This window comes from Zingiber officinale, chromosome 2B (genome assembly GCF_018446385.1).
Source record: "Zingiber officinale cultivar Zhangliang chromosome 2B, Zo_v1.1, whole genome shotgun sequence".
Taxonomy (NCBI): Eukaryota; Viridiplantae; Streptophyta; class Magnoliopsida; order Zingiberales; family Zingiberaceae; genus Zingiber; species Zingiber officinale.
In genome coordinates, this window is record NC_055989.1 from 128,970,612 (window position 1) to 129,042,700 (window position 72,089).

Sequence of the window (72,089 nt, forward strand, 5' to 3'; positions counted from 1 at the left end):
GTCACGAGCGCTATTCACCCCCCCCTAGCACTTCTCGATCCAACACTATGGATATTCGATCGTTACAAACCAACGACTTAATACCAGTCGACTGGTGAAAGTACCAGTCGACTGATCCACACTGACCGAGCAAACAGAAACATTCTGTTTGCTCCCATTTGATTGCCCAATCGACTGAACCAGTCGACTGATGAAATCACCAGTCGAGTGGTACCCGAATACAATATCTCAGTGCTCGGACCCTCACCCTTACGACTCACTTGACTGTTCGTAGCAGTCTTGACCTCTTGCCTTCAAACCTACTTCCTTTGGCTCTCGTCCTTGGGATGCATTCAAGCCCGCGGCTTGTCCCCAATGCCATCATTCGCGTATGCCTCGAAGTCGCTTCCCTCGGCCCTTGTCCTTGTTGCCTTGTCCATAGTCCCTCGGATGCTCCATCCTTCACCGGACCCGAAGCCATCAAGCTGAGTCATATGTGTATCCTGTAAACCTGCACACTCATATATACATATCAAATACAAGGGTGAACTTAACTTAAACCCTTTGTCCAAACACCAAAACACATGGTCGCACGGATCATTAGGATTGCTCCATCAATCTCCCCATTTTTTATATTTGACAATACATTTAAGTTAGGAAAAATATAATAGCAATAAACATGCTAAAAATAATGGACTTACGTTGTCAAGTATACACACTTGGACTTACATTACCAAATGAATTTACGTTGCCAAGGATACACACTTGGACTTACACCACCGAATGGACTTACATTGCTAAGGATACACACTTAGACTTACACCGCCAAATGGACTTACGTTTCCAAGGATATACATTTGGACTTACACAGCCGAAACAAAAATGCAAAAATACATTGGAACCTATCCCAAGGCTCCCCCTACACCTATGCTCCCCATTAAACTAGGAATTTTACCACAGAGCTATTTAAGAACCTATCACAAGGCTCCCCCTACTCCTATGCTCCCCATTGAGTTAGGAACTTCTTACAAAGGCATTTAAGGTTTTCCCAACTAAACCTTACTTCTCTCCTTTACCTAATATCAAAAAACTTCTAAAAATATCCCAATTGTCAAAAATTTGATCATCAAACTGACCCTAAACTCATGTATTTATCCCCCCATGGATCTCATACATCTATATGAGTTGACCTGATCAAAACCACTACTGAAAAATAGTTTCAGGCTGGTATCAGTCGACTTACACAAACATCAGTAGACTGCTCCTATCGAATTCAACACATAGAACCATTATGTGTTTGAAATACACTGTTACTAGTCGACTGGTAACTGTATCAGTCGACTGACACACTGTTTTCAGCCCAATTCAATATTTCTGACCCAATTTCAGAAATACACCAGAAATTCTACAGATATAAAAAAAATCTCAAATTTTATGGAGAGGTATGTTTTACCTGTGTCTACTTGAAAAAAATATATTCAAAAATATATCTATCACAAATCCCAAGATTGATACAAAGCCCAAAACTAGCTAAATGGTTTAATTGATCATTGACCTAAAGTCCTAGTTTTGACTTCCTCTTGATGTATTTGCTCATACTAAATCATAATATAACCCTAGCATTAGTTTATATGACATATATACATTCAAAACTAATTATTATAAAATATGACCCCCAATGTCATATTTCTTGCATGAAACACATCGCATGTGTGTTAATTCCCTAGGTTTGAGACTCAAGTCCGTCTCCAAACCATTTGGCACACTTCATGGCTCCTCTAGACTCCCAAGTAAAATCCACTTGAGATCCATTTATCATGAGCCCCAAATTGACTTTTTGAGCCCCCTAGAGCTCTTAGCCTTAGCCACCTCCCTAGGTGACTCATCCATAATTGCTAGGCCAAATCAGTGCACCTCCGGTGACACTTGGCCTACAAATCTAACTTTCTTAACCTTGGACACCTTGTCCTTAGTTAATTTCTCCTTACCTTTAAATGTCTTTCCCTTGCCATTTATTGACTTCTCCTTGCTATAGTCATATGCAACCCTAGCATAAGACTTTTCTTTAGCCTTGGAGACACTAGATCGGTTGGGTCTTTGGCTACCCAACACCATACTTAACCCTCTAGATCCAACTATGAATCTAGCTAGGGTTTTCTCCAAACTATCAAGTTTTGCCTTCAAAGCTTGATTTTCCCTTTCTAGGTTCATAAACTTAGAGTCAGCATGTCCACCATGGACATTTTTAGACTTACCCTTCCTAGGCATGTGTCTCCCCTTCTTGAGATTTTTATCTAAATTCTCCTTAGGTCTACCATTTCTAGAGTTATCATGAACGGGTCTCCTAGGGTTATGATCTACATTGACCCTATTTCTATCATGATATCTAAAGCCAAAATTTTTTATTGCTACATAATGATTATCATTATTTATCCTAGCATGCATGAGAACATAAGAATTAGAATTATGCTTCAAATTAGAGTATACCTCCCTTACCCTTGAAGCTCCCCCTTGACTCGAGCTCCTCTTCTTCTTCTCCCACTTCTTTAGATGCGCTAGCTTCTTAATCTCCCTCTTCTTAGGGCATTTGGTGTGGTAGTAACCCTTCTCCCCACACGTGAAGCATACTATGTGCCATTTCTTCTTCTTCTTCTTCTTAGCACCATAATTCCTACAACCCATATTAGTATCTAAAATAATTTGTGTGGGTTTAGGTTTTATATTCTTAAGCAAAGGACATTTACTCTTGTAAAGTCTCTTTTCATTGCACCCGAAGCAAATGACGTGGTCCTTTGACTTCACTTCGGTGGAGGTGCTTACTTGGTTGACTTCTAAGACTTCTTCTTCACTCGTCTTGGATTTTTCTTCAACCCTTGAGGATGTTTCCTCATCCACACTTGTGGATGATATTTCTTCATCCTTCTCCTTTTCGGATGTTGAGCATGACTCAACTTCCATTTGCTCCTCCTTAACTTGAGCAATTAAACCCATCTCCTTGGGGTTTTCTTCTTCTTGTGTAGGTTTAGGTTCTTCTCGTAGAACCATCTTCACCTTGCTCTACAACTCATGGGCGTTCTCATATTCACCTACACCACTTATCACATTAGGAGATAAATATCAATTAAAATTGATATTACCTTTGAGTTTACCTCCGATCATGAGGTTTGCTCTTCTGTCCAATGTCGTTGTCGGAGTTTCTTCCCTTTCTTGTCTTTTAGGACTTCGAATGACTCCTTGATCGCCATCATGGTGTCCTAATCCGTGTCAAAGAAGACCTCCATCTTCATCATCTAAAATGTGATATCCCCTAGGCTTCCTCCTTGGAACTTCAGAGGTGCTATCAAGTCAGCCGTCTCTTACTTCTTTGGCGATTAGTCTAATGGAGAGCGTCCTCGTTCTGATACAACTTGTTGGGGATCTTGTGTGTGGCCGGCTAGAAGGGGGTCGGGGTTGAATAGATGACGCCCCCAATGATTTGCTTCCTACGTATTCGTTAGTGTGCAAGCGGAATAATACAAAAACAAATACGAATACAAAAGCTAAAGACAATAAGGAAAGAATACGTAAATCAATACACATCGATGTAATGTGGTTCATAGATAACTTGTTTCTATTGGTGCGGTTAGCACTAACGGTCTAACTCAGATTTTGATGAATGACAAAGTAGGTTAAGTTAGTTTTATTGTGATCTAACACTTTAACTAAGTGTGCAGGAGAAGCCTAGACTAGTTGACGGGCTGACCGGATGTCTGGCACGAAGTCTAGCTAGTCAATGAGTTGACCTGATAGCTAGCACGAAGCCCAGACTGGTCGACGGGCTGACCGGATGTCTGGCACGAAGCCCAGACTAGTCGACGGGCTAACTGGATGTCTGGCACAAAGTCCAGCTAGGTCGACGGGCTGACCTGATAGCTGGCACGAAGTCGAGACGAGTCGACGGGCTGACCGGACGTCTGGCAGGTAAGTTAAGGTAAGTCACTGGAGGAGAGTGACTTGGTGAGGGCGCATTCCCGGTTAGGGAGCTTAGGCGCCAATCCAACTTAGAACCATTTTGGAACTCTAAGTTAAGATCTTGACTAGATTCCGGTCTTGGTGAGATAGAATCTAATTACTACTCTTCTTCTATTGTGCTAACTTATATTTTATAGGGTAGTTTAAACTATTATTTTTGCCTCGGACTAACTCTTTCTTGCAGGAGAAGGACACTTTGGAGAAAGGTGGTCTGGGTGCGCGAAAGGCAAATTTCATCCTGACATAGTCGTCGCATGTGAAGCTCACTGGTTGGCTGGGATACGTCACGGTCCAGGTGCCCGGAAGGGATCCGGGCGCCCGGAGCCTCCTATATAAGGAGGGTGAGTCCTGAAGCAAAGAACAACAATGACATCTGCTCTACTGCACTGTGCTCCTGCGACGCTGCCTCTCTGACAACCTGCGGCTCAAGTTCTATTTATTGTTGTCGGTATTGTTCATTTTTTTTGTAGTTCTTGTACTCAAAATTTTAAACCTTTTTATAAACTATTAGTAATTGTCCAACGAAAGCACTCGACGAGTGCGGGCCTTGGAGTAGGAGTCGACCAAGACTCCGAACCAAGTAAATTGGTTTGTGTTAGCATTATTTTATTTTCATTTTTCTGCTGCGTACTCGTTTAAAATTTCTCTACTTTCACCCCCCCCCCCTCTATTGACTTTCACGATCCAGCAAGTGGTATCAGAGCCAAGTTTTGCTCTGATTTGGTGCAACCACCAATTAAACAAAAGGAGTGAATTTTTTTTTCTTTTTCTTTTCGGCTTTAAGTTTTTCGGAACAATCCAAACTGGTATTGTTGCCTTTTTTGTTTTTTTTCGTAGCAAGTTCAAATTTCTTTTTTTCTCCCACATTGCTAATCCAAGACCAAGTCTTGGGATTTCTTTTGTTATTTTTTTTGTGTGCAAGAAAAAAATGTCTCAAATCGAAGGTTTTAGCATAGTCCGCCCCCCTCAATTCAACGGTGACGATTTCCCTTACTGGAAGAAACGAATGGAGGTCTATCTAAAGACCGATTTTGACTAGTGGTTCAGTGTCACCAAAGGATACAAGGCGCTAGTTGAAAACTCCGAAAATCCACTGGATCCGGAACAGTGGACTCCGAACATGAAAAAGAAAGCATGAATGAACTTCAAAGCCCTTAACACGCTGCAATGCGGACTGACGAGGGAAGAGCTGAACCGAGTGGGGCCACACCAAAATGCGAAGGAATTATGGGACAAGCTGGTCGAACTACACGAAGGAACAAGCGACGCTTGTAGGTGTAGCGGAGGTCGACAAGAGGGGGGTGAATTGCTTCTAAAAAAATAAAACTATACCCTCCTTGGATTTCAACTCAAGTAGTGCAATAGCAATAATGAAAATAAAACAGAAACGAAATAGGAAGATAGGAATTTAACCTGGTTACAACCAAGAGGGTTGTTAATCCAGGGCAATGAAGAGCGTACTAGAAAAAGTCTCCTTTACTGAAAGGCGGAGAAGACTTTTACACTCTAACAGCTCAGAACTATTGTTAGGAATTGATTACAGAGTTGATTGAATGATCGTTGTTGGATTCCTAGCTCCAGGGGCCTTTAAATAGCCTCTGGAAATATGATCTCGAGGGTCCAAGGCACCTCCAAGGGGTGAGTGGATAAAACTTTATCCGTAGCTTGAAACGGTCATTTTGACCAGTTGGAGGCACCTCCAACAAGACTGGAGGCGCCTTCAAGCTGGAGGCACCTCCAACAAGATTGGAGGCGCCTTCAAGCTGGAGGCGCCTCCAAGCCTGATGGAGGCGCCTCCAAGCTGGCTGGCTGCTTTTCCAGCTTACTTGTTTCAGCTTCCGACGCTCCATTCTTTTGGGTGATTTCGGCCAACCGAAATAGGGCTCACCCGAACCCAATTTCCGGCCTTCTCCTCGAGCAGTCTTCCTCCCCGACTTAACGTCCCTCGAACGTCGCGCACGTTCTTCTTGCTCACCGGTGTACTCTTCCGTAGCTCTCTCATCCTTCGGACGCACCGAGCCCGTCGGCTCCCTTCCCGTGCCGTCCTTCTCACTAGCTGCGTCTTCCGCTTGACTTTCTGCGCTCCTAAGTTCTTGCACACTTAGACACAGGGATCAAACACAAGCAGGACCAAACCAACTTGGTTGATCACATCAAAACACCCACGGGGACCAACAACGCCAAGGTAACTAAACATAAGCTTCTTTTAAATAAACTCTTTAATATTAAAATGCAGGAAAAAGAAACGACAAGTCAGCTCCATGCGAGGATCAAAGACATCCTCAACGGACTTCACGCGATCGGCTGCCAAATGGAGAATCGCGACTTAATCATGTATGCTCTAAACACGTTTCCTCGAAATGAATTGTGAGCATCCATCGTGGATGCCTACAACATTTCGAAGAATCTCTCTAAATTAAAATTAGACGAGTTATTTTGCGAACTTGAGTTACACGAGCAGACTAATGCCAGAACCGAGAAAGGTATCACTTTGTTTGCAGGTTCCTCCAAAGAAAAAATAAAGACCAAGCCTAAACCTGAAGATGAGTTCGACCAAGATTCAGAAGACGAAGAGTACCTAGTGAACTTGGTAAGGAAGATGTTCGCCAGGAGGAAGAAGAACTTCAGCAGAAAAGACCTGCAGAAGATCAACTCCCCAATTGAACCAAGGAACATGACTTGCTTTGGGTGATACAAGAAAGACCACTACAAGAACGAGTGCCCGAAGTTGAAGAGTGACAAGTCGAAGACAACCAAGAAGAAGGCTCTCAAAGCAACATGGGACGACTCATCTTCAAAAGAGTCAAAAGGCGAGGAGCAGAAGCACCAAAACCACCTCGCGTTGATGGCCCGCAAGTCAGATTAGGAGGACGAATTAGAAGACGGGTCTGAACCCGAATCGAGCCACGAGTCCATACTCGTTTCCAAAGGCCCCGAAGAGGTATATCTTAGTCTAAATAAGAAATTTTTCAAAGTCATTACTTGTTTAGATAAAAAATTAGCTGTAATTGAAAAATAAAATAAATTGCTCCTTGAGGAAAACCAAAACCTCAAGGAACAAATTACAAATTTTAATCCAACTCAAGATTTAACACTTGAGGAGGAAAATTCAACACTAAAAATAGAAATTAATAAATTAAAAGGGCTTTTAGAAAAATTTACAACAAGATCAAAAAATTTAGATCTTATTTTAAATAGTCAAAAAGTTATTTACAACAAAACTGGACTTGATTACAAGTCAAGTTCGAATAAAACGTTTACATCACTAATAACTCAACATAAACAACAAACTAAAGCTTGGGTTCGAAAAGTGTGCTTAACAACGCAAGTAAGAATTAACCAATATTATATATCCAAAGATAAAATATATTATATAAAATCAAATAAACCAAATCAAAAGCCAAAATATAAACCTAGACCAACCAAACCAAAAATAAACTTTAGAACATACCAAAAATCAGACTATTATTAAGTTAAATATAATTATAAAAGTAATTGACATAAACCCAAAACTAAAACCTAAATCTGATCAATAATTCAGGGGGAGACTCCAGAATAGCTGGCACCTCCAAAACTAATCTACTCGATAGGGTAACTAAAAATTAACCTACCCGGTAGTGTAATTAGGACTAGTTTAAAAAGGGATAACAGTTTAACTTGACCAACGGTACTAATAAAGTTTTGGATGATAGTACGTTAGGGAAACTTTATCTATGCATGTCTAGGAAGATATAACTTTGACCTGGTGCATTTGGCTTAGTGGAATTAACCGAAGCTATATTTTACGGATCTTAACCAGTTAGACCAAGGTTTTGTATTAAGTTCAGTGGATAGGACTATTTGGAAAATCTCGAAGACATGTGGTTACTCTAATGATGTCCAAAGAATGCATGTTTGTTGAGCCCAAAGCTAAACCTGAATATAACACAAAGTTAAACCAAACGCTAAAAATCGAATTTAACTCATTTCATAAAATTATAGGATTCCTTCATTGAAAATTTAAATCCGGTGAGAGGACCAAGGATCTAAAATTAAATAATATTAAATTAACTTAACTTAAATTAACATAAAATAAAATAATATTAAATTAACTTAAATTAATATTAAATTAAAATAAATTAAATTAAATCAAATCAAATCAAATCAAATCAAATTAAATAATATTAAATTAAATTAACTTAAACTAATATCAAATTAAATTAAATTAAATTGAAAATTTGATTTCAAAATTATTTTAAAATAAAAAATTTAAAAATTATTTTAAATCTTTTTAACTTAAAAATTATTTTAAACTTAAAAAAAATATTTTAAATATTTTTAACTTAAAAATTATTTTAAAAGTTAAAAAATTATTTTAAATCTTTTTAACTTAAAAATCTTAAAAAATCATTTTAAATTTAAAATTATTTTTAAACTTAAAAAAAAAATTAACTTAAAAATTATTTTTAAACTTAAAAAATTATTTTAAATCTTTTAACTTAAAATTTTTTTTACTTAAAAAATTATTTTAAATCTTTTTAACTTAAAAATTATTTTAACTTAAAAAATTAGTTTAAATCTTTTTAACTTAAAAATTACTTTTAAACTTAAAAAATTATTTTAAATCTTTTTAATTTAAAAATTATTTTAACTTAAAAAATTATTTTTTAACTTAAAAATTATTTTTAAACTTAAAAAATTATTTTAGATCTTTTAATTTTTAATCTTAAAAAAATTATTTTAAATCTTTTTAACTTAAAAATTATTTTTAAACTTAAAAAAATATTTTAAATCTTTTTAACTTAAAAATTATTTTAAACTTAAAAATTATTTTAAATCTTTTTAACTTAAAAATTATTCTTAACCAAACAATTAAACTTAAGAATCATTTCATGTAAAATTAAACTTAGACTAACCCTAACTCCTACCAATTGTAGGAAACTAAGTGGATCTTGGACAGTGGTTGCTCCAAACATATGACTGGAGATCACACCAAATTCACTCAACTTACCTACAAAAGCTTAGGAACAGTTGCCGTTGGGAACAACGACAAATTCAAGGTAATCAACATAGGTAATATTGAACTTAAAACTAACTTTATTATTACAAATGTGTTACTTGTTGAAAATTTTAAGTATAACCTTCTTAGTATTAGTCAATTATGTGACACTGGATATATGGTTAGGTTCTTATATTTGGAATGCTTAATCAAGCACTTAGATAACCCTACAATAAGTCTAAAAGGGTTTAGAAGAGACAACATCTATGCAATTAACCTAACCACTTCTTCACTTAAGTGTTACTTAACACAAAAAGAAAAAACTTGGTCATGGTATAGAAGATTGTCACACACAAACTTCAGGAATATAAGCAAATTAAATGGATTAGTTAGAGGATTATCAAAATTACCTAACTTAGACTCAACAATCTGTAATGCTTATCAATAAGGAAAGCAAACAAAATCCACTCAAACTAACTAATCAACTTCAAACAAAGTCTATACTAGAACTTTTACACTTGTAATGCTTGTCAATAAGGAAAGCAAACAAAATCCACTCACAAATTAACTAATCAACTTCAAACAAAGTCTATACTAGAACTTTTACACTTAGACTTATTTGACTCCCATGGGATCAAATCCATAAATGGAAGTTTATATTGTCTAGTAATAATAGATGACTATTCTAGGTTCTCATGGGTAAAATTTTTAAAAAATAAGGATGAAACTTTTGAAACCTTTACAAATTTTTGCAAACAAGTTGAAAATGAAAAAGACCTTAAAATTAAAAGAATTAGAAGTGACAATGGGGGTGAATTTAAAATCATAATTTTAACAAATTTTGTCTTGAAAATAGATATCATCATGAATTTTCATGTCCGAAAACACCTCAACAAAATGGAATTGTAGAGAGAAAAAATAGAACTCTACTTGAAGCCTCTAGGACAATGCTAAATGAATATAATTTACCTAGCTACTTTTGAGCAGAAGCTATTAGTACAACCTGTTATGTGCAAAATAGAACCACAATAAATAAAATACACAACAAAGCCCGCTTTGAAATATATTATAATAAACAACCCAATATAAAATACTTTAAAGTATTTGGATGCCTAGTCTTTATACCAAACACAAGAAAAACTTAGGAAAATTTACTTCTAAAATAGAAAATGGAATTTTTATAGGATACTCACTAAATAGTAGAGGTTATATAATATATAATAAAGTTACTAAGAATTGAAGAAGCCATAAATGTAAAATTCAAGGAATTCAACCAAAACCTAGAACAAAACCAAATTCAGCCAATTTATTTTAGTCAAGGCAACAATAATCACAAGGGAACCAGTGAAGATTTAAATCACGAAGAGGAAGATCAACCTCAAGTGAATCAACCTCCTAGAACCATAAGAGTCAACCCAAATCATTCAATTGACCAAATAATTAGTGATCCAGACCTAAGGGTTCAGACTAGGTCATCCTTTGGTAACCTAAGTCAAATCTCTCTGATTCCAAAAATTGAACCCAAAATCATAAATGAATCTTTACTTGACCCAGACTGGATCATAGCTATGCAAGAGAAACTAGCTCAATTTGAGAGAAATGAGGTTTGAGACTTAGTACCACCACCCAAAAATAAAAAGATAATAGAAACAAAATGAGTGTTTAGAAATAAATTAATCAAAACTGGGGAAATTACTAGAAACAAAGCTAGGCTAGTTACTAAAGGGTTTAGTCAAGTAGAGATACTTGACTATGATGAAACTTATGCTCTAGTAGCTAGACTAGAGTCCATTATAATGTTACTCAGTTATGCAGCCCATAAAAGGTTCAAACTATATCAAATGGATGTCAAATCCGTCTTTTTAAATGGAATAATAAAAGAAGTATATGTACGACAACTACCTAGGTTTGAAAATTTAGATCACCCTGACTATGTCTTTAAGTTAAAGAAAGCCTTATACGGACTTAAGCAAACACCTAGGGCATGGTATGAAAGGTTGACCTCCTACCCAATATCCAAAGGGTTCAACCAAGGTCAGATTGACCCAACCCTTTTTGTCAAATCAATAAAGGAGGATATCTTTATATCCCAAATCTATGTAGATGACATAATATTTGGATCAACCAACTCAGAATTTTTACAAGAATTTACAACTATAATGGAATAAGAATTTGAAATGAGTTTAGTAGGTAAATTAACTTACTTTTTAGATTACAAATCAAACAAACAAATGAAGGTAATTATATTTATCAATAAAAATATACTAAAGAATTACTTAAAAAATTTGGGATGGAAAATACTAAAGAAATAAAGACACCTATGACAGTTAACACAATCCTAGATGACGACCCTAAAGGTAAACCAATTGATTTAAAATATTATAGGAGTGTCATAGGAAGCCTACTATACTTAACTACAAGTCGATCTGATATTTTATTTGCAGTTAGTATGTGTGCTAGATACCAAACCTATGCTAAAGAATCTCATTTGACTCAAGTCAAACGAATCTTTAGATATCTTAAAGGAACGTCAAATGTAGGAATTTGGAACCCTAGAACTAACACTTTTGAACTGATAGGCTATTCTGATTCAGATTATGCTGGTGTTGGCGCAGTGGGGCCAATAAGAGGGGGGTGAATTGCCTGAAAATAAAAGTATACTCTCCTTTAGACTTTCAACTTAAAATAATAGCAACTATAAAAATAATGAAATAACAGAAAAGAAAAGGGAGACCAGAAATTGACTTGGTTACAACCAAGACGGTTGTTAATCCAAGGCGGTTGAACAACTCCACTAGCAGAGTCTCCTTCACTGTAGGCGGAGAAGCCATTTTACACTTAGAGCGCTCACTAGTTGCTAGGAATTGATTACAAAGTTGATTGCTTGAATGAATATTTCTTAGCTCCAGGGGCCTTTATATAGCTCGTGGAAAGTCTATCCCGAGCGTCCAAGGTGCCTCCAACAAGATCCAAGGCGCCTCTAACCAAGTCAGCAGATAAAACTTTATCCGCGCTCAAACGGTCACTTTTGACCAGATGAAGGCGCCTTCATCAAGTCTTGAAGGCGCCTTCAAGCTATGATGAAGGCGTCTTGAGCAGTGTTTCTAGCACACTTGCTTCTTTGCTTCAACTTCTGAAGTTCCGTTCTTTTGGGTGATTATGGTCAATCGAAATAGGGCTCACCTGAACCCAATTTCTGGCCTTCTCCTCGAGCAGGCTTCCGTCCTGACTTTACGTCCCTCAAACGTCGCACACGTTCTTCTCACCCACCGGTGTACTCTTCCGCAGCTCTCTCGTCCTTTGGACGCACCGAGCCCATCGGCTCCCTTCCCGTGCCGTCCTTCTCGCTAGCTGCGTCTTCTGTTCGACTTCTTGCGCTCCTAAGTTCCTGCACACTTAGACACAGAGATTAAATACAAATAGGACCTAACTAACTTGGTTGATCACATCAAAACAACCATGGGGTCCAACAATCTCCCCCTTTTTGATGTGCATCAACCCAATTCAAGTTAGGGTAAAAAAAACAAATAGTAATTTTAAGAAAATTACTAAACTAACATTTTAAGCACATAAGTTGCAATAATAGAATTTGCATAAGTTAAAAAAAAATTTAATTTTCCTAACTCTCCCTAAACTAACTCCCCCTAAACTTGTTTACCTAAACTCTCCCCCTTTGATCACAGCAAAAACGGGGGAAAAAAATTCCCCCTTTGCATAAGTTTTCCTAAAAAAATTTATGCAAGAAATATTTTTATTTGAATTAAAAAGATGTTAAAAAAACTTTCTAAAACATTATTTAATTTCAATTTTAATGCTTTATCAGAAAGTTAATTAAACATTTTATTTCAATATTTTGGTTTCCAGGTCGTGGCGAGGCACTAGACCTTCTTGGTTATTGGAGCAACAACCACTTCCTTAGACAGAACCTCATAAAGAAATTGTAATGTTTAATTTTCTCGCTGTAAGCCCAAACTTGAGAAAAATTTAGTCTAGAAGTGATTTTGGAACCCAGTAAAGGTTCCTTCCTACAGGGTTATTTAAAAACTTAGGGGGTACATAGTTTCTAGGAACTTTCCTAAGTTGTCCTTGATGTTTTCTAATGTACCAATTTAATTTTCCATAAATCCTTAGTTTTGATTTTGGAAAGTTGTTTAAGCATGCATGATTTTTCAATTTTTCAATTTCAGTTTTTAGTTTTTCATTTTCTAAATTTAAATTATCATACATTTCTAGTGGGCATGCTTTTGCTAAGTTTAATTTCAATTCAGCATTTTCTTTCTCTAATTTTTCTAGATCTTTCATAAGTAATTTGATAAATTGAAAGGACTTATTAGGAGTGAGATCACGTACCTTACTTGATGATGCTCCCCCTTCGTCACAGCTTTCTCCTCCATCTGAGGTTCCTCCCCCTTCATCTATGCTCATCTCTGAGCTTGAGTCATCTTCGAAGAGATGGTTGGCCATCAGTGCTAATCCTGTGAAGGCTTCGACTTCTGATTCGGAGGACGTCGAATTGTCCCAAGTGGCCTTCAGGATTTTGTGCTTGGAGGAATTTGACTTGTACTTTACTTTCTCTTTGTCTTTTGTCTTTGGCTTTATCTTTGGGCAGTCATCCTTGATGTACCATTCTTCATTGCAATTGTAGCACCTGACTGTCCTTCTATTGCGTTGATGCTTTTTCGACTGTGATTTAAATTTATTAGTTTTAAGAAATTTATTGAAACGTCTTACCAGTAGTGCTACTTTGGTTTCGTTGATCGACACTTCGAAGTCGGGATCGTCATTTTCGGCTTGTAAGGCAATGTTGAGGTTCGACTTCTCTACTTGTTTAGGCTCTGCAAGTCTAGACTCGTGAAGTTCGAAGGTAGAAAATAAATTTTCTAAACTACTTACCTTAAAGTTCTTAGAGATGTAGTAAGCATCTACTAAGGACGCCCACTCTGGAGTCCTTGGGAAGGCGTTTAGTGCATACTAGATGGAATCTCGGTTTGTTACCGTTTCACCGAGATTTGTCAATTGCATTATCAGCTCCTTGATCCTCACTTGGAGTTGTGCAACCTTCTCGCCGTTGTTTATCTGGAGATTTGTTAGTTGTGTCCGGAGGACGTTGTGCCTTACTAGCTTCGCTTCTGAGGTGCCCTCGTGGAGCTCCAAGAATTTATCCTAGAGGTCTTTGGCGGAGTCATAGCTTCCGATCTGACTTACCTCCTGGGGCGGCAGAACACTGAGCAAGTGAAATTATGCCTTTCCGTTGGCCACACAATCAGCCTGCTCCTTCTTCGTCCAGTTGCATTCTTCTTTGTCTTTTGGCGCTTCATATCCATACTTCATTATTAAAAGTATATCAAATTCAGTTTTAAAAAATACCTCCATTTTTCGCTTCCACGTAGCGAAGTCTCCGTTGAACTTCGAGGGATGAATGTTAGCTCCGGCCATCGTCTTGATCTTTGTGCTTCAGTTGTCGGTTAGTCCTTCTGATGCGGTTAGGCTCTGATACCACTTATTGGAGCAGTGGGGCCGGTAAGAGGGGGGGGGGTGAATTGCCTGAAAATAAAAGTATACCCTCCTCTAGACTTTCAACTTAAAATAATAGCAACTATAAAAATAATGAAATAATAGAAAAGAAAAGGGAGACCAGAAATTGACTTGGTTACAACCAAGATGGTTGTTAATCCAAGGCGGTTGAACAACTCCACTAGCATAGTCTCCTTCACTGTAGGCGGAGAAGCCTTTTTACACTTAGAGCGCTCACTAGTTGCTAGGAATTGATTACAAAGTTGATTGCTTGAATGAATATTTCCTAGCTCTAAGGGCCTTTATATAGCTTGTGGAAAGTCTATCCCGAGGGTCCAAGACGCCTCTAACCAAGTCAGCAGATAAAACTTTATCCGCGCTCAAATGGTCACTTTTGACCAGATGAAGGTGCCTTCATCATAGCTTGAAGGCGCCTTCAAGCTATGATGAAGGCGCCTTGAGCAGTGTTTCCAACACACTTGCTTCTTTGCTTCAACTTCCGAAGTTTCGTTCTTTTGGGTGATTCCGGCCAACCGAAATAGGGCTCACCCGAACCCAATTTCCGGCCTTCTCCTCGAGCAAGCTTCTGTCCCGGCTTTACGTCCCTCGAACATCGCGCACATTCTTCTCGCCCACCGGTGTACTCTTCCGCAGCTCTCTCGTCCTTCAAACGCATCGAACCCGTCGGCTCCCTTCCCGTGCCGTCCTTCTCGCTAGCTGCGTCTTCCGCTCGACTTCCTGCGCTCCTAAGTTCCTGCACACTTAGCCACAGGGATTAAATACAAATAGGACCTAACTAACTTGGTTGATCACATCAAAACAACCACGGGGTCCAACAACTGGTTGTAAATTAGACCGAAAAAGTACAAGTGGTGGATGCCAACTACTGGGCTCATCACTTATCAGTTGGTTCAGTAGAAAGCAACACTGTGTTGTACTATCTACTACTGAGTCAGAATAAATAGCTATAAGTGAATGTGTCGCATAATTATTATGGATGATACACACTCTAAAAGATTTTAATTTAAATCTTACAAATGTAAAAGTATTAATCGATAATATTAGCTCAATTAACTTAACAAAAAATCCTGTGCATCATTCAAGAACCAAACACATTGAAATTAGACACCACTTTATCAGGGATCATGTCACTAAAGGAGATATTGAACTCAAATACATTGAGTACAAGTATAATTTAACTGATATATTCACTAAACCCCTCCCTGAAAGTGAGTTTAGTAATCTACGTCTAAAATTAGAAATGTGTTTAATAGACTAGGATTCTTAAATTGCAGAAAGTGTTTTCAAAAATGTTTTTCTTAAATTCTAGAATAAAACTTTTATGTTTTCAAAATTTCTCATGTTTAGAATTTTTGAAAACTAGCTTTAGCCTTAGAATAGATCAATCCCTTAGAAAGCATGCTCCTATAAATCTAAGGTTTGAGCATCTTGCCAACACACTAGAGCTAACTTGTTTGTGTATTTCTGAACTTAGAAAGGGGTGAGATGTATAAGCAAATTGCCTAGACTTAAGATGCTTATTTCAGTGCATCGACATAAGTCTGAGCGTTAAATACAAACCACACATCAATCAGGTTAAATTATTCAACTTAGTCAAATACTAACTTATTACAATTAACTTAATCTGACTAACCAAGTGAAAGTTGCTATCCTCTGATAGTTAGCAAGTAACTAATCAGTTAGACAGTTGTTTTTGATGTTAGGTTCAGGGGAGAATTAATACATAGTACCAAAATTATTTTCTCCACTTTGAAAATATTTTTGAAAAATATTTCCTTTTTTTTTTAAATCTAACCTTATAAACTATTTTTTTGCAAATCTAATTTAATAAATCTATTTTTGAAAACTAGTTTTTATAAAACTAAGTATTTGAAAATTGGATTTTATAATCTTATGTTTCTTAAAAAGTTGACTTGTATATAAAACTTATATACAAACCTAGTTTTGAAAATTCGATTTTACAAACTTAGTTTTAAAAATTCGATTTTACAAACTTAGTTTTGAAAATTAGATTTAAAACTTGGATGTTATAAACTTGGCTTTTGTTAATCTTACTTTTGTAAAATAGGTATATTTGAAAATTAACCTTAATAAAAAATTTATGTCTGTAAATTGTTTTTAAATTCTTTTTCAAAAAGCTAGTAGATAAAAGTTTAAATTTTGCAAAGTTGGTTTTCTAAGTTAGCTATTTTTGAAAAGTTAAAAGATAAAGTTTCAAGCAAATTTTTTATATTTTCTACTTTAAACTCCCCCAAGTCAATCTGACTTTAGTTCGGATTCGCAATTTCATTTTTTTTCTCTCTTTGACTTAACCATTTATCTATTCTATATTCTTTTTTGATGAATGTCAAAGGGGGAGAGTTAGGTGAGTTTAAGTTAGTTAACAAACAAAATAAAAAATATCAAACCCTAAACCCTAACCTAAAAACCATCTTAATTGATTGCTTACTTTTTGTATATTTTTGTCACTAACTTAACCCAGGTTGTCATTGCATCAAAAAGGGGGAGATTATTGGTGCGGTTAGTACTAACAGTTTAACTCAGATTTTGATGAATGACAAAGTAGGTTAAGTTAGTTTCATTGTGATCTAACACTTTAACTAAGTGTGCAGGAGAAGCCCAGACTGGTCGACGGGCTGACCGGATATCTGTCACGAAGTCCAGCTAGGTCAACGGGTCGACCTGATAACTGGTACGAAGCCCAGACTGGTCGACGGGCTAACCGGATATCTGGGATGAAGCCTAGACTGGTCGACAGGCTGACCGGATGTTTGGCACAAAGCCTAGACTGGTCGACGGGCTGACCGGATGTCTGGCACGAAGTCCAGAATGGTTGACGGGCTGACCTGATAGCTGACACGAAGTCCAGACGGGTCAACGGGCTGAGTGGACATTTGACAGGTAAGTTAAAGTAAGTCACTGGAGGACAGTGACTTTGTGAGGACGCATTTCCGATTAGGGAACTTAGGTGCCGATCCAACTTAGAACCATTTGATCAGAACTCTAAGTTGAGATCTTAACTAGATTCCGGTCTCGGTGAGAAAAAATCTAATTACTACTCTTCTTCTATTGTGCTAACTTCTGTTTTGTAGGGTAGTTTAAACTATTATTTTTACCTCAGACTAACTCTTTTTTGCAAGAGAAGGACATTCCGGAGAAAGGTGGTCCGGGTGCCCGGAAGGGATTCGGGCGTGTGGAAGGCAAATTTCATCCTGACATAGTCGTCGCATGTGGAGCTCACTGGTTGGCTGGGATACGTCATGGTTCAGGCGCCCGAAAGGGATCCAGGCGCCCGGAGCCTCCTATATAAGGAGGATGAGTCCTAAAGCAAAGAACAACAACGACATCTGCTCTACTGCACTGTGCTCCTGCGACGCTGCCTCTCCGACAACCTACGACTCAAGTTCTATTTATTGTTGTCGATATTGTTCATTTTTTTTTATAGTTCTTGTACTCAAATTTGTAAACCTTTTTACGAACTATTAGTGATTGCCCAACGAAAGCACTCGACGAGTGCGAGCCTTGAAGTAGGAGTCGACCAAGACTCCGAACCAAGTAAATTGGTTTGTGTTAGCATTGTTTTATTTTCATTTTTCCGCTACGTTCTCGTTTAAAGTTTCTCGATCGATATTCAACCCCCCTTTATCGACTTTCATGATCCAACATCTTTTACTCCATAGCTTTCTGTAAGGTGGACGATCCCTATGATCCTTCGGTGGATCAAGCCTCGGAACTCTAGCTAGAACGAACTCCTTCTCGGTGGAGTAAACCTCGCACAACCTTGATCAATACACTATACATCAATCACAGCTTCAAGGTAGACTAACATAGGGGTTAACGACCTCTATTTCGTCAACCTTAACCAAGATCTAAAGCTTTCGTTATATAGGCCATAGTTTGAAAAATCCCGCTTACCAGTCGACTGCCAAAACCATCAGTCGGCTGCCCTCTGTGAATATACGACTGTTACAATCCAACGGCTTGATACCAGTAGACTGATCCACACTAATAGAGCGAACGAAACCACCAGTTGATTGGTACCCGAATATAATCTCTCAGCACTCAGACCCTCACCCTTATGAGTCACTTGACTCTTCGTTGCAGCCTTGACCTCTTGCCTTCAATTCTACTTCCTTTGGCTCTCGTCCCTCGGATGCATTCAAGCCCGCGACTTGTCCCTAATGCCATCCTTCGCATATGCCTCAAAGTCGCTTCCCCCGACCCTTGTCCTTGTTGCCTTGTCCACAGTCCCTTAGATGCTCCATCCTTCACCAAACCCAAAGCTATCAAGCTGAGTTATATGCATTGTATCCTGCAAATCTACGCACTCACATACACATCAAATACAAGGGTGAACCTAACTTAAACCCTTTGCCCAAACACTAAAACACATGGTCGCATGGACCATTGGGATTGCTCCAACAGAAATAAGGGTTGAAATAAAATTATAGTGAAAAATATGGGCTAAAATAAAATTAGAATGAAGCTGAAATAAAATTTTAATTTTAATTTTTTAAAAATAGATGGGGTTGGAGCCCATCCTAGCCCAAGGATGGCTCTGCCCCTGTCTACAAATCTACCCTACTTTTGCATGCAATAACTATTGTGATGTTAATTTTTAAAAATTAACACCACAACTTAATTATATTGCCCTTTTTTTCGGAGGACCATGACCACATTCTAGCTGATTATTCTAATAACAATTTAATACCTCCGGTGAAATCCACTGATGAACCTAATCAAATTTGATTGAATTCATTTCATGATCTATGGATTTTTTTAGACTCTAAGGAATCCAACGGTGTCCTCCAATGCTTATTTTTACATTTACGTAGGTGTTAAAATATTATTGAAAGAATTAGTTAAAAGTGATCCTGGTCTCTAAAAAATCAGCCCCACATTGGGCCTAATCTGAATCAGACTAGACCTGGAGGATTTGAATTAGCACTACCACAGACATGGTCTGATTCAGGTTAGGCCTAACGTGGGCATGATTTCTCAGAGACCAGAACCATGTTCTAGCTGATTCTTTAAATAACATTTTAACATATCCAAAGAGTTTAAAATAAGTAATGGATGACACTGTTAGACTCCTTACAACCTCAGAAATCCATAGGACTTTAAATCGGTCCTATCAGACTTGTTTAGATCCAATAGTGAGTTTTGACTAAAATTCACTAATGTACTTAGACTGATTCAATTAGACCCATTTTAAATCTTATGGATTTTTAAGACTACAAGGAGTCCAACGATACCCTCTATTACTTATTTTGGTCTCTTTGAATATTTTAAAATGTTATTAAAAGAATTAGCTAGAATGTAGTCTTGATCGAAAAAGTCAACACTGTTGACTTTCTTGGTCCAGACGCCCGGAACCCTTCCGGGCGCTCGAACTTGGATGTTATCCAGATCACAGTCAAACGTGATCTATGCGAGAAGGGATAAAGTTTTATCCCCTCCTAGGCGCCTGAAACCCTTCCAGGCGCCCTGACCAAGGTTATAAATATAGCATTGGTCCAAGAAGCTCAACAAGACAAGCAATTCTGATTACAACACTTGTATGTTTTCATTGTTAGTTTAGCTTCTTATTTTTCTATGCTTGAATACTGTAAGAGGCTTCTCCGCCTGAAAGGAGATATCTATTGCGCTTCATTCTCCTTGAATTAACAACCTCCCCGGTTGTAACCAAGTAAACTCCTGTGCCTCTTCTTTTAGTTTATTGCTCTTATTTATTTATGCAAGTGTTAGTTTAAGAAGTCCGAGAAGGGTTTGCTTTTGATTTTATGCAGGGCAATTCACCCCTCCCCTCTTGCCGGCCTCCAGAGGGACCAACAAGTTGTATCAGAGCAAGGACGCCTTAGGAGGACTAACCACCGACTGAAGTAACGAAATGACCGGAGCTAACATCTACCCACCAACGTTCGAGGGGGAGTTCGCTTTTTGGAAGCGACGAATGCAGGTTTATTTTAAAACTGACTTTAATATGTGTCTAACAATGAAATATGATTTTGAAGTGCCCAAAAGCAAAGAAGGAGAAGAACTTGAGGAACATCAATAGACTGACGAGTAACATAACAATGTTATGGCAAATGGTAAGGCTGAGTCCAACCTTTTGAGCGTACTACCTACCAAGGATCTTGATAGAGTCGGAAAATACAAAAGTGCAAAAGAACTTTGGGAAAAGTTCTTGTAGCTCTACAAAGAACCAATTGAAGTCGAATCCAACTCCTCGATGGACCCCAAGTCACCGTCAAAAGAGTTCGAGATCGAGGAAATTGCCGGAACAACCTTAACAGCCAAATTCCATCCCGAGGACACAGAAAGCTCATCCTAGATGAGCATCGATGAAGGGGGAGAGTCTTCGGAAGGAAACAACTCAACAGGGGGAGAATCAACAGCCGACAAGGTAAGTCAGGTATGTTCTCCACCTCCTGACCAATTGATTAATTCAATCAAAACATTGTCGAAAGATTTTTGCAAAGTAAAAGTTATATTGTCAAAAGATTTTTTTGAATAAAAAATTATATTGTCGAAAGGTTTTTATAAATTAAAAATCATATTCTTGAAAAAATTTTGCGAATTAAAAACGAAAAAGCTATTAACAAAGAATAGTGAGTTAAAAGAAACTTAAGCAACCGTTTGTCGATTAAAATATTTCGACAAACTAAAAATAGAAAATGACATGTTAGAGGAACAAATACAGAATTTAAAATTTTCTGTATGTTCAAAATTCTCTGCTTTAAATTTGAGAAATTATGATAGACTAAAATGAAAATTTAAGTATCACGATGAAAAAAATTGACAATAACTTAATATTTTCTTATTTTCAAGAGTATGATATCATTATTCTTTTCACAATTTTTTTTACAAAAAAAAAATTCGTTTGAGTTTATTCAATTGCTTTAAAGGCTTATCTCTATACAATTTGTTTAAATCTTGAAAAGGTATTTTCTTCTGTCAAAATGCATGTTCTATTTTTCAGAAAATATTTTAAGATTTCAAAAATTGACTTAAGGCTTTCACTATCATTTTTTTTTAAAACTTGTGTTTAAGATTAACAATTTTTTTTCAAGTCATCTTAACTTGATAAATTCAGAGTTTAAATTCTCATATTTGTCTTGAAAATGTACCCTTAGACGTTTTAAGGAACCCCATTTTTTATGTGATTAAAGGGGGAGAAGAGAATATTAAGTATAGGGGGAGGTAGCTTTAGAATTTTTTTTTAAGTCTAGGGGGAGATAACTTTAATTTTTTTTTTAATCTTTTTTCACTTTCATGTAAAATTTTATTATTCTTAATTTATGTTGGTTAACCCTATCTTAACTTGAGTTGCTCACATCAAAAAGGGGGAGATTGTTGGAACCCCAAGATTATTTTTATGTGATCAAACAAGTTAAGTTAGGTCCTGTGGTGGTTTAACCTTATGTCTAAGTGTGCAGGAGCTTAGGAGCACAAGAAGTCGAGCGGAAGACCCGGCTAGCGAGAAGGACGACACGGGAGAGAGTCGACGGACTTGGTGCGTCCGAGGGACAAGGTATCATGGAAGAGTACACCGGCGGACGAGAAGGAAGCGTGCGGTGTTTCCGAGGGATGAGAAACCGGAGTGGAAGATTGCTCGGGGAGCAAGAGACGCCAGCTAGCGAGAAGATCAGCACGGGAGAGAGCCGACGGGCTCGGTGCGTCCGAGGGACGAAGAGCTATGGATGAGTATGCTGGCGGATGAGAAGGAAGCACGTGACGATTCCGAAGGACGAGAAGCCAGAGCGGAAACCTGCTCAAGAAGGTCGGAAGTTGGGTTCGGGTGAGCCCTATTCCAGATGGTCAAGATCACCCAAGCAAGCGGAGCCAGAGCGGAAGACCCAGACCGAGGCGAGCTGAATTGGAGCAGAGGGCCCGGACCTGGATGTTATCCAGATTGCGGTCAAATGCGATCTATGCGAGAAGGGATAAAGTTTTATCCCCTCCTAGGCGCCTGGAACACTTTCAGGTGCCCCGACCAAGGCTATAAATATAGCCTTGGTCCAAGAAGCTCAACAAGACAAGCAATTCTGATTACAACACTTGTATGCCTTCATTGTTAGTTTAGCTTCTTATTTTTCTGTGCTTGAATGCTGTAAGAGGCTTCTTCGCCTGAAAGGAGATATCTATTGCGCTTCATTCTCCTTGGATTAACAACCTCCCCGGTTGTAACCAAGTAAACTCCTGTGTCTCTTATTTTAGTTTATTGCTCTTATTTATTTATGCAAGTGTTAGTTTAAGAAGTCCGAGAAGGGTTTTCTTTTGATTTTGTGCAGGGCAATTCACCCCTCCCCTCTTGCCGACCTCTAAAGGGACCAACAAGTTGTATCCGAGCAAGGACGCCTCAGGAGGACTAACCGCCGACTGAAGCAACGAGATGGTTAGAGCTAACATCTACCCACCAACGTTCGAGGGGGAGTTCGCTTTTTTGAAGCGACGAATGCAGGTTTATTTTAAAACTGACTTTAATATGTGTCTAACAATGAAATATGATTTTGAAGTGCCCAAACGTAAAGAAGGAGAAGAACTTAAGGAACATCAATGGACTGACGAGCAACGTAACGATGTTATGGCAAATGGTAATGCTGAGTCCAGCCTTTTGAGCGTACTACCTGCCAAAGATCTCGACAGAGTCGGAAAATACAAAAGTACAAAAGAACTTTGGAAAAAGTTCTTGAAGCTTTACGAAGAACCAGTTGAAGTCGAATCCAACTCCTTGATGGACCCCAAGTCACCGTCAAAAGAGTCCGAGATCGAGGAAATTGCCGGAATAGCCTTAACAGCCGAATTCCATCCCGAGGACACAGAAAGCTCATCCTAGATGAGCATCGATGAAGGGGGAGAGTCTTCGGAAGAAAACAACTCAACAAGGGGAGAATCAATAGCCGACAAGGTAAGTCAGATATGGTCTCCACCTCCTGACCAATTGATTAATTCAATCAAAATATTGTCGAAAGATTTTTGCAAAGTAAAAGTTATATTGTCAAAAGATTTTTTCGAATAAAAAATTATATTGTCGAAAGATTTTTGCAAATTAAAAATCATATTCTTGAAAAAATTTTGCGAATTAAAAACAAAAAAGCTATTAACAAAGAATAGTGAGTTAAAAGAAACTTAAGCAACAGTTTGTCGATTAAAAGATTTCGACAAACTAAAAATAGAAAATGACATATTAGAGGAACAAATACAGAATTTAAAATTTTCTATATGTTCAAAATTCTCTGCTTTAAATTTGAGAAATTATGATAGACTAAAATGAAAATTTAAGTATCACAATGAAAAGAATTAGCAATAACTTAAAATTTTCTTATTTTCAAGAGTATGCTATCATTATTCTTTTCGCAATTTTTTTTTACAAAAAAAAATTCCGTTTGAGTTTATTCAATTGCTTTAATGGCTTATCTCTATACAATTTGTTTAAATCTTGAAAAAGTATTTTCTTCTGTCAAAATGCATGTTCTATTTTTCAGAAAATATTTTAAGATTTCAAAAATTGACTTAAGGCTTTCACTATCATTTTTTTTAAACTTGTGTTTAAGATTAACAATTTTTTTTCAAGTCATTTTAACTTGATAAATTCAGATTTTAAATTCTCTTATTTGTCTTGAAAATGTACCCTTAGACGTTTTAAGGAACCCCATTTTTTATGTGATCAAAGGGAGAGAAGGGAATATTAAGTCTAGGGGGAGGTAGCTTTAATTTTTTTTTTTTTAATCTTTTTTCACTTGCATGCAAAATTTTATTACTCTTAATTTATGTTGGTTAACCCTATCTTAACTTGGGTTGCTCACATAAAAAAGGAGGAGATTGTTGGAACCCCAAGGTTGTTTTGATATGATCAAATAAGTTAAGTTAGGTCCTGTGGTGGTTTAACCTTGTGTCTAAGTGTGCAGGAGCTTAAGAGTACAAGAAGTCAAGTGGAAGACACGGCTAGCGAGAAGGACGACACGGGAGAGAGTCGACGGACTCGGTGCGTCTGAGGGACGAGGTGCCGCGGAAGAGTACACCGACAGACGAAAAGGAAGCGTGCGGTGTTTCCGAGGGATGAGAAGCCGGAAAATCAGATTGCTCGGGGAGCAAGAGAGCAGCTAGCGAGAAGGTCAGCATGGGAGAGAGCCGACGGGCTTGGTGCGTCCGAGGGACGAAGAGATACGGATGAGTACGCTGGCGGACGAGAAGGAAGCACGCGACGATTCTGAGGGACGAGAAGCCGGAGCGGAAGCCTGCTTGAGAAGGTCGAAAGTTGGGTTCGGGTGAGCCCTATTCCAGATGGCCAAGATCACCCAAGTAAGCGGAGCCAGAGTGGAAGACCCAAACCAAGGCGAGCTGAACCGGAGCAGAGGGCCCAGACCAGTCCGGGGCGCCCGGAATCCTTCCGGGCACCCGGACCCGGATGTTATCCAGATTACGGTCAAACACGATCTATGCGAGAAGGGATAAATTTTTATCCCCTCCCAGGCGCCTGGAACCCTTCCAAGCGCCTCGACCAAGGCTATAAATATAGCCTTGGTCCAAGAAGCTCAACAAGACTAGCAATTCTGATTACAACACTTGTATGCTTTCATTGTTAGTTTAGCTTCTTATTTTTCTGTGCTTGAATGTTGTAAGAGGCTTCTCCGCCTGAAAGGAGATATCTATTGCGCTTCATTCTCCTTGGATTAACAACCTCTCCGGTTGTAACCAAGTAAACTCATGTGCTTCTTCTTTTAGTTTATTGCTCTTATTTATTTATGCAAGTGTTAGTTTAAGAAGTCCGAGAAGGGTTTTCTTTTGATTTTGTGCAGGGCAATTCACCCCTCCCCTCTTGCCGGCCTCCAAAGGGACCAACATATTTCAGCATCTCTAGAGGTATTAAAATTATTGGTGCAGAGAGTGCCAGAATTGAATATATGTTTTGATGTTGTCAAAGGTTCAAAGTTAAGTCCTGTTATGATTTAATGTGTTAACTGTGTAGACTAAAAGACTTGACGAGTTCAGGGAACCAAACATCAAACTGAAGTCCAGTTAAGTTAGGAGGATCAGATAATTTAAAGGAAGTCCAAATAGGTCAGAGAAGACCAGATATCTGGTAGGAAGTCCAGTTGGATCAGCAAGACCAGACAACTGGTTGATGTCCAAATGAGACATTTGACAGGAAGACATGGTGTATCAAGAGATCTGACATGAAGTAAAGTAATTCTGCAAATGGTAAGTAAGGTAAGCAACTGGAAAAGAGAGATCTAGTAAAGACGAGCTCTAGTGAGACTGTAGGCATTGGTCTAACTTAGATCCAACTTGGAAATCTAAGTTTAGATCAAGACTAGATCCTGGTCATGGTTAGACAAGATCTAGTTCATAAATTATGTATTTGTGCCAACTCTATTTTACAGGTAGTTTTGTTATTTGGACTAACATGTTTTGTAAGAGCTTGAAATGAAAAGTCAAGTTGGGATGAATAGTACTCTAGACGCCTCAACTAAAGGAGGGCACCTTGAAGAGAGGCATGGGAGGCGCCTCAGATGATTGCAGGCGCCCCAGAGAAGATAAGATGCAAGGATAGAACTTTAGCACAGGAGATATATCGGATTACTAAAGGCACCTCAGCTTGAAGCACTAGAGGCACCCTAGATCAGTGAGGGTGCCCCCAAAAGCATAAGTGCCGAAATTCTTGAATCATATCAGTGTGCATGGAGGCACCCCAAATGAACTGAGACGCCCCCAATGCCTTATAAAAGAACTCATCGATCACATCTCAAGAAAATCAATTCTCTCTCATTTCTTTGATCATTCTGTTGAGCTATGACTCGAGCACGTGAGTAGAAGATGAAAGTGATAGAAATGAAGATGTTAAGGTGGATGTGTGAATATACGAGGATAAACAGAATAAAGAATGAGAGTATTAGAGAGAAAGTCGGAGTTGTATCTATTGAAAAAAAACTTTAAAAGACACGTTTAAGATGATACAAATATATACTTAGATGACTAATAAATGTCTTAGTTAGGCGATGTGAAATTATGATAAATACGCACATTAAATGAGGGAGAGGAAGATAAAAAAAATACTTGGTTGATAGTAATAAAATAATATAAAATTTATTTAAATATAGATGGTAATCTAATAGGTGATAGAGCACAATGACGTAGAAAAATTATATAGCAGACCTCACCTAATGGAATAAGACTTGATTATTATTGTTATTCTTCAATCATTCTGTTACGCCATCTCCTTGCAACTACTATTTTACGACCCTACTGAGCCAAGATAGTGGAAGCTTATTAAAATTCTCTTTTATTGAAGGCGGAAAAACCTCTTATATCATTTAAGCACAGATAGAAAGAAATACAAGATATCGAAGTTAAAGCACAAGTGTTTTTGAATGAAGAGGGTAGGGCTCTATTTATAGCCTACTGGTCGAATTCATTCGTTAGCTGATGTGGCATCTCCAGGCACCTGGAGTGGGTCTGGACGCCCCAGCGATGCACTTTATCTGCTTGCAATGTCTCTTCAGTAGTGCGATGATAAATCTCTATTGGTACTCGGGCGCTTAGATTGGTTTGGGTGCCTGGACTGTTATTGACATGGACCCAAACTTTATTCGCATCAACGTCTCGAAGAAGAGATGCCAGTTCAAGATCAGACTAGTTCGGGCACCTAGAATCAAGTCACTTGGACTTGGGCCAGGTGCCTGGGCAAAGTCAACACAGAGTTGAATTTGTTCGATTGCTACTCTAGTCGCTTGCATGATTTTTTGATCATTTAGAGTTGAACACACCCGAACCCAACTCTGGCCTTCTCCTCAAGCAGACTTCCTCTCCAACTTCTTGTCTCTCGGAAATACCGCGTGCATCCTTTTCACTCCACTGGTATATTCTTCCATAGTTTCTCATCTATCGGATGCACCAAACCAGTCGACTTGCTTCTCGTATATTTAGACATAAGATATAAAAAATACATAGTCTAACTTAATCTAGTGGATTACATTAAAATTCATCCGGAGTATTTCCACATATTTCCTGCCGTATAACAACCACGGTTGAATCTCACCATACTTCGACAAATGTTGCTTCCACATGTTAATGTAATTGGTTCATTAAAAGGTATCGTTGTCAATAAATTTGAGATAGATTCCTAACAGATATAGAATATTTTGTATACGTTGCTGTTGTTAAACGGATCTCCCATGATTTATTTTCCTTACAAACAGTGAAGGACCATCTTAGAAAGGCTTCTATGTCTAATGCTATATATCAACCATATAATGTACCATTCTTATCCTCTATATGTATTCCAGTCGATCCGTGTAGACAGTCATATTCATAGCATAAAAATATAATTAAGGTATAAATTCATCTTAATGTACTCGCCCAGGCTTCACGGCGCTTGGCCCTTAAAAAACAATGTATACAGAATTAAATTAAAGCTATTAATTGTAATTTATATTAAAGGAAGTAAGGGAAAGAATGAAATACAAAGGAAATTAAAATTTTGGAATATAAAAATAGAAAATAGAAATATAAAGGGAAAGAAATACATTTAAAATTGCAAGATTTCATCTTTCTATTTCACGACATGATTAATTAATTATACAGAAAAATATTTATAATAACAATAATGTAAAATTATGTTACTAAATAAAGATTATATATATATTTTTCGTAATGTGCTGTTGATTACATGGCGACAGTAGAGAACAAATGTAATTAAACAGGGAATTTTTATGTATTTATAAACTGGAGCTGTCTTTAATTTTGATTTTGAAATTTAAACGATCTTGTGAAATGACTAAATGCTCCCTACAAAGACCTGGATACGTACGTGAAACTGCGATCGTTCGCAAGGAAAGTAGGGGCAAATTGGTCTTTTCACATATGGATTTCCTCTTTGTCCCCTTCCCAACCCCGCTTTCAAATTTGATACGCCTCCACATTAATGACTTTGGAATCTTCCCCGGCGTTTCCCAACTCTGCGCCGGATTCCCCGAGTTTCCCCCTCGTCGGACGGAGGTCCCTGCACTTGCCGGTGTTGACCTTCGAAGGCGACGCGCTTTCTTTCTCCCTCTGCCTGTGTCCTTATCCCGCGGGGAGCGATGGACGATGAGATGGAGGAGGTCGTCCCGGAGCTGGAGGTTTTCACCCGCTTCGAGGTTGATCTCGATTATGAGTTCGACGCACCGAAGTTCTTCGATCTCAGCAGGGTGGAGACGCCGGCGGAGGCTCGGGTGGTGGAGCTCTGGTTTGAAACCGCCGGGAGCTACCCTCCCTCTCGTACGTGCCTTTCCTCGGATGCGCGAAACCCTAGTAGTTTTTATCAGACCTCGTTTATTTTAATACCTTGGCTAGATCTGGTGTGATGCTTCTCGATTATGTCGTCTCGTTTGGGTAACCATTGATGTGAGCGTTACTAATATGTTCTTTCCTGGTGTAAATTCTTGGAATAGTCAGTGTGTTTTGTTTCACGATGAGGGATGCTGCTTACAAGTTTCAAGTTGAAATATCTTGCGTCAGATAACTGAGTTAAAAAAGGAATAAAAGTGGGTCAACTTTCAGATAGGCCAGCGACACATTTGAATCACGAAATCGGTTCTTGGAACTTTAACATGTTCACCTGTCTGTAACACTAAATTGTATAATCTCATTTGTATGCTGTTCTTCATCAAATAAATTTTTCTTCAAATGTAATTCATAAGCCCAATACTTTGTGTTTGATTGTGGATTTTTTTTAAGGTCTTCGAGTTGTTCCGTTCTTGTCCTCCTCCCCACCCACCCACTTCCCATCATTTTAAGGTTACCAGAGCTTATTATTGTTAAATGGAAGTCAAGACTCTCATGTTACTTGGTCAGTATAATTGTAAATTTTTGGTATTTATTAGTTATCTACAATAATTGTTTACTTGTTTTGTTGAGATCAAGCCGCTTTCTCTGGTATCCATCTAAAGCAGGTAAATGATGAACTCTATTTGGATTGATCCAGTTTCAGGATTATATAGATTAAACATTATTGACTTTGATTACAGTAATTTAGCAAATATATTTTCTATTTGTTGTATGGAAAGTTTTGTTTTTGTTTTTTTTGTAATTCCTATCTAACATAGACCATCATGGATTCTTGTCTTTAGAAATAGCAGACATATATATGACTTATTGGACAAGAACAAATTGAAGATTTAAACTAGCTTGATAGCCTGTTGGCTCTACCGCTATAAAAGCCTACTTTTTGGTATTCACCTTCATTTTTTCTTAGAACAACCAATGTTGCAGAAAGCACTAGGCTCTAGTCGGGCGCTCGACTGACATCTAGTGGCTAGGCGCTCGACTGGCATCTAGTGCCTAGGTGCTCTAGTACTTTTAAATAGACATATAAAAATGAACATCAAATTGGCACAATGACAAGTAATAGAAAACAATGAATACCAAAATGAATATCAAGTAAGTAAATATTAAATGGACAGACCGACCGAACAGACCAAATATTTTTATTTAAAATAAAAAAAATCACCTCGATCGAATAGATCGGCCACCTAGACCAAATAGGCCGCCAATTCAGCGCCTAGGACCGCACATAAACAATACCGCCTACTTTGACCGAATAGATGGTTTTCGGTTCGGCTAGGGGCCGCCTAGCACCTAGGCGGCCGCTTAGGCCGAAATCTGCAACACTGAGAACAACTAATTACAATATTTAAGCTTCTCTATGTCTAATTTGATGTCTGACTTTAAAAAAAAGAAAGTTGTTCCGAAACCCAGGCATCATGTTTTACCCTTAAGTGAAGGAACAAAACATGGTTTCTTGTATTTCCTTTAAGGTGGCGTTTGGTACATGGGTATGGGAATAGGGAATTAGATTCATTTCCAAACCTTGTGTTTGGCCGATAGGAATGAGAATTAAGATTTTGAAATGAAATCCCAAAACTTGGGTATTGATGAAACCTACCTCCTCTCTTGGGTTTCACCATATCCAAAAACTTGGATATTATCTAAATTATTTTGGACAAAAAATATCCTTAATATATTTGTTCAATTTTTCTTTCATATCACTTTCTCTCTCATTGTTCTCTCTCATCATACTTACTTTCTCTTAAATATAGGGGTGTCAAAAATGAACCCGACCCGACGACCCAACCCGAGTCGACCCGAAAAAAATCAGGTTCGGGTTGGGCATTTTCGGGTTCGGGTTGGAGAGTAAAAAATTTTTGGGTCGGGTCGGGTCGGGTCGGGTTCGGGTTGACCCGGGTTGTCCCAGGTTGACTTAAATATAGGATTTTGTGGATTTTTTTGGGGTTAAATCAAATTTTATTTTAAAAATTTAGATGTTTTTATGTATATTAATATCATGTTTGTATGATAATGATGGAGTATTGAGATAAAAGTGAAGAATTATAGGGAAAATAACCCAAAAAGTCGTTTTGAATAGGATTTTAGGGTTATATGGGTCGGGTTCGGGTTGATCGGGTTGGTCGGGTTCGGGTTCGGGTTGAGGTGTTTTGGGTTGAACTCGGGTTCGGGTTGGGTTAAAAAAAAAAAAAAAACTCAACCCGACCCAACCCGACCCGACCCACCCGAATTGACACCCCTACCTGAATATCTCATCGCATTTTCTCTCTTTTATTCTCTCTCATCATACTTACTTTCTCCTGAATATCTCATCGCATTTTCTCTGTCATTATACTTTCTCTCTTCTATTCTCTCTCATCATACTTACTTTCTCCTGAATATCTCATCGCATTTTCTCTTTCATCATACTTTCTCTCTTTTATTCTCTCTCATCATCATACTTTCTCTATCCTTTTCTCTCATCACACATTCTCTCCCATCACACACACACTCTCTATCTCTTCATTCTCTCCCATCACACTTTCTCTCTCCTCATCATCTCTCACCATGCTTTCTCCCTCATCATACTTTCTCTCTCCTCAATCTCTCCCATCACACACTCTCTCCTCATTTTCTCTCATCACACTTTCTCTCTTATCATACTTTCTCTCTCCTCAATCTCTCCCATCACACACTCTCTCCTCATTTTCTCTCATCACACTTTCTCTCTTATCATACTTTCTCTCTCCTCAATCTCTCCGATCACACACTCTCTCCTCATTTTCTCTTACCACACTTTCCCTCTCTTCACTCTCTCATCACACTTTCTCTCTCCTTATTCTCTCTCATCAGACTTTATCTCTCCATCACACACTCTCTCCTCATTTTCTCTCATGAAACTCTCTCTCTTCATTCTATCCCATAACACTTTCTCTCTCCTCATTCTCTTTCATCACACATTCTTTATCTTTCTCTCTCTCTCTCATATTTTTATCTCATATTCAACTTTCATTCACATCTAATTTTTTCTCTTATTTTCCTCTAGGGGTAAAAAAAGGAAATTTTGGTTCATTCCGACAAAAAATATTCAACTAACCAAACTTTGTTTTTAAGAGTGATATCCATGTTCATACCCATTCCCATTCTACAATACTATCATTCCCATTCCCATTCCTAGGAAAGAACTAAGCGCCCCCTAAGTCTTATTGCATGTGTAATGAAGAAGAAAACTATATCAGATGAAGACTAAAAGCAAGTGATGATATTGAACAAATTGGTCTTTGTGATTTCCTCTTGATCACACTTAAATGGGTGAAAGGATTTTATTTTATTTTTTATGCTATCCATTCAGCATGTTATGTTTTCTTTATATCTATTGGTTGGTACTTAAGACATATGAATATGTAACTTCTATATTTTCTCTTCAGCTCTAATAGCAAAGTTAATTTTTGAGAAAGATACCCAAGTAGAAAAGATTAGTACCACTTCTAATCTTGAAGATCTGGAAATGAAAATCCTTCACACAGATACTTTTGTTGCTGAGGTCTCCATGGTTTCTGACATTGATAGAGGTACATGCTTTGTAGATACTTACAACTAATGTTTCTTTCTAATGGCTATTTCTTGATCATATTATTCTGCAAATTTTGCTACTTAATTTCTCTAAACAGGAATTTTGATTTACAACAGAGGGCATATGCTATATAACTATTGATTTCTGTTTCTGGACTAACTGTAATCTATGTATTTGAATTCACAACTGAATAGTACTGAATTTTACTGAGAAACTAAACTATATATAATGGTATGTAGGAAGATAGTGTAGTAGAAAAATAGCATAATAATTGGTCTAATGATGACTAAATGGGTACACTTTAATTTCTATGTTAATGAAACTTGAGTATAAGCATCAATGGATTTTGATCTAGGCATTCAATGCCTCTGTTTTAAAAGCTTTTACATGTGACTAATGGAGATGTCAGCGTTCTTTTATTGAAGTTTATGATGTTTAACACTGAACTGGAATAAAGTGGGAGAGGTAGGGGCGGTAACTAGATGAAAAGTTAAGTATGTGACTAGTAATAATAGGTAACTATTGTTATTCTGCATGAGCTTCTTTAGGCCTTGTTTGTTTTGTCAAAAATATTATATAAATATTTTACATTGATTTTCTAACACATTTAAATTTATTGAGGTAAATAATGCAATAAATATCATTTTTTTCCTTTCTAATTTTTAATGGTTCTTTTTGAGAAACTACACAAGTGAATATAAACAATTTTCATGAACCAAACAAGACTTAGTGTCCCTTTTCTTCATTTTTATTTCTTTAAGAAATATATATAATACACACACACACACATATATATATTTCCAGTGATCAATATTATTAGTTTATTATGGGTTTTAATATTTAGAAATGACATGTTTGAACCTAGGGTCCTTGATAGCATATATTTCTTGACACTTTATCATCTTCAATGCATTGCAAACTATAAGTAATGATTAAAATATCCTAATTTTGCAACTTTAGATCTCCATTGACATATAATAGTTTTTAATGTTTTATAGGCTTACTTTTATTTCAACAGATTGTTTGAACTAGGCTTGTGGCCATATGTTTATTTGTGTGGGACAATGGTTCCTCCCTTGTTATATTTAATCGTGGTATTTTAATAACTTGGCAATTTGACTTAAGGTATGTGTGCATATGATCACTTGCATGAAGAATGTAGGATATCTTGCGAATATGAGTTTAAAGTGACCAATCTTGGAAAATGGACTTCATGTATTAAGTGTGGAGACTTGAGGAACTTCTAACTCGTGTTGATCATCAAGTTTGTAGAAGATCCCAAAAATTAATGTATTGTATTGATCGATATTATATTCTTGATTTTATTTTGGCATAGATTGACTATATTGATATGATTTTGTTTCTAAATAGTGTTTTTTATTTAGAGATTTTCATCTTGAGCGCTAGAGGATGTTTGCTAAGTTGTTTTGAGGTATAATGTTGACCATCAATTAGATGACATCATTATGTGTTATTGAAAGTTGAAACAGTAAAAGTATACAACAACAACAACAACCAAGCCTTTTCCCATTAGGTGGGGTCGGCTAATGGAACCAAATTGATTTTCTTGGAACCCTTGTTTGGTCTAGTCGATTGAACTAAGTTGTGTCGATCAAGTTGTGAAGTTGGTCACTAAAAAAACATTTTGTGACCACTTGTGTCGACTAAGGTGAAAGTGTATTAACCAAGTTGATACAAATTCTAATGATGAGGGGTTGATATAAATCTAAAGTTGATCGATACAAGTGTCTGGATTGAGCCATTAAGGCTATCTTTAAAGGTTTTCTTTTGTGAAGCTTTTGACAATAGAGTCACATGCAAACATCTCTATTGATCCCTTCATTATTCTTAAGTGTCAAAGGGAATATCAAGAGTCTTTGGAAGTAAATGATTTCACTTTAATCTTGAAGGTTTCTTGTGTGATGCTATTCTCAATTTCTCACTTGGGGTAAGATCATTATCTATTAGGTGTGGTTGAAGTTTTGGGAGTATGGTTATTGTAGAGGGCATCTAGAAGCATCTGCATTGTACTAAATTATAGTTGCTCATTAGAGGGGCTTGTAGCAATGATAGGAGCTCGTATAGGAGGACTGAGGTAGGTCGTGGGATGTGAGTGATGCTTTGATATCTTGATCGCACACGCACACTTGAATTTAACAATTGCATTTGAGATATGTTGATTGTAAGAAATTGAAAACTGTTGCCTATTCATTGCCCTCTCCCATCATTTTATTATGAAAATTTGTTTGATCAAATGTTACTAGTGTCAAAGCTTTTGTGATGTACTTGAACCATTTTCATAGCTACTAATGTGCTATGTTTGTCTTTTTCTTGTTAATGCAATTTATTGCCTGAAGAAAAAAAATTGTGATTCAAATGGGTTTCCTCTTTGTTCATGAAAAAGTGAATGCCAGTAGGGATGGTTGGGTCAGCTTGTAAAATCAAGTTTTTTTGGAATCCAATGGTATTATTTGTTATGATCATGGTACCCTTTAATGAATGTGCCTCCTACTGAGATGGGCAAAATTTGGAATTTGTTGCCAGGCCTTGTAGCCTTTAACCATTTTACAAATAAAATAGATGGTCAGTGTTTATAGCGGTTATGTTTCAAAATAATGAAAAAAATCAATTTCTATACAGGTTGGAGTTCTTAGTGATAAATTTGCTTGGGCTTCTATTTCACTCATTCATTCTTTTTTCTTGTTTTTTTAATTTGTCAGATCTCATTATACTTATGAAGTGTTTAATTGTTTCCTGCATAGGATGTGCATATGACAGTTATGTGGTGCAAGGTATATCAGAGATTGATCATAAATCTGCCCTTAAGAACCCTTTGTCAAAAATATCAACTTTGATGAAGCCTACTGCAAGTCAGTTGGCCAAACAAAATCAGCCTCGTGAATTGAAGTCAATGAGCCGGTATGCACTCTATTGAAGTCCATGTGTTAATTTGTTTCCTTTTTTTTCCCACCAAAGAGCAACCAAAAAAATGAGACTGAGATTCCTGAACCAGAACACTATAAACTAATAGTCTTATTTTTTCCCTTGCTGTTGTCAGGACAGTTGTTGATGGAAGATTATTATCTCACATTTATTTCTTTTTCAGATTCCGATATCAATTAGAATGTAAAAAGGAAAAATTCTTCATAGACGTGAATGATTATACTCATCAAGCGCCTAAACGACAGAGATTGGAGAAAGGTCATTGCTACAAGGTGCAAAATAAACTTCATGTTACAATCAATTCTCCATTAGTATACTTTCAATTAATTTAGCGATATGAAATAATAATGAAAACTCATCAAATAGTTGTACTTTCTCGGCTTAATAGTACTTGGCTGTTTTTCCTTGTGCATAAATAAATGGCATGGAAGTGTTTATGACATTAGTCTTTATTTGTTTCTGACTTTCTATATCCAAGTAGAAGTGTATGTTCTTTAAAAACAATGTGCCTTAACATATAATAAACTGTAGTTAAATGGGTGACGGGAGGTAGGTTCAAATAAATCAAAATTTTAATGTAGTTATGACTCAATAACACGACCTAACTCAGCTTGAAACATGATTAATATTTACAAAATATGTAAGTGACATAAGACAACCTCTTTTAAAAATATCAATAACTTTTATGTCATATAATTAAATTTTTAGACTTAGTTAGTCTTACACCTTGTATAATTATTTTTTAAAAAATATAGTTATTTTAATATTTTTCTTATAGTTTTTTGTTGACTCAAATGACACAACCTATTTATGACATGGTTGACATGACCTGACCAAATTTTCCACCCCTACTCAAAATGTTTGAAACATCTTCTAGAAAATATATTTAAAAGATAAGTCCTCTAGATAAGAAGAAAAGGGCTCATGTGGTTGCTCCAATCCCTTGTTATCTTGTGAACTAGTTAGTGCACACCAACTTTGAGTGTCAGGTGAAATTCTTGTTTGGCACTTGAATAATTATTTGTTTGCATGAACTCGTGCAAAAAGTAATAACAACGTAGAATTAATTGTTTACAATGTAGAATTAATGCATCAAATGAAGGAGAATAGTGTTCATAATCGATAAGATAAATCAGAAAAAATGAGAAAAACAAATAAAATTATTCAATGAAGGAGATTGGTGATGTGTTTAAAAATGTTGAAAGTGCAAGTGTTAAAAAAATAGATTATATATCAATAATGTCGGGTTTAATAACTTTGTACTATATTCGACACAATCATGTTATTATGTGGTGCATGGAATGAAAGATGACTTTGCTATGACATGTCTTATATGTGTCATGATTGATTTCACCCTCATTATCATTTGAAATATGTCATAAGACTTTTGTCAATTATGTGTTGGGTCTACCTTGGCTGTTACCAACTTTGTGCATCCATGTGACAAATCCTTCTTCTATGTTATTTTTACTTTCACATTCCTTAAAGTTGAAATTGATGGAAAATGGTCCAACCAAACAGGATCCCAGTTATGTTTGACGTGGCTACTGAGTCTATCTATCATGTTCTTGTTATATGTTGTTGTAGCATTTGTTCAGAAATATGTCAACAGCTGCAGTATGCTTCCCTAGGGAGACCAACTTTGTCTTGCTGCACTGCTTGTGTGGAAGTAGATTTTAGAGAGTAACATTTAACAATTAACTTTTGAGTGAAGTTTTTTCTACTATGTGCAGGTAACTGGTGTGAAGCAACAAGTTAACTTGTTCCACAAGGTCCCAGAAAAGGTAAATTCTTTAACTTAAAAGACTCCAAAGACATGTTAGTGTCTTCTTGAGACACTTTTTGAGTTAAATTTGTCTGCATATCTTTATTTCATTATTTGTAAATTCATATTAAGTTTCTGTTTAATTTTCTATAGAACAATTTTGCATTAGCAGAACAGGTTGCAAATTTTTTGAAGACTAACTGGACAACAGATGTAACTCTGATATACAACTACCTTTCCCTCATTCTACTACCCTTTTTGCTTGTTTGACACTAGAGTACAGTCTGCTATTTTTTTCAGGGAAAAGGACAGTCTTCTAAAATGCTTAATCGTTGTTGTTCTTTACTTTGTCAGCAGCATTTTCTGGAGACTAGAAAAAACAGGCTTACTGATACAGGCAATCAGCTTCCTAGATTGAAGCTTACAATACCAAGGGAACCTGAACTGAGAACTACAAGAAGGGCACTCAGTTTAAGAACTCAACAACAAAAGTAATGCTGTTGGATTGTGTAACTTTTCATTTGTTACTTCATATTTTTTTTATAAATATTTTACTCATTTTTAGAAGGTCGGATGATTCTAAGTGCTGTACAGAAGGGATAGCAACATCTATTCCTAAATTCAAAGCACTCCCTTTAAACAGAAAAGTAAGTGCCCTAGTATTGCTAAAAGAAAGGTAAGAAACAGTTGAGATTGCCCTTGTATTAGCTGGTTGCAATTTGCAGATTCTTGAAGTTCCATCTCTGCCACTACCTCGAAAGACTACTCCCAGTTTGCCAAAATTTAAAGTATGTGCGAGGAATTTCCATTTTCTCCTAGCGCCTGAAGATTCATAAACTATATACGCTATTCCAATTTGTTACATGTAGATTTACAAATCTAAGTCTGATATTTTGGCCTCTTTTTTATTTTTTTTTACAGGAATTCAGTTTTAGGACTAATGACAGGGCTCTAGCACACAGCACATCTGCATCTTCAATGGTAGGTGCTATAAAGTTATTATCTTCTGTTTTTATAGCAAATCATGGACTTCATTTACATAAGAAAATGCCAATCAGTTTCAACTACCAAAGTACTGAATATATGGTAAACAAGTTTTTTAATATTATATGATATTATGCTTTTCTCAAGGAAAAATGTTTTGTTCAAATATGCAGAATACAGATAGTCATAATCCGACTGTTACAGGAGGTGGTGCTAATTCTGTAAGGACACAACCAGAAGAGTGAGTATTCTTCCTTTGTTGTATGATAGTTTTTCTCCAATGTATTGGTATAAGAAAATTATTGCTTGGGAATAGTTTGATTGCAATACTAAGTTTGTACTTTGTAGAATTATTGAATTACACAGAAACTTATGATACATCTCTTGCAGTTAGCTTCATGCTTATGCGAGCCCACTTCTTGTGTCTTGAGATTGATATGCTAATTATCATTTTGATCAATCTCACATAATTAGCTAAACATAGCTACTGCTGATTTGTGCAGTATCTTGTTTAGGTTGACAAATTTAGCAGGGGTTTAATATTACTTAATAACGTGTGTTGATAGGGTGACTTAACATGCATAGTTGACACATTTGGCTCAAGGTTTTGACAAAGACACAATCTGTCCTTTTTGTGGTCCGTTTCAATGTCAGAAAGAGAACAAGCTAAAAGGAGAACATATTCCCCTATGCCAGAGCTCAAGTTGTAACAATAGTTAATATTATGAACGGGCTAGTTAAAATAAATATATGGTCACTATTTTTCATATATATTACTGCTTGGTCCAATTGTGCTCACTATAGTAATATATTTTTCCCCAAATGAATAGAGATATAACTTGTGTATTATATTAAATATGGTGGCAGCATTTGTATAGTGTTATTTATTTCTATTCTTATTTATATCAATCTTGTGTACCTATTCGACAGGGTAATTTCATTTTCTGATCCTGCAATAACTAAACTAAATTGAAAACAAATAATAAATTAACAAAATGTATGTTCTTCTACTGCAATTTTTTTCTTTGATTAAACATGAACCATTTTTTTTTAAATGTGAAAGGGTGCAATATGGGGTTTTCTTATAAATGAATATAGTGAAGTTTTGTTGCAGTTGAGTTTGAGGTCAATGAAATTCTCGGATAACCATTGTCAACTTCAGCACCTAAATGAAATTTACTAATTGTACTGCTTGTCAAATTTCGTCGCTTTCTATTTCAATAATTCTTTTTGTTTATTTACTTACATTATTGATGTTGAAAGGAATGCTGAAGGTAAATACATGCCAATAAGATTCAAAGCTCAAACCTTAAATCCAAAGGTATAAATTGTCTCTGTTTTAGCTTTTCTAAATTAGAAAATGCAAGTTTGCATAGAAGTTTAATCTGACCTCTGTATCCTTAACCGGCAACTAATTACTTATACTCCAACAGCAAATTGCACATTGTATTGTTGTACTCTAAATAATAGGTTTGCAAGATTTCTCTTTTGTTTATATAGTGTTTTTCATATATCCAAGTGAATTCTTTTAAGCAGATTCTTATGAGCAAAGGAGATATTGGGGTATACCGATGTGCTAAACGAGAATCAACTAAACCGAAGGTTTTAATAATGTGTTTCTAAAATCCTTATAAAAAGAGATATTTGTCTTATTTCTATTTGAATTTTCTCTTCCATTTTTTTTCTGTAGGAATTCAATTTTTCAACAACTAAAAGGTTCCAACAATTGCCTCTAGCAGAGTTATTCAATGAGGTAGTATATTTTGCATCCCTGATTGATCTTATAAAGACACCTTCATTTACTTTTACATGCTTAATATGCTGAGTCTGTCACGTTATTTCTAGTTATCTTTAACTGCCGAAGCTCAACAATCTAATATACACCACAAAGTTCACGTATCAAATGGTTCAACTATCAAGGTTTCGATCATTTTAACTCATCTCCCCGATCTCAATATATTTCCTTCCAACTTTGCATATTAATATTTCTAAATTCTCTTCAACTTATTTTTATTGAGTTATTCACTAGTTCCTGTACTGTTTTTGGCAAGGACTCGAAAGAAAACTTGATCCAAATTGGACAGCATTAAAAAATTGGACAGAAAATTTGGAGCTCGTCCGAAGCAAGTTTTATATCTCATTGAATCCGGCGAACAATATTATTGGTAATTGTTTAAATGCTTTTATTGCAAATACTTTTACCATTTTATATATTGGAAGTTCTTATCCATCATTATTGTTTGCCTCTCATGTCCATGTCACACTGAGGCAATGCTAATATTTCTAATTGTTCTTTGTAACAGGAGTTTTGACATCCATGTCCATAGCCAAAAGGACATCACATCCATTTGTACAGGTTGTAGTTGACCTTTCTTTTTTTAATCTCAGAAGTTGACTTAAGTTGAGTAGTTGACCCTGCAAATCCCTCGCATTGCTGTGCTGCCACAGTTTTGGTTTCGCAGTCTGAGTCAGCTTTTTGTTCACTCATGACTTTACATTAAACACTGCCCATACTTAACTTGATTTCAAGGAAACATCTTTGATCTTTCTGTGTTTTAGCTCTCCTTCCACCAGATATAAACTCTCTTCGTGACCATTCCATGAAGATATAAAATGAGCATTTTTCTTTGTTAGTGGGTCCATATGAATCGATGTACAGATGGATCGAATAAATGTAGATGGGGGTTGCCAATCGAATGTATCCTCACAGAATATTTATTACAGTTAAATGGATCAGAATCTAGAATAATGAGCTTGCTAGATTTGATTTCCTTGCCCCTTGTCTCAATTTGTTTAATCGACCTACCTAAATTTGCAAGCCCTCTTAACTAGATTGCCCTTGGCTTGACCTGCCCACTCAAATTATCCGACAGATTTGCTCCCGCTACCGCTTGACTTGTATAAGTTTTTTACACTGCTCAAACAATATTAATTTAATGTGTTTATCTTAAGCTATAATTTAATCTGATGGTGGAGCTGTTAATTGTTACATAATTTGATGAGTTCTTAGATAATTCTCACACTCTTTGAAATTTAAAGATCATTAGACCAAGAATATTATTGATATAGCACACATAATTATAGGAGGAGGATAATAATAATAATAATAATAATAATAATAATAATAATAATAATAATAATAATAATATTATTATTATTATTATTATTATTATTATTATTATTATTATTATTATTTTCTGTTATTATAAATATAAATATTGCTGAACAGTATTTCTCTGTCAAAATAATTTGAGCTGATAATTTCAAATAGTCGGTATAGTGGAGTAGGTCGATCGTCAAAGAACCCTTTGATATGTGTAATCTGGATACTAGATTCACATCTCCTTATACACTACAATTGTAATGTCACTCAATCGATATGAAATTAATAATCACAAATCGTATTTCCATTTCCATTTTTATTTTTTTCAACAGATATGTGTAGCACTGTTTTTTCCCGTGAAGCCTACCGCAAACTTTATCGCGTGTCAGTTGAAAAACACAGAACATGGCCAGTCTACCTCAGACATTCCGTCACTTGGTCACTTTGCCACTGCACGTAACTCGAACTCTACCTCAAATATGATCTCACCCAACTTTGAGCACCAGTACTGCCCTCCATCGTCGTACTTGCCTTTCGAAAGGGAGAGGAGGGATTCAACATCCCCCATATTTACAATGGATGCTCTATCCGACGTCCATTCGATTAATAATTACTGCCTAAAGAATAGTCTTACCACCACTACCGAAGATCGAAAAGGAAACACACCAATCAACCTCATTGACATTTAGCAACCGGACAATCAAAGACGAAAGCTCGGTGTTTCTAAACACCGATCATTACACATATCTGTTAGACATTCTTTGCCGAGTGTCGAGTATCGAATCAACTAGAGCAGCCGAGAATAACCACGAATGTAACCCTAAACCACGAATGCAACGCAACCCCCTTGACCATTCAATATGCTGACACGCAAGAGCAACAACTATCGTTAAAACATGCGCATCAAGATTTGATAGCCCCGTGGACCAGCTTGCCTACTGCTAACTCGGGCACAGTCCCATCTTGAAATTACGCACAGAATTAATTCAGTTGGTGCTCATTCAAACTTGTATTTACTCTCTTCAAGTTCTTGGATTTCCATGCCTGGAGAGCGACCTCGACAGTCGACAGTCACGTTCCTTGCTTAAGTCACTATAATATAGTGCTGAAAATAAGAAGTTATGACATGGAGGGATTGTAATCACAATCTCTTAAATGGAGGGGTCATTTTATCACTGCAGTTTTCTATTACCGATTCCAATATAATTGTTAGATATTGATGCCAACTGCTTCATTGTTACTAGACGAGGATTACGATCGATCGTAGAGGGACCATTATCGGGATCATGAACATTATTGACCCGGGATCATCGCTGAACATAAAGCTCAAGAATACAAGCCGTATAAAGACCTCAAAAGGCCGAATTAGATGGAGAAGTTAAAAGGTCGAATTAGATGTAAAACTTAAGAAGTTAAGTTCTCAGTGTACAGCTAAATTCCTCACCTTAGCACATAGTTGATGAATTATGTTAGGTTATCCTGTTTGAAAGCTGTAGAGCTAGAGCTGCGCTATTGATGAAGAGAAAGGGACTTCTTCCTCTCTACACATACCAAAGAAAGCAAACAGGATGTTAGCGTCAAAAACCAAGGGAGGTCCTTGGCGTAGATTCTCCGACGCTCAAATCAATATGTTGGCTGAGCAAAAATAAGAACAGTAGATGAGTATAGATAACCGAGCGTAATTGAGAGAAACTTAATGTAATATCACATATCTTACCAATGGAGAGGACCCTTATTTTATATACCATATCTCATAACCTCCGTAATCATGAGGTGGTAGAGAATATCGGGTGTCCGAAGTTGTCGAGTAAAGGAATATGTACAGCCTGAGAGGTGTATAGTCACTGTCCGAGGAATCTTCCGTTACTCGTGTGTACCCTTTTTGTAACTTACACCATTAATAAGGTGGCTTAAGGAATATACTGTCATAATATATCATCAACTGATGGAGAGTGTAAAGTCACCTTCGAAGAAGGTTCTATTAAATGCTCATATTACAATAGAGGAATATTTTATGACAAATGGTTGTTACTTTGACATATTGTTGTGATTCTCTGATAATGTTGTCTACAGAGTGTATCTCGATCGGATTTTTGAACCGGCTAACTGTATGACCATCCTTCCCTTAAGTCGCTCGATTATGCACTAAATAATGCCGGAGATATGTTCTTGAAGTAATATGAAACTAAGTCCCCTAGGTCTGATCGATTCTACGACAAACCGATCATATACCGGGATACTTGCCTCTGAAAAATGGGGAACTGCGTCTCAAGAGCTTCGATCGATACTTTAAGTTGTTCATCCATATGATAAGAGACTTGCCTTTGAAGTGAGAACCTGAGATCTGGAAGTCCGACCAAGTTTATAAAGAAAATTACCTTGTACATTTATCTTTCATGCATATAAGAGACGAGCACACTGAGCTGGATAAACCTGACCGCCGTTGTTACTGACTGGCAATATGAAGGAGGACTGGTATGCTAAAAAACTCATAGGTTCGACCGGTTGTGGGGCCGACCTGACATATGCTAAGAGATTTGTATTGAGAGTGGGGAGCTGGATCCCCTTACTCCGGACGGACGTATGACCAACCGACTTTATGGCAGGTCAGACATCCTTTAAACTCGGTCAGCTATCGAATGATCGGATATATAATAAATGTCTTAATACAGGAATGGAGCACTAGGTCTCTTATGTTTGATCGACTCCTGGGCTGGTCACCCTCATACTAAAGGCCTTAGTGCTTGACGAAGAGTAAAGTCTTGTTGAGGATGATACGCTGACTACCACCTCCCTTTAACTTTGACTATTATATTACCTTAATTTTAACTATACCTGGATCAGTCCATAATATCCTGCATCATGAGACATTTTGTTGACAAAATAATTAAATCATGTTGTACATATGTTATGTGTGCAAATAAGTTAATTTCTTAAAAGATAAAAGATTCAAAGCAATGTGAAAATAATTATTATCTTAGTAGAATCAACCTGAATATGAAAGCAATGCAATGCCTAACTAATCTCTTAGTCGAATCTTACCTTCATTGCACCTTCATGTCAGTGATGATGATCAGCTGAATCTTATCTTATGAATTCAGCTTATCTTATGAATTCTATTGAAATATAGAAAGACATACTTGGTAGTGGATTTTCGACTGTGAAGGTCGGCTGTGGGATGAATCATCATAAATATTTTTAGATTTACTCAATGAACAAATCAAGAGGAAGGGCATCCATATTCAAAATTAGTTGGATTGGTTGTTGGATAATTTATTGTCGAAGATATTTAGGAAAATTAGTGAATTGAAATTATATAAAATCAATTCTAATTTATCTGTTGAGATGATCGGAGCTGATAATCTCAGATTGTTAGCGGAGCTAATTCTGCCAAGCTTCCGGTAGTCCGAGAATGGAGTTGATGCGGTGCATAGCAGGATCGAGAGTCGATCGTGGAGTCGGGAAGGGAATTCGCTGAGTAAGATACCGAGATCTGCGCTCAACGTAGTTTCCTTAAAATAGATTCACCCCACCTCCAGCTGTGCTTCGAGGTTCTCTCGGGTGGTCTGTTTTCTAGGATACAACAGTAAAACCATGCATGCAACCAGGCACTAGTTGTTCATGACGAATTGAGAATGCACTCAAATGCTATCACGAGTAGTTCAACTGAATGAATGTACGACTGAGAGAGTTTTTGTGAGAGAATACGTTTCTTCTGCTTAAGATCTGAGCTCTTTATATAGGGGCTCAACCTTTGACCATAATAAATGATTGATTAATAATCATTTATTGTCATTAATTACCGGAAGTTTCAATTGGATCAATTAATGATCATTTATTACCATTAATTATTGATTGTTTAAATTTAATAAATTAATGGCTATTATTGTCATTAATTATCTGAATTAATGATCATTTATTACCATTAATTGTCGGTAGTTTTAATTAGATTGAATTAATTGAAACTAATTCATCCGTTTCACTTGAGCAGTAAAAAAACGTGATAAAATATTAATTTATTCGCTTGAGCAGATCTTACCTCGATCAGTCTAGCATTCAAAGTGAACAGGTCGTGTTCACACATGAGTCAACCTTGGTTCAGTATAATCCAGACCTTGCATTTGTACCCACCCCTGCACACTCACGTGTGAGAGAGTCTCTTCCTATGCATATGTTTACAATATCAATGCCATAATTTAAACTAACAATAAAATTAAAAGACTTCTAATATGAGACTAAAAAGTCATACACATCTCTTCGTCCCCACCTCTTTATTCCGTTCACACCGTTCACATCTCCAATATCAGTAAAGATCTAATTAACAGGTTGACAACTCATCGATTAAACCGACTCCTTTTTTTAATTAGGAGTTGGCAGTTCAAATCTTTTGTCCCCGAATCCTGTGCCCCCTCTACCCCACTCGTTGATCGGACGGGTCATATAACGTCTTAAGGATGTGATACATATCACGAGATTATCACAGACGCTCGATCGATGAGGGGACATGAGGACATGGGATCAGGGGATAAAAGATTTGAACTCCGATTAATTACTCCCAGAAGTGAATCGAATCCCTTATATATGCCTTTTATAAGTCTTTATGCCAAGGAATCGATAGGTCCCAATTTATGAAGTTATCGCATACATTTTAACTACAGAAAATTAGACGTGGCAGAATCTATTAAAAAACGGTTGAATGAGACACTTTCAATACAAGTTTTTGGAGAGGCTTATCGAACTAAAAATCCACAAAAAAAAAAAAAAAAGCTTGAATCAATCAGGGTATTGGAGCTGGGGTTTTTAGTTTAAGAGTAGTAAGTAAAAATTTAAATCTATTTTTTTTAAAAAAATTACTAGTAACAGTCGAACCAATAATTAATTAAGAATGAGATTTAAAATTTATAGGGAGCTTGTTTGATTATAAAAAAAAAAAAATAGATTTTTATATTTATAATGTGACCTACTAAAAATTGTAAAAAACACTCATATAGACCTTCAGCATCTCTGATGCAAGAAGGTTTTTTTAAAAAAAATTTTGTTGCTATAAAAAAAAAATTAGGTTTGAAATTCGAACCCAACTCTTTAATTTTCATTGACACGTCAGTAAAGAGAAAATTAAGGAACTTACACAAAAACTGCTTGGAGATGCCCTTATATCCGTGAGTTCTATTTTCCCTCGTCACCAATAAATATCAGATTTTGTCATCTCTTAGAGATAATTTTTAAAATTTAATACTTTCACAGATTTCTTACTTATAGCTTTCTGATCAGTATTGGTTTTAAACATTATATATATCTATATTATATGTTTTTAATATTTGTGAGGCCTCAGAAATACATGATACGTTTGACAATTGGCAATTTGACATCAACATTCCATATTAACATCAACATTTCTAACCACAGAGAAAGTGTTAGAACCGTACGTAAAATCTAAGGGTGAATAGCTCACTTCATTTTATTTAATTTATAATGGAAATTTAAAACAAAACATAATAAATATACTAACATTTTTTATTTATTTGGTATCCGTCTATGTGACTAATCTAAGATCCACTCTAAGCTATCTATTTTCACTAATACTTCTCTTTCTCGGACCAAAACTGATGGTAGAGAAATGTTCTTACAGTAGGATTACAATATGCTCACAACTTTCAGCAAATGAAATGACAACAAGAGAGAAGAAATGAAGAGATTAGGTTTGGGAAAGTTTTCCTTTTCTTAATTGCTTGAAGATGATGCAAGTGAGAGCTTGAGACTGAAGTTGCACAAATAATAACAATTGAACAGAACTTATCTGGTGCCCTAAGCCTCCTTTTTAAACTTCTCAGAATTCGAATCATTTCTCTGTGTTTTTTTCTACCAAGCAATTAGCAGAAACACTCCAATCTTAGTGACGTTTTGATTATCGGTTGGACGATTACTGACTCTAGATCAATAGCTAAGATTAATCCATTTTGAATCCCTATTGATTGGTGGTTCCTACTAATCGATTGACAAGATTAATCAATTGAGTTAATCGATCCAGTAACCTTTTGTTTCCTCACAAAACTTTGCCAATCGATTGATCCGATCGATTGACAATGCTTAATCGATTGATCAATCAATTTGGTAGCCTTCTATGCTCTTGAAGAAATCCTGCCATCAATAGATTGACAATGCCTAATTGATCGATCAATCAATTTGACAACCTTCTGTGCTATCGAAGGACTTCCAATCGATTGACAATGCCTAATTAATTGCACTAATTGATTGACAATGCCTAATCAATTGGCTAATCGATATAGGAAGCTACTATGTAATCAGAATAGATTACCAATCGATTAATACACCATTTTGTTGTTTATACAGAACACTAACAGTAGTAAAATTGCACCAAAATAACAAACATGCAATAAACAGGTAAATAAAAGAGAGGTTGAGAAAATGTATCTCCGGTTGAAGCGTCGGCGTGCCGACTGTCTTTAGAGAATTTATTGCCGCTCACGGTGCAGAGGCTCTCTGGCAAAATTCTCCCAAGATCCGACAACCACTCGCGTCGTCCGTAGGTGCACTCTAAGACGAACGTCGCACTCAGACTCAACCTCAGATCGCTATAAACCAAGCCTCAGGACAAACTCTAGGTAAGGAAGAACACAGAGAGAGGGAAGGAGAGAAAGCAGACTGCTTTGGTGTGTTTGAACCAGGAACAGAGGCAGTGTATTTATACACTCTGAAGCAGTGCACGAAGCAAAGCGTGCGTCGCTTCCGCTTCCTGACGTTCGGGTGCGTCTCTTCCTTACGCGCGGGCAGATGTGCCGCTTCCTCACGCGCGGACCAAACCCAAGTGCGCTTTCTCACGCTCGGGATAGAACCAAGAACCAGACCAAACCAGAGACTGGGAAAAACAAACCAGACCGCCTGCAAGCGCGAGGCCCACGAGCTGGAGATTTGCACCCCCCCTGCGTGGGTTGATCGCGTGCGTCGCGCCCGGTTTATGGATTTCGGGCTCGAACCCCCCGAAACCACCTAATTTGGGTTAGACCCGCACATGCGTGTAAGTCTCCTTAACATTGCTAAGCAAGGATGGAAGGGCTTCATATATAAGGCCTTCCAACCTTTCTTTGCTTAGCAATGTGAGACTAAATGCATACATCTATGCATTATAATAAGCAAAGAAATAGTTTGAATTAAACTCAAAACTCAACAATCCCCCACTAATTCAAATTATTTTAGACGAAAAACAGAGACTTGTCCTGAGGCTTAGTTGCAATGAGCTTTTAGTGAAAATACATTCTGGTTTGAATTTTCACCTAAGTACACCAATCTTATTCACATAGGTTTGAAGAGAACTCAGTCTTGATCTTAAACCTTTTATATGTGAAAATCAATTGGTAACAACTCATCATGGGCGACGGTTGAATCCTTCTGGGTTGGTGCATTACGGTCATGCCACCGAATCTTGTTTCATAAGTGCTAAGGAGAGTTGCCTAGACCCCCCACACTACGGCCACACAGTTACACTTACATAGGTGAGTTCTCCAAGGATGTACTACGAGCATCCTATCATTAAGACCTTGAACTCATTAAGAGCTCCTAAGCTCATCCTTACTAGCAGTCAAACATCTATTCAGGGAAGAGACTATGAGATTACATCTCAATCAATTTGATGCTTACGGTTCACCCTTATAACTTGTTTATACCACATTGAACCTACTTCTTGGGATCTACAATCAGATAGGTTGGGGTGCCGCTATAGATGAAACCAGGATAGGTCTCAGTCCCATTCCCTTACTGGATCTCTTGATTTTCTCAAAATCAAGTCCTTTAGTGAGTGAATCAGCAATATTGTCTTTTGAACTTACAAAGTTCAATGACACCACTCCAAGAGACACTAACTCACGAATAGACTTTAATCTTATTCGTACATGTCTCTTCTGTTTCTGGTTATACTTGGAGCTTCTAATCTGAGCTATTGTTGTTTGATTATCACAGTGTACTAAAATAGAAGGTATTGACTTCATCATCAAGGGAATTTCAGAAAGAAGACCCTTAAGCCAATCAGCTTCAGTTACTGTGGTATCCAAAGCACACAATTCTGCCTCAGATGTAGAACGAGTTATAATCGTCTGTTTAACAGACCTCCAAGCAACTGCACCACCTCCAAGTGTAAAGATATAACTAGTAAAGCCTTTACACTCAGCAGTGTCAGCTATCCAACTAGCATCACTATATCCCTCCAGGACTACAGGGAATCTCCCATACCACAAGCCCAAGGATATAGTGCCTTTTAGGTATCTGAGTACTCTGTCTAATGCATCCCAATGCGTTCTGTCCGGATAGCTGGTAAACCTGCTCAATTTCGTTATAGCAAAAGAAATATCAAGTCTAGAACAATTTGCTAAATACATTAGACTACCTATTATTTGTGAGTATCTTAATTGAGATACTGCCACACCACTCTTATTCTTATGGAGAGTTTTTGAAGGATCATAGGGTGTGATGACAGATTTAACTTGGCTATAGCCATATTTCTCTAATACTCTCTCAACATAGAGTGATTGAGAAATTGCTATTCCATCAGTTGAACGAGTTAACTTCAGCCCTAAAATCATGTCAGCACAACCCATATCCTTCATATCAAACTTACCACATAAGAGGGTCTTAGTCTCATTAATAACAGAAAGGTTAGAACCAAAAAGTAGAATATCATCTACATATAAACATAAGATAATACAATTATCACCTTTCATTTTAGCATACACACATTTATCAGAGTCATTCATTTCAAAGCCAAACGATAGCATAGCTCTATCAAATTTTTCGTGCCACTGCTTTGGGGTTTGCTTCAAACCATAAAGAGATTTGACTAACCTACAGACTTTATTCTCATTTCCAAAGACTACATGTCCCTCAGGCTGATCCATATATATCTCTTCTTTAAGATCTCCATTTAGGAATGCCGTTTTGACATCCATTTGATGGACCTCAAGATGATATATGGATGTCAATGCTATTAACACTCGGATTGTAGTAATTCTGGTAACAGGAGAATAAGTGTCAAAATAGTCAATCCCTTCTTTCTGTTTGAATCCCTTAGCAACTAGGCGGGTTTTGAATTTATCTACTGACCCATCAGATTTTAGTTTTCTCTTAAACACCCATTTACATCCTATAGTGGTACACCCAGGAGGTAAATCTACCAACTCCCAAGTGGCATTAGAGATAATAGAGTCCATTTCACTTTTAATGGCCTCTTTCCAGTGTTTAGCTTCAGGAGAAGCCATAGCATCTCTATATGTCACAGGGTCACCTTCTATATTATAGGTGATAAAGTCCTGGCCTAAATCCGTAGACACACGTTGCTTCTTGCTCCTTCTCAGTTCTGTATGCTCACTAGATTCATCTAGTCTAGAGTGACTTGAGGAAGGTGTACCTTCTACGGATAATGGGGCCTCTACGGAAGCAGGCATTGTTGGAGTGTATACTGAGAGCCTAAGCTTTGTAAACATTCATTATGAATAAAGAATCACATTTGGTCTAATTATCTACATTTGTTTGTAGTTGTTCATTTAATTTATATTGTAGATAACATAGTATGTGGTGTCACATACAGAAGATGATGTTATCAGTACCTTATAAATTATAAACAGTAGCTCACGACCAGAATGGAAAGGAACAAACCATTAGAAAGTCGTAGTGTAATTAGGTATTAGTTTATCTTGACTATATAATTACACAAGTACACTCAGAGTGTATTGAGTAGGACCATTTAAGGTCGTTCCTTTTATACTGACTTTATAAAGGAACAAAGACCTCAGTTATTATGGAAGTGTGTGCTCTTAATCCTAATATAATAACAAGCACATATGTTTGATATTTATTTCTTTAATTTATCAATGGGTGAGATTTAGTTCGATGAATCAATAAACCCGATAAATTGGGAAATGGTATCACTCATAGTGTGTGTTGTTGATTATAGAAGGAAACTGTGTCCTAATGATACTAGGTTGATAATGTCCTCAAGAGGAGCTCATAAAGATTGTCATGTTAAACCCTGCAGGTGGACTTAGTCCGACATGATAATAAGGTTGAGTGGTACTACTCTTGGACTTAGATATTAATTAAATGAGTTGTCAGTAACTCACTTAATTAGTGGACATTCGATATCTTAAACACAGGGAGACTAACACACTCATAATAAGAAGGAGCCCAAAAATGTAATTTGGGATTGGTGCGGTAGTTCAATGATAGTTCTCTAGTGGAATGAATTATCATTGATAAAGTTAAGTTGTGTGTTCGGAGCGAACATGGGATGCTTAATTTTATCGGGAGACCAAAACCAATTCCTCCTCTCGGTCCCTATCGTAGCCTCTTATTTATAAAGTACTATACTCACCTTCTATACCCACCTAAAGGGGGCCGGCCAAGCTAGCTTGGGAACCAAGCTAGGGCCGACATAAGCTTGGGTTTAAGGTGGCCGGCCCTAGCTTGAACCCAAGCTAGTAGGGCCGGCCATAATTAAATAAAAAAGAAATTTAATTTTAGATTTTATTATTATGTGGAAGATATAATTTAAAGAGAATTAAAATTAAAATATCTCTCTTGTAAAAGATTTACAAAAGATTAAAGAAAGAGATTAGATCTCTTTCCTTATTTGTAGATTGGAGAGTTTTTTTTTATTTTCTCTTTAAAATTATTCACATGTTAATAAAATTAAAATTATAGATATTTCCTTTTATTAACCATGAAGAGATTTTTAAAGAGAAATTTTATTTTTTAAAATTTTCGGAAACAAATAAGGAAAGTTTTAATTGTTGATTAAAACTTGTCCAATTTGCTTCCTCTTGATGTGGCCGGCCATTAGAGTTTATTTGGGAAATTTTATTTTATTTTTCTCAAATAAATCATGTCAAGGAAATTAAGGAAATTTTATTGTAATTAAATTTCCTAATTTGCCTAGGCCAAGGAATATAAAAGAAGGGTGAGGTGCCTTCACAAGACACAACCTCTATTGTTTTCTCTCCCTTTCTCCTTGGTGTTGTGGCCGGCCATTACCCTCTCCCTCTCTTCCTCTTGTGGTGGCCGAATACTTCATCTCTCTTGGAGTTCTTGTGGTGGCCGGATACTACTTGGAGAAGAAGAAGAAGAAGGAGAGAAAGCTAGCATCTCTTGGAGCTTGGTTAGTATTTTGATTTTCTTCTTTGGTAAAGTTCTTCCTTTGTGGCCGAACCTTGCTTGGAGAAGAAGAAGGTGGTTGGTGGTTTCTCATCTTGGTAGATCGTTGCCCACACAACGTCCGAGGTTAGAAGAGGAATACGGTAGAAGATCAAGAGGTTTTTCTACAAGGTATAACTAGTAATTTCTATTTCCGCATCATGCTAGTTATTTATGGAAATAATACCAAATACAAGAGGCTTACGTTCTAGTATTTCGAATATGTTTTTTCGAAGTTGTGTTCTTTTGTTTCTTTCTTTTCCTTGTGATTTGATTGTTCTCTTTGGTTAACCTAAAGTTATTTTAGGAAATTAAATATTAGCTTTCTATTAAAGGTTTTGTCTAGTCGGTGGTGGTTGCTCCCATATCCAAGAAGGCCATGTGCCTCGCCACGTCGATCTGGGAACCTTTTGTGGAAATTAATATTTAATGGAATTAATAACAAGGAGACTTGGGTCGAACGTGTTAAGTTCCGCAGAGATCCAAGTCAAAACCTAAAGAACAAATAGATTAAGTTTTGGATCAAGCGTGTTAAGTTCCAAGAAGATCCAAAATTTAATTTAAAAGAACACATGGTAGCTAGGAAAGGTTCGGACCTTTGTACAAAATTTTTGTACAATGGAACCTATAGGCTTTAAGTAGCAACCAACAATTGGTATCGAGCTAGGGTTTTGCCTGTGTATTTGGTATTTAGTTTAATTATGCACATGTCATACATAATTTAGGCAGGTTAATAGTAGGATGTGCTAACTCTATGGATGCAGGATCCAACTATTATGGCTTTTAGTTAATTATGTGTGTGATTGGACCCTTGGACATGTCAAGGGCAATTTATATGTGTGTGCATGATTGTATTAAAATACAGCAGGAGCTGTATTTAGTTTTATTAGGATTTTATTTTTGATCTAGATACATGTACATTCCTTTTATGGAATATAGGATCAAAATGTAAAATTCTATTTATGTTGCGGATCGAATCTTGCAAAGCGTGGAACCTTCTAAGGACCAGAGGCGCAGCGGAACTCGATGCGAGATGGATGCGACAGTTAGATCCGGTGGCGGTGGCCAAATATGGCAGCAGCTTCGGATGACAACACACGGAGGACAATTAAAGATAAAAGCCATAATAGTTGAAAATTAGATTTTCTATTTATTGCTTTTATATTGTGCTGTGTGTGCATGTTAGTTTACAAGTTTGGTAGGCTAGCATAGTTAAAATTCCTCATTTATAAATAACTAAGTGGGAGAGGGATTTTTAAGTAAATCCCATGGTCTCCATTACTGGTTTGTAAGTGATGCAAACAAGCTTGCGCGTTGGCTCTGAGTGCCTTCCTCCATAACGGATGAGCTTGTTTGCGGACCACTAGAATGGACTTCCATTTTGGATGACTATAGGAAGTTAATTAAGAGCGTGTGATCTTCCCAACGGAAGGGGCATAATCTTATTAATGGACTTAGTGTCAAGTAATGGTGTACACTTAGACACATCTAATAGTATCCTCCCAAACGGAGTCATTGCTATTATTTGTGTGACCAAATAATACCAACTATTAATTTTATTTTTCAAAAGTTAGGTTGACAAGATAATAAAATTAATGGGTTAAAACCCTCCTTTTACAAATGTTGAATTTGTATACGTCCACACTAACGTGGCATACAAAATTCACGGTGTTTTAAGGTGTTGGTTAATTTAAAATAGTATTGTTTGAGGAATCAATATTATTCTAAATTTAGAGTTCTGACCAAAAGTTATTTGTGATTCTTAGGATGACTTTCAACCCACTGTCCATCATACTTCAACAAAATAGACTTACTGGACCAAATTACATAGATTGGAAAAGAAACCTGGATATTGTTCTTACTGCTGAAAGCTATAAATTTGTACTGACTGAGCATTGCCCTGATGCACCCACTGGTGAATCTACCCAAGAGGAGATTGAATATCATAGGAAATGGGTAAAAGCAGATGAGATGGCGCGGTGTTACATTTTGGCTTCAATGTCAAATGTATTGCAACATCAGCATAAAGATTTACCAACAGCTTATGATATTATGAACAATCTCAAGGAACTCTTTGGTCATCAGGATAGGGCTTCTAGACAAGAAGCTATGAGAAAGATAATGCGACCACCATGCAAGAGGGTACTCGTAAGGATCATATCCTAAACATGATGGCTTATCCGAAAATACTGATCCTTGGAGGAGAAATTGATGGGAAACCCGGATCGATATGATCCTCCAAACCCTACCTAGAAGTTTTGATGTTCCTGAACTATAATATGAATAAAAGGATTTATTCATTAGGGGAACTACAGAACTTCAAGCAGAAGGGTTATTTCGTCACAATGCTCAAATTCACTATGTTGAAAATCGTTCTACTTCTAAACCGAAAGGTAAGAAGAAGAAGAAACAAACGGTTCAAGAAAGAAAGTGAATAAATCTCAGTGTACGGGATAGAAGTGAAGAAGAAGAAGGGCAAGTGCTTCATCTATAAGCAGGCAGGGAAGGCGGACTGTCCTCGTAAGAACCAAAACAAAGGTATATCTCATACTCTAGTTGTTGAAACATGTTTAGCGGTGTTATCTACCAGCACCTGGTGTGTAGATACGGGAGCCACTGATCATGTCTGCAATTCCTTGCAGGGGTTCCAGGAAACCCGACGACTATCTGAAGGAGAAATTACCGTCTACATGGGCAATGCTACTAAGGTGGCAGCTGTTGCAGTGGGAGACGTCTACTTATCTTTTAGTAGAAATAGAAATTTGGTTTTAAGAAATTGTCTTTATGTACCCAGTTTTAGAAAGAATTTAATTTCAGTTTCTAAACTATTTTTAGATGGATATTCAGTTTCTTTCAGTAACGATGTAGTTATTAAAAGAAATAAAGTGATTATCTGTTCTGGTGCATTAGTTGACAATTTGTATATTTTAAATCCAAATTCTTCCACAAAGCAAAACATGGAAATTTATAATTCATCTTCTAATTCTAATAAGAGAAAAGAACCTTCAGAAATGAACCAAGCATATCTTTGGTATCTAAGGCTTGGTCATATTAACTTAAGTAGGATTCAGAGGCTTATAGCCGATGGACTTTTAAGTTCATTAGAGTTGGAAAATTTTCCAACTTGTGAATCTTGCTTAGAAGGTAAAATGACCAAGAGACCGTTCAAGGCCAAGGGGTATAGAGCCAAAGAAGTGTTAGAGTTGGTTCACTCTGATTTATGTGGTCCTATGTCATCCGGGCAAGAGGAGGTTTTGAATATTTTGTCTCTTTAATGACGATTATTCAAGATATGGATACATTTACCTAATGCGCAAGTTCAAGTGCTTTGATAAGTTCAAAGAATACAAGGTGATGTGGAGAAACGACTAGGTAAAAGTATCAAGACACTACTGATCGGATCGTGGTGGCGAATACCTCTTAGGAGAGTTTAGGAATTTATCCGAGGAGGGGATTCAATCCCAATTATGCACCTGGAACACCCCAACAGAATGGTGTAGCAGAACGAAGGAATAGGACTCTTATGGAGATGGTTAGATCAATGATGAGTTATTCAGAATTACCAAATTCGTTTTGGGGATATGCTCTGGAAACAGCAGTATACGTTCTGAACTTAGTACCTTCTAAATCAGTTTCTTCTACTCCCATAGAATTGTGGAATGGGCGAAAACCCAGTCTAAGACATATTCGGATATGGGGTAGTCCAGCACATGTGCTGAAACCAGATGCTGATAAGTTAGAATCTCGTACAGAAGTTCGCGTGTTTGTAGGATATCCCAAAGGAACGAAAGGTGGTTTATTTTATAGTCCTAAAGACCAGAAGGTCATTGTTAGCACCAATGCCCAGTTTTTAGAAGAAGACTATATAATGGATCACAAGCCCGATAGTAAAGTTGTTTTAGAAGAACTTAGAGAGGACATGTCTACTTCATTACCAACAAGACAAGATAAAGTACCACAAGAGATCGCAACACGTGTCACACATGATACACAACCACGGCATTGCCTCATCGTAGTGGGAGGGTTGTAATGCAACTGAAGATTCATGTTTTGGGAGAGTCTTGGACTTGATCCGGTAAACATGAACCTGATCCGATCATATAATGAAGCACTCCAAGATATAGATGCGATCTTGGCAAAAGGCAATGAATTAGAAATAGAGTCCATGTACTCTAATAAGGTGTCGGAGCTTGTAGAACCACACGATGGTGTAAAAGCCGTTGGATGCAAGTGGATCTACAAAAGGAAAAGAGGATGACGGGAAGGTAGAAACCTTCAAAGCTAGGCTTGTTGCGAAGGGTACACTCGAAAGAGGGAATCGATTATGAGAAACCTTTTCACCGGTAGCCATGCTTAAGTCTATCCGGATACTCTTATCCATTCGCTCATATGGATTATGAGATTTGGCAAATGGATGTCAAGACTTTCCTTAATGGAAGTCTTGAAGAGAACATCCATATGAAGCAACCGAAGGATTTATTGAAAAGGCAAAGAGCATCTAGTATGCAAGCTCAATCGGTCCATTTATGGACTAAAGCAAGCTTCAAGATCTTGGAACATCTGGTTTAATGAAGTAATCCAGTCATATGGATTTATTCAGTGTCCGGATGAGTCTTGTGTATACAAGAAGTGTAACGGAAATGTGGTGGTATTTCTTGTACTATACGTAGATGATATTTTGTTAATTGGCAACAATGTCAAGGTATTATCGGACGTAAGAGTATGGTTGTCCAAACAATTTGATATGAAGGACTTAGAAGAATGTGCACACATTCTTGGGATCAAAGTTATAAGGGATCGCAAGAAAAGAATGTTGTGCCTATCCCAAGCTTTATATATAGATACAATCCTTGCTCGTTTTAGCATGCAAAACTCCAAGAAAGGTTTCTTACCTTTTAGGCATGGAGTAGCTTTATCTAAAGAGATGTCTCCGAAGACATCAAAAGAGATAGAGGACATGAAAGCAGTTCCTTCTGCGGTAGGAAGCCTAATGTATGCAATGCTATATACGAGACACGATATCTGTTTTGCCGATGGTCAGCAGATATCGAGTAACCTGGACAAGGACATTGGATAAAGCATATATTAAAGTACCTGAGAAGGACTAGGGATTATATGCTAGTTTACCAAGCAGATGATTTGCTCCCTGTGGGTTACACGGATTCAGATTTTCAATCAGATAGGGACAATAGTAAGTCTACATCAGGCTATGTGTTTACTTTAGGAGGTGGAGCCATTTCATGGAGGAGTGTTAAGCAGAAATGTGTTTCGGACTCAACCATGGAAGCTGAGTATGTAGCAGCCTCTGAGGCAGCTAAAGAAGCAGTATGGCTCAGGAACTTTCTAATGGACTTAGATGTGATTCCTGGTTTGCCCAAGATCATCACAATTTATTGTGATAATAGTGGTGCAGTTGCAAACTCGAAGGAACCACGAGCTCATAAGGCGAGTAAACATATAGAGCGCAAGTACCACCTGATACGAGATATCGTGAAGCGAGGAGAAGTTGTCATCGCCAAGATTGCATCAGCGGATAACCTGGCAGATCCTTTCACTAAGGCCCTTCCGGCGAAAGCTTTCGATCGGCATGTGGAGGGAATGGGAATCAGATGTATGGTAGAAGATATGGCAGCTTAGTCATTAGTATAAGTGGGAGATTGTTGGAGTGTATACTGAGAGCCTAAGCTTTGTAAACATTCATTATGAATAAAGAATCACATTTGGTCTAATTATCTACATTTGTTTGTAGTTGTTCATTTAATTTATATTGTAGATAACATAGTATGTGGTGTCACATACAGAAGATGATGTTATCAGTACCTTATAAATTATAAACAGTAGCTCACGACCAGAATGGAAAGGAACAAACCATTAGAAAGTCGTAGTGTAATTATGTATTAGTTTATCTTGACTATATAATTACACAAGTACACTCAGAGTGTATTGAGTAGGACCATTTGAGGTCGTTCCTTTTATACTGACTTTATAAAGGAACAAAGACCTCAGTTATTATGGAAGTGTGTGCTCTTAATCCTAATATAATAACACGCACATATGTTTGATATTTATTTCTTTAATTTATCAATGGGTGAGATTTAGTTCGATGAATCAATAAACCCGATAAATTGGGAAATGGTATCACTCATAGTGTGTGTTGTTGATTATAGAAGGAAACTGTGTCCTAATGATACTAGGTTGATAATGTCCTCAAGAGGAGCTCATAAAGATTGTCATGTTAAACCCTGCAGGTGGACTTAGTCCGACATGATAATAAGGTTGAGTGGTACTACTCTTGGACTTAGATATTAATTAAATGAGTTGTCAGTAACTCACTTAATTAGTGGACATTCGATATCTTAAACACAGGGAGACTAACACACTCATAATAAGAAGGAGCCCAAAAATGTAATTTGGGATTGGTGCGGTAGTTCAATGATAGTTCTCTAGTGGAATGAATTATCATTGATAAAGTTAAGTTGTGTGTTCGGAGCGAACATGGGATGCTTAATTTTATCGGGAGACCAAAACCAATTCCTCCTCTCGGTCCCTATCGTAGCCTCTTATTTATAGAGTACTATACCCACATATACCCACCTTCTATACCCACCTAAAGGGGGCCGGCCAAGCTAGCTTGGGAACCAAGCTAGGGCCGGCCTAAGCTTGGGTTTAAGGTGGCCGGCCCTAGCTTGAACCCAAGCTAGTAGGGCCGGCCATAATTAAATAAAAAAGAAATTTAATTTTAGATTTTATTATTATGTGGAAGATATAATTTAAAGAGAATTAAAATTAAAATATCTCTCTTGTAAAAGATTTACAAAAGATTAAAGAAAGAGATTAGATCTCTTTCCTTATTTGTAGATTGGAGAGTTTTTTTTTTATTTTCTCTTTAAAATTATTCACATGTTAATAAAATTAAAATTATAGATATTTCCTTTTATTAACCATGAAGAGATTTTTAAAGAGAAATTTTATTTTTTAAAATTTCCGGAAACAAATAAGGAAAGTTTTAATTGTTGATTAAAACTTGTCCAATTTGCTTCCTCTTGATGTGGCCGGCCATTAGAGTTTATTTGGGAAATTTTATTTTATTTTTCTCAAATAAATCATGTCAAGGAAATTAAGGAAATTTTATTGTAATTAAATTTCCTAATTTGCCTAGGCCAAGGAATATAAAAGAAGGGGTGAGGGTGCCTTCACAAGACACAACCTCTATTGTTTTCTCTCCCTTTCTCCTTGGTGTTGTGGCCGGCCATTACCCTCTCCCTCTCTTCCTCTTGTGGTGGCCGAATACTTCATCTCTCTTGGAGTTCTTGTGGTGGCCGGATACTACTTGGAGAAGAAGAAGAAGAAGGAGAGAAAGCTAGCATCTCTTGGAGCTTGGTTAGTATTTTGATTTTCTTCTTTGGTAAAGTTCTTCCTTTGTGGCCGAACCTTGCTTGGAGAAGAAGAAGGTGGTTGGTGGTTTCTCATCTTGGTAGATCGTTGCCCACACAACGTCCGAGGTTAGAAGAGGAATACGGTAGAAGATCAAGAGGTTTTTCTACAAGGTATAACTAGTAATTTCTATTTCCGCATCATGCTAGTTATTTATGGAAATAATACCAAATACAAGAGGCTTACGTTCTAGTATTTCGAATATGTTTTTTTTCGAAGTTGTGTTCTTTTGTTTCTTTCTTTTCCTTGTGATTTGATTGTTCTCTTTGGTTAACCTAAAGTTATTTTAGGAAATTAAATATTAGCTTTCTATTAAAGGTTTTGTCTAGTCGGTGGTGGTTGCTCCCATATCCAAGAAGGCCATGTGCCTCGCCACGTCAGTACTGGGAACCTTTTGTGGAAATTAATATTTAATGGAATTAATAACTTAAGGAGACTTGGGTCGAACGTGTTAAGTTCCGCAGGAGATCCAAGTCAAAACCTAAAAGAACAAATAGATTAAGTTTTGGATCAAACGTGTTAAGTTCCGCAGAAGATCCAAAATTTAATTTAAAAGAACACATGGTAGCTAGGAAAATGTTCAGACCTTTGTACAAAATTTTTGTACAGTGGAACCTATAGGCTTTCCGAGTAGCAACCAACAGGCATATCTCTAGTAGGAATACCAGATATAGACTGAGGTGTTCTCGTCTTCATAGGAAATATATCCTCAAAAAATATAGCATCACGAAGTTCTACAATAGTATTTGCATCTATTCCAGAAATTTCAGATTTAATAATCAGAAACCTATATGCAATACTATTTTGAGCATAACCCAAGAAGATATCATCTACGGTCTTTGGACCAAGTTTTTTTCTTCTGTGTTCAAGTACTAGTACCTTTGCAAGGCACCCCCACACTTTAAGGTATTTCAAACTTGTCCTCCGGTCTTTCCAAAGCTCATATGGGCTTTTATCCCTAGACCTCATGGGGACTCTATTTAACACATGACATGCAGTATATAGAGCCTCCCCCCACATAAAGTTGGGTAACCCAGAACTGCCTAACATGGAATTAATCATATCTTCAAGGGTTCGATTTTTCCGTTCTGCTATACCGTTGGATTAAGGACTATATGGAGCAGTTACCTTGTGAATTATACCTGCATCTTGACAAAATTTTTGAAACAGGTTCGAGGTAAACTCTCCACCCCTATCAGACCTTAATCTCTTAACAGATTTATTTGTTTGATTCTTAGCTTCAGATTTAAAAATCATAAATTTATCTAAAGTTTCATCCTTAGTTTTCAGCAAATAAACATAACAATAACGAGAGTGATCATCAATGAAGGTAATGAAATACCGTTTATGGTCTCTCGTTATTACACCGTTAAACTCACAACAGTCAGTATGAATCAATTCTAAACTATCAGAATTTCTATCAACTGATTTGAAGGGTTTACGGGATTGTTTATATTGCACACAAACTTCACATTTTTTCTTATCATTTATAGCATGCTTAGGAATCATGTCTAGATTCATCATTCTTTTTACGGTATTAAAATTGACATGTCCTAATCTGTCATGCCATATATCATAAGACTCAATGTTATATGAACAACCAATATCAGTAGATTTATTTACGGTAGCATTTTCTACATTAAGTTTAAATAAACCTTCATTAAGGTAACCTTTTCCAATAAAGGTTCATAAATGTAATATTACAACTTTATTACATTTAAAGTTCAACTCATAACCAGCGCGGACTAACTTTGACCCGCTAATCAAATTCCGACGGACCGCTGGAACATGATGCACCTCATGCAGTGATAGGACTTTTCCAGAAGTGAACCTCAGGTCAACTTGTCCTATCCCAAACACCCTGGCTGCAGAATGGTTCCCCATGGTCACGGAAGTGCCTTCAATTACCTGATAAGTAAGGAAGGCAGAGCGATCAACACAACAGTGCACATTAGCACCTGTATCAACTAACCATTCATTGGGTTGATAGATCAAGTTTAGTTCGGGTTTGAAGGTAACAAACCTATCGCTGGTGCTGTCACTAGTAGTCACAACATTTGCTTGTGCCTTGGTGTTGGACATATTGCTCTGGTTTTTCTTCTTGGGACAGAATTTGGCATAATGTCCAACTTGTCCACATGCCCAGCACGGCTTGGTTCCATTTTTCTTTTGAATCTTTGGTTTGGGTTTCATCTTGTTCTTCATTTTCTGATTTTTGAATTTTTTCTTGTCAGATGAGACTAGTACATTTGCCTTTGGAATAAAATCCATAGGCATTTTTATATCATCATTTTTATGTTGCTTCCGATGTTCTTCTTCGATATTTAAGGAAAATCATCAAATCTTCTAGAGAGATTTTACCTCTCCTATGTTTAAGAGTCATGTCAAAATATTCCCAACTCAGAGGTAATTTTTCGATGATAGACAAGACCTGAAATTTTTCAGTTAATGACATATCTCCTTTAGCAAGACCATGAATTTGAACTTGGAATTCATGTGTCTGCTCAACCACAGATTTTCCTTCAACCATTTTGAAGTTTAGGAATTTTGCCACAGTGTACTTTTCTAAACCAGAATCTTCGGAATTGTATTTTTTATCCAAAGATTTCCATAGCTCTTTAGCTGAAGCCGTTGAGTAGTACACATCAAATAGTGCGTCTGAGAGGGCAGATAGGATCCTCCCATGGCAGAGATAATCCCTTTGCTTAAACCTTTGTAAGGCAGCACTATAGGCAGGTTCCTCTTCATTAGGTGAAGGAGGATTTGTTTCTATAATGGAGAATAACCCTAGCGTAGTAAGCCAAAATTTCATCCGTTGTTGCCAACGTCTGAAGTTTTATCCGAAAAATTTCTCGGGTCTGGCACTAGCCTCATCAGACCCCATTACCCTATCATTCATCATGTCTACTGATGCTTGCAATAAATTCTCTAAAATTATTGTTTATACGAGAGCACTAACAGTAGTAAAATTGCACCAAAATAACAAGAATACAATAAACAGGTAAATAAAAGAGAGGTTGAGAAAATGTATCTCCGGTTGAAGCGTCGGCGTGCCAACTGTCTTTAGAGAATTTATTGCCGCTCACGGTGCAGAGGCTCTCCGGCAAAATTCTCCCAAGATCCGACAGCCACTCGTGTCGTCCGTAGGTGCACTCCAAGACGAACGTCGCACTCGGACTCAACCTCAGATCGCTATAAACCAAGCCTCAGGACAAACTCTAGGTAAGGAAGAACACAGAGAGAGGGAAGGAGAGAAAGCAGACTGCTTTGGTGTGTTTGAACCAGGAACAGAGGCAGTGTATTATACACTCTGAAGCAGTGCACGAAGCAAAGCGTGCGTTGCTTCCGCTTCCTGACGCGCGGGTGCGTCGCTTCCTTCACGCGCGGGCAGGTGCGCTGCACCAGAGACTGGCAAAAACAAACCAGATCGCATGCAAGCGCGAGGCCCACGAGCTGGGGATTTGCACCCCACTGCGCGCGATGATCGCGTGCGTCGCACCCGATTTATGGATTTCCGGCTCGAACCCCCCGAAACCACCTGATTTGGGCTCGGCTCGCGCATGCGTGTAGGTCCCCTTAACATTGCTAAGCAAGGATGGAAAGGCTCCATATATAAGGCCTTCCAACATTTCTTTGCTTAGCAATGTGAGACTAAATGCATATATCTATGCATTATAATAAGCAAAGAAATAGTTTGAATTAAACTCAAAACTCAACACATTTGGCCAAACCCGGAATTCCAGGTTACCATCAATTGCCAATCTATTGGTGATGTCAACCTTGGAATTAAGGTTTAGGGTTTTGGATTTTAGTTCACCAATTGATTGATGAGTTTAACCAATCAATAGATGAACCCTAAAATAGGCTTTTTCATCCCTAAATCCTCAAGCACATACCTCCCTTTAATATACCAATCAAAACTACTTTATCTCATGCCAGATGAACCTCTTGTTAACAGGAGTTTGCTTGGAGCTTCCTCTTCGGGTCATTATCTACCCTTGCATCCGAGCTCACGATCTGCTCGAGTTTCCACCTTTTGCTAAGAATTCGGTCCTCGACCTTCTTGGTCTTTTTCTTTGCCTTACATCTGATATTTCGACCTACATGAACTTCTTCTTACCAAGGGTCTGACTCTTGACCTTCTTGGACTTTTCTTGCCTTGTATCCGGTCTTCTGACCTGCATGAACTTCTTCTTGCCAAGAATCTGACCCTTGATCTTCTTAGACTTCTCTTATCTTGCACACTCATAATTCAAGTTAGATCCAATGTATTGATCTAAACTTAAATAATTGTCAATCATTAAAACTTCTTATCCGGGGCATAATTGCACCAACATAAAGGAATTCAATAAGTGATGTTACAATAGGTGTAATCAACTTGTGATCAAGATTGATTAATTTTGGTGTGATTGTTAGTGTAGGTGTAGCGGAGGCCGGCAAGAGGGGGTGAATTGCTGAAAACAAAAATAAACTATACCCTCCTCGGATTTCAACTCAGAAAAGCAATAGTAAAATAATAACAAATAAAGAAATAAAAATTAAACAGAAGACAGGAATTTAACCTGGTTACAACCAAGGAGGTTGTTAATCCAGGGCAATGAGAAGCGCACTAAAAAAAATCTCCTTTACTGAAGGCGGAGAAGCCTTTTACACTTTGGAAGCTTAGAACTATTGCTAGGAATGTCTACACACTTGATTGCTTGAGTTGTTATGAATTCCTAGCTCCAGGGGCCTTTAAATAGCCTCTGGAAATATGATCTCGAAGGTCCAAGGCGCCTCCAAGGGTTCAGCGGATAAAACTTTATCCGCTGCGCAAACGGTATGTTTGACCAGGCTTAAGGCGCCTTGAACTGTTTTATCCAGCTCAGCTTCTTTTCTTTGGCTTTCTTCAGCTTCCGACGCTCTGTTCTTTTGGGTGATTTCGGCCAACCGAAATAAGGCTCACTCAAACCTAATTTCTGGTCTTCTCCTCGAGCAGCTTTCCGTCTCGGCTTAACGTCCCTCGAATGTCGTGCACGCTCTTCACGCCCACCGGAGTATTATTCCGCAGCTCTCTCGTCTTTAGGACGCACCGAGCCCGTCGGCTCCCTTCCCGTGTCGTCCTTCTCGCTAGCTACGTCTTCCACTCGACTTCCTGCGCTCCTAAGCTCCTGCACACTCAGACACAGGGATCAAACACAACAGGACCTAGCCAACTTGGTTGATCACATCAAAACTACCACGGGGTCCAACAATCTCCCCCTTTTTGATGTGCATCAACCCAAGTTCAAGTTAGGGTAAAAACAGACACAAAAAGTAATTTTAAAGAAAAAAATTACTAAACTAGCATATTAAGCATAAGTTTTGTAATACATAAAATTGCAACACATTTTAGGAAAAAAGATTAAAATTTTAATTTTTTATTTTCTTAACTCCCCCTAAACTTGTACTTTACTCTCCCCCTTTGATCACATCAAAAAAACGGGGTGATAACAAAAAATATTTTAAAAAAAAAATTTAACTTTAAATAAAATTTCTAAGTAAGAATGAGGTTTTTGAAAAAATTTCGAGTCAAATGAATTTTTGAATTTTCAAAAAAAAAAATTCAAGGAAAAACTTAATTTCTAAAAATAATTCTTAGTAAAAGTAACTGTCATTTAAAGAAAATTCTAAGAAAAGAAAAATTCTATGACTTTTTCACAACAATTTCTAAGTCAAAATCGATTTTTTAGAATTTTTCAAAAATATTTGAAAAACTTTCAAAGCATTATTTAATTCTTGATTAATGTTTTTTCAGAAAGTTAATTAAACATTTTCTTTCAATATTTTAGCTTCCAGGTCGTGGCGAGGCACTAGGCCTTCTTGGTTATTGGAGCAACAACCACTTCCTTAGACAAAGCTTCCATAAAGAATTTCAATGTTTAATTTTCTCACTGTAAGCTTTTAATTAAAAGAGAAATTTAAACTATCAAAGATTTTGGAACCCAATAAAAGTTCCTTCCTACAGGGTTGGTCAAAAACTTAGGGGGTACATGATTTTTGGGCACTTTTCTAAGTTGACCCTGGTGTTTTCTAATGTACCAATTTAATTTTCCATAAATTCTTAATTTTGATTTAGGAAATTTATTTAAGCATGCATCAGATTTCAATTTTTAATTTCTAATTTTAATTTATCATTTTCTGATTTTATACTATCGTACATTTCAAGTGGACATGCTTTTGCTAATTTCATTTTTAATTCTTTATTTTCTTTTTCTAATTCGAATAAGTCTTTAGAAAGGGATTTAATAAATCGAAAAGACTGAGTTGGGGTTAGATTTCGTACCTGACTTACCTGACTTGGTGAGGCTCCCCCTTCACTGCAGCTTTTCTCTTCTGATGTTCCTCCCCCTTCATCGATTCTCATTTCTGAGCTAGACGTTTCTTCTAGCTGATGGTTAGCTATTAGAGCTATACCCGAGAATTCTTTGATGTCTGATTCAGAGGATGAGTCTGACCAAGTGGCCTTTAGGTTCTTGTGTTTGGAGGAATCTGGTTTCTTGCACTTGGTCTTTGCCTTCTCCTTTTGCTTGCTCTTTAATTTCGGGCAGTCATCCTTGATGTGCCCTTCTTCGTTGCAGTTGTAGCAACAAGTCGTTCTTCTTTTTCTCTCATGCCTCTGCGATCTAAATTTGTTAGATTTAAAAAATTTATTGAAGCGTCTTACTAGTAGTGCCGCTTCCGATTCGTCAACCGAGGCTTCGGAGTCAGAACTGTTCATTTTTGCCTTTAAGGCAATGTTCTGACTGGTCTTCTCTACTCCATTGGGCTCTGAAACTCAAGATTCGTGAAGTTCAAAAGTGAAAAATAATTGTTCTAAAGTACTTACCTCGAGGTCCTTAGAGATGTAGTATGCATCTACTAAGGAGGCCCACTCTGGAGTTCTGGGGAAGGCATTGAGCGCGTACCTGTAACGACCACCCTTCTTACTACTACTACTCTCTAAGGATGACCGTTACTTAACTACTAACTCTACTTAACCGGTATGATTAAAAAAAATCACATGGAAACCTTACCGAAAAATTTCGGCAGAGTCTCCCCTGTACCGGTGACCTTAAACTGACATACATAACATAATATACACAGCCACAGGCGGCTGGAACACATATCAAACACACAAAAGGAATAACATCACCACGCAGTTTAATGAAATCAAATCATGCAAGTAATGAATAGCGGAAACAAAATAAAAACATACAATTAACTAACAGCGGAAGACTAAATGACTCATCTAATACATTCTTAATAAATGGCAATCTTAATAAATTCTTAAACTAAGTCCCAAGGCTTCCATAGTCCTGGCATCACACATCCTTCGAACACCTCCTTGTCGCCTTCCTTTCTATATCTTTTCCTTTCCTGTATCTGCAGTAAGAGGAAGTGTAGTCTATAAGCAAAATTTGCTTAGTAAGCGCTATCTAACTCACAAAATCACGAATGTGCATGTATACGAAAAGAACTAAAAACTATATGCTCTAAAAAGAAATAAAGCATAAACATAACTGCTCATGTCAAACTAATAGCAAAGAAAAGCTAAGAAATCTACTCATGTAATTCTAATCGCTAATCATGCTACTCATCTAATAGGTAAACATGAAAACTACTCATCCACTAGATAAACATGGTAGAATAAAGAATACTGAATTCTAAACACCTTCTGAATCTTATTCCACTTGTTTAAAGACTTATTCTTTAATACTTTATACTTATGTAAAACTTTCAAAAACTTATACTTATAATACTTCAAAATAGTAATCAACTTCTCTTGGGCCCGACAACTGTGCTTTTACTTTTGTAACAACCCGACCCATTCGGCGGCCCATTTGGCGACCCTATGGTCGTCGACCGTCGACCGAGCCGTTACTACTAGGTTATCTAAACCTAGGGACGACTATGGGAGCCCAGCCCAAGGACAGAGAGTCCAACACAGTGTCACTGATAAAAGTAAAATACTTGTTATCTTTTAATACTTCTATATAATGCCTCGGCATTTTCTTTAGCACCTTGTGTGCCAAAATCCCTAAAGTCTTAACTTTGGGATCTATTTAAGGCCTTGGCCTTTTTCTTTCTTTTCTTTATCTTTCTTATATTTTTCTTAAACTCTTAAAAGAATATAGGCATGCTACAACAGGATTAAATCAAAGGAAAGAAAATCTGACTTCTATAAGCATGCTATATCAGAGACAAATCAAAAGAAAGCATATCTAACTTCTTCCAACATGCTACAACAGGTTTAATACAAAGGAAAATAATTCTGAAATCTTGAAATAAACAACATATATATAACTGCTCAGGTTAATCTAATAGCATAGGAAAACTAGAAAGTATACCCATGCATATCTCGTGGCAAAGGAAACTGATCATGCTCAACACATAGCAAACAAAACTAGGAATTAAATCAATACTGCTCATGCTATAATCAATAACAAATGAAAACTAAAGAAACTGCTCATGTATATCTAGTAGTAAAGAAAACTACACATGCTTAACTAACAACAAATAGGAAGGTCTAAACAACATACTAGAATAAATCAAAAATCTGTAGTGCTAACAATTCAAAGTCTATAATGCTAACAATTCGAAATCTGCTAAGCTAACAATCAAATATTTGCACTGTTTCAAATGTTGCTCACGCCTACCACAACATTAAGAAGCTAGAGGATAAATGAGAAATCCAACTATCTGCTTGGAATAAAAAGGCAATTCGGGTTTGTACAGCAGCAAAGGAAACGAAAGGGATAATATAAGCATAAATTCTGAATTATGCTACAACCATATGTCTATCAAACTTGAACTTTACCATTCATAATCCTTCTTTGAAACCCACTAAGAACCATTACTAATCAGAGAACCATTACTAATCAGATTGAAAATCCTTCCAGAGTAATAATTGCGAAGAAGCAAAACCAATTAAAATTTCTCTCTTGACCCTATGAAACTCTTGGCAACAACATGGCAGCAAACAAAATCCCTAAATTAAGCAACAAGGTCCAAAGAAATTAGGCACAAGCTAAACAACAAAAACCCTTTTTCCTTTTCTTTGAAGCACACGGCAACAAACAGATCCAAAAGCTGAAACGCAAGAAAATTCAAGCAAAGCTTCGGAAACCAGGAGAGGAATACAAAATATGCTTCGGAGCTATCTTACTGCTGGTGAGGAAGCTACTTACCTCGGATTCTTGGTCCTACAGCCGAAAGAGAGCCTTCTAGGGTTCGGAGAAGTGAAGATCTCTGCCCTCCTTCTGTGCCCGTGTGTTCTCCTTGACGAGAGGTGTTCGAATCCGTGAAGATCTCGCGGAAAGACCCCTTGGCCGGCGCCGGAGACGAAGCCTTCAACTCGTCTATGTTTTCCGCCCGAGAGGGGTCGCCGACGCCAGGGAAGAGGAGAAGAGAGAAAAGAAATAATTAACCCCTCTCTTTCTTATCCTTTTATAACCTACGGCTTAAGACCAATTCGTGATTGATTTGTTCACGAAATATCAACGTGCGTGCTTGGTCTGCTGGAAAAGCGGATTCCCGAAGGTCTCGGGTTCGAGCCGCCCTCGACTCTTTATCTTTTATTTAAACGGAATTTTAATTTCATTTCTTAAAACTACTTAATCATATTTAATTCCCTTAAATTATAACAAAATAGCCGTGGACCAGCTGGTTGTCTGAGTTCGGTTAAGACTCGGGTCAAGCCCGAGGTCTTGGGTTCAAAACCCAGCTTCAACATTTTTCTTTCTTCTTTTTTTTTTAAACTTCTTCCTCTTGGTAAAAATACCAAACGAACTCCAAAAATTGCATAAAAATACTCTATAAATTCCTAAAATCTCTAGAATTTTTCTAAAACATTTCTAGAATTTAATAAGGTCTTTCAGAACTCTAAATCATGAAATTTGGGGTGTTACAGTACCGGATAGAGTCCCGGTTCGTTACCTCTTCTCCAAGATTGGTTAGTTGCGTGATCAGCTCTTTGATCCTTGCTTGGAGCTGTGCTACCTTCTCGCCTTGATTCATCCGGAGGTTCGTCAACTGGTTCCGGAGGATGTCGCGCCTCGCTAGCTTCGCTTCGGAGGTACCTTCGTGAAGCTCCAGGAATTTTTCCCAGAGATCTTTCGCGGAGTCGTAGCTTCCGATCAGATTTACCTCTTGAGGCGGCAGAACGCTGAGTAGGTGGAACTCAGCCTTTCCGTTGGCGACGAAATCTGCTTGCTCCTTTTTCGTCCAGGTGTTTTCCTCTTTATCTTTTGGAATTGCATAACCATATTTCATTATTAAAAGAATGTCAAATTCGATTTTAAAAAATACCTCCATTTTGCACTTCCATGTGGCGAAGTCTCCATCGAACTTCGGGGGATGGATGTTTTCTCCGGCCATCGTCTTGATCGTAGTGCTTCAGTTGGTGGTTAGTCCTTCTGAGACGATCAGACTCTGATACCAATTGTAGGTGCAGCGGAGGCCGTCAAGAGGGGGGTGAATTGCTGAAAACAAAAATAAACTATACCCTCCTCGGATTTCAACTCAGAAAAGCAATAGTAAAATAATAACAAATAAAGAAATAAAAATTAAACAGAAGACAGGAATTTAACCTGGTTACAACCAAGGAGGTTGTTAATCCAGGGCAATGAGAAGCGCACTAAAAAGAATCTCCTTTACTGAAGGCGGAGAAGCCTTTTACACTTTGGAAGCTTAGAACTATTGCTAGGAATGACTACACACTTGATTGCTTGAGTTGTTATGAATTCCTAGCTCCAGAGGCCTTTAAATAGCCTCTGGAAATATGATCTCGAAGGTTCAAGGCGCCTCCAATAGGGGTCCAAGGCGCCTCCAAGGGTTCAGCAGATAAAACTTTATCTGCTGCGCAAATGGTCTGTTTGACCAGGCTTAAGGCGCCTTCATCAGCCTTGAAGGCGCCTTCAAGCTGAAGGCGCCTTCAAGGCAGCTTGAAGGCGCCTTGAGCTGTTTTATCCAGCTCAGTTTCTTTTCTTTGGCTTTCTTCAGCTTCCGACGCTCCGTTCTTTTGGGTGATTTCGGCCAACCGAAATAGGGTTCACCCGAACCCAATTTCCGGCCTTCTCCTCGAGCAGCCTTCCATCTCGGCTTAATGTCCCTCGAACGCCGCGCACGCTCTTCACACCCACCGAAGTACTCTTCCGCAGCTCTCTCGTCCTTCGGACGCACCGAGCCCGTCGACTTCCTTCCCGTGCCGTCCTTCTCGCTAGCTGCGTCTTCCGCTTGACTTCCTGCGCTCCTAAGCTCCTGCACACTCAGACACAGGGATCAAACACAGCAGGACCTAACCAACTTGGTTGATCACATCAAAACTATCACGGGGTCCAACAGTTAGGACTCATAGAGAGAGCTGGGGGGTGGGGGGGTGGGGTGGTGAATAGTTTTGTTCGCTTCTAGGATAATGATTTGCTGTGAAAATTCAAAGTGAAGACTCCACAATACTAATACTTTCGATTTACTTGATTTCCACCTCTTGAGGTAACTAATCCAATGATCCACACCATGCACACAACTCCACTATGAACACACTCTTTCTAAAAAATTTTCCGAAGGCGGAAAAGCCTTCTACAATCTCGAACATGAGAAATACAATAAGAATACAAGCGAAAATGAAAGTAATCACTTTACAATGAGATCTTGCTTAGCCTGCTATCTTGTTGCATGAAAATGCCTCTTGATCGATTGGAAATACAACAATACTTCTTCCTCAACGTCCCAAGAACTGGCGTGAACAATTGTAAGCAAGCCTTGCTTCAAACCTTCATGAAACCCTTTTCTAGGGTTACCTCAACGCCTCTAATCAATTAGGCTCTCGCCTAATCGATTGCCACGTCAGATGACCATTCAAACAACTATAGAATGACTTTTTTTCACCCATCTAATCGATTGATGAGTCATACCAATTGATTCAACAACTTCTAATCGATTTAGATGCTTTGTGTTCATGATAGAAAGTAGCCTAATTGATTACCCAATCGATTCTGAAGGTCTCTGTTCTCTCATTAAAAAAAGCCCCAATCGATTACCCTAATCGATTGGAGAAAGCTGAATCGATTGCCCCAATCGATTCTGGCTCATCTTCTCTCTTACGAAACACTCTGAATCAATTGCTCAATGAATTCACATAAGGTTGAATCGATTAGCCAATCTATTCCATACCTTACTTTGCTTCGTGAAAAGCACTCAATCGATTAAGCAATCAGTCTAATCGATTATCCTTGGGCTAGTCGATTGAGCTAATTGATTGCTTAACCCTAAAACTTGAAAT

At 37.3% G+C, this 72,089-nt stretch overlaps 1 protein-coding gene across 4 annotated transcripts; it reads left to right on the plus strand.

Moving 5' to 3' along the window:
* Positions 1-28,419: 28,419 nt before the first annotated feature.
* On the plus strand, positions 28,420-40,847 carry LOC122047140 (protein TPX2-like). Of its 4 annotated transcripts, XM_042608222.1 has the most exons (17): positions 28,629-28,765; positions 29,225-29,439; positions 32,239-32,382; positions 35,147-35,303; positions 35,491-35,599; positions 37,061-37,111; positions 37,447-37,583; positions 37,658-37,739; positions 37,818-37,880; positions 38,014-38,073; positions 38,250-38,317; positions 39,340-39,397; positions 39,613-39,678; positions 39,767-39,829; positions 39,922-39,996; positions 40,128-40,241; positions 40,380-40,847. In XM_042608222.1, the coding sequence occupies exons 3-16, from the start codon at positions 32,319-32,321 to the stop codon at positions 40,164-40,166; spliced, it is 1,092 nt and encodes a 363-aa protein (XP_042464156.1). In that variant the 5' UTR covers positions 28,629-28,765; positions 29,225-29,439; positions 32,239-32,318; the 3' UTR covers positions 40,167-40,241; positions 40,380-40,847. The 4 variants fall into 4 exon arrangements, with proteins under 4 accessions (XP_042464153.1, XP_042464155.1, XP_042464154.1 ...); XM_042608219.1 differs by lacking the exon at positions 29,225-29,439 and having other exon boundaries at positions 28,420-28,765; XM_042608221.1 differs by lacking the exon at positions 29,225-29,439 and having other exon boundaries at positions 28,420-28,765; positions 37,661-37,739.
* Positions 40,848-72,089: the final 31,242 nt, after the last annotated feature.

Excerpts from the sequence above, each read along its gene's own strand:
- LOC122047140 (XM_042608219.1), top strand. The coding sequence starts at position 28,588 with ATGGACGATGAGATGGAGGAGGTCGTCCCGGAGCTGGAGGTTTTCACC. Across the intron at positions 32,383-35,146 it reads GGTTTCTGACATTGATAGAG|GATGTGCATATGACAGTTAT; the intron begins GTACATGCTTTG and ends TTTCCTGCATAG. Across the intron at positions 39,997-40,127 it reads CAAATGGTTCAACTATCAAG|GACTCGAAAGAAAACTTGAT; the intron begins GTTTCGATCATT and ends GTTTTTGGCAAG.